We start from the raw sequence: 65192 nt of genomic DNA, 5'->3' as shown, positions 1-65192 counted from the left end.
ATCATTGGACTTTATTAAAAAAGAAAGGCTTCTACTACTTCTCAGCCTAACGACCTTAAAAAAACCCAGAGTATAAAAGTGTCAGCTTGAAGGCCAGTGTGATAGGATGTGCAAAGGCACAGAGACACAAACTGCTAACAAAAGGGGACAAGATGTAATCTCTGTGGTTGACATGAGACGGGATGAACTCTTGGTGGCTGTCCACAGGTCTCACACAAGCTGCTGGCCTGTATGTCGATTTCCAACATCTTCCACTTACAAGTGGTGTAGCCCTTTGGAAATAAGTCACCCTCTCTGTGCGCCTTGATTTCCTAACCTGTAAAATCAAGGCACGAATAGTACCTACCTTACAGAATTGTCGTGAAGGTTAAATGAAACTCCATGTTGTATATTTAGCACAGTACCTGGCACTTAAAGGCCCCATAAATGTTAGCTGGTATCATCCATTGCTGCAAGAAGACTCAGATGCCCCAGAAGGATAGGGCTATTTCCTCAAAGCGCCTCCCACTCCAAGAAGAGCCTCAAATACTGATTCTCTCACCCTGTCATGTCCTACATTTCTTTCAATCCACATACACCCCTCTCTTTACAGTTGTAGCTCAGGCTAGTAACAGCAATATGAATAAAAGGAAACACACATCCTCTCTGTCTCTGTCTCTCTCTCTCTCTTTCTCTTTCATGTATGTATGTATGTGTTATTTTAATATATATAATGTGTATACTATATAGTGTACATATGTATCTGTGTATTTTGTATATAACATATTACATACATAAAATAGTGTATATATGTATGTGTATATATAAATATATACAGTTCTGTGGCACATAATGATGTTTCAGTCAACAATGGACCACGTATATGATGGTGGTCCCATAAGATTATAATACTGTATTCTTACTGTACCTTTTCTGTGTTTAGATATATTTAGATACACAAATACTTTCTGTGTTTAGATATATTTAGATACACAAATATTTAGATACACAATTGTTACCATTGTGTAATAATTGCAGTATCAAGTACAGTAACAAGCTATAGGTTTGTAGCCTAGGAGCAATAGGCCATACCATATACCCTAGATGTACAGTAGGCTATACCATCTAGGTTTGTGTAAGTACACTGTGATGTTCACACAATGACGAAATTGCCTAATGATGCATTTCTTAGAACATATCTCTATCATTAAGAGATATGTGACTATATATATTTGCATGGGTGTGCACTCACACACACATGCACTTTTGTGTTGTTTGGAAAATCCCTTTGCAAAATGGTGCCTGGGTTGGAACAGGGAGAGGTAGTTAAGGGGCATGTTTGTTTCTTTTGAAATTACATAGATACATTCTCGCTGTGAAAATATATGACAAGTTATCCGGCGCGGTGGCTTACGCCTGTAATCCCAGCACTTTGGGAGGCCAAGGCAGGCAGATCATCTGAGGTCAGGAATTTGAGACCAGCCTGGCCAACATGGTGAAACCCCGTCTCTACTAAAAATACAAAAATTAGCTGGGCGTGGTGGCAGGTGCCTGTAATCCCAGCTACTCAGGAGGCTGAGGCAGGAAAATCTCTTGAACCCGGGAGGCGGAGGTTGCAGTGAGCCAAGATCGTGCCACTGCACTGCAGTCTGGGCGACAGAATGAGACCCTGTCTCAAAATAATAATAATAATAATAAAATATTGTATATTATATATATATGACAAGTAAAAAGTATTCAAAGCAAATCGTGACTCTTCAGCCTCCACCAGTCCCATTCCCTCCTCAAAGTTATTCACTCTTTGTTAATAGTCTCTTTTCTATGCATTCTGTGTATTTACATCCACATATATTTGGGTTCAGGGGTTTTTTTCATAAGTGAGCCAAGACTCTAGAAACTGGCTTCTGATTTGTCAATCAACAACATATCTTAGAAGTCTCTTTATATCAGTACATATAAACCTATATCATTCTTTTCACACTGCTGCATAATATTTTATAGTAATATATGTACCAGTCTAGTCATTCAGGAAGAGGTATTTATTAAATGTCGCTACACCTTTGTCCTTAGGCAAGATGCAGCTAAATCATCACAGGCACATGGCTGATCGAGGCACCATGAGAAATTAGGCCTGGCTTATCCTGGCTACCTTCCTAGAGTTCCTCTCCCAGTAGCCTGGTTCCAATGGCAGACTGTTGAAGGGGGGTTTGGGAGGGAAGAGATCCATGCAGCAGAGAATACCAGCGTGGTAGGTAGAAAAATGTCCCTCAACACAGATGTTCGTGTCTTAATCTTAGGAACCTGTGAATATGTGACTTCACATGGCAAAAGATACTGCAGATGTGATTAAGTTAAGGATCCTGAAATGGAGGAGTTATCCTGGATTGTCCAGGTGGACCCAATGTCATCACAAGGGTCCTTTAAAAAGGGAAACAGGGGGCCGGGTGTGGTGGCTCATGTCTGTAATCCCAGCGCTTTGGGAGGCCACGGAGGGCGGATCACGAGGTCAGGAGTTCGAGACCAGCCTGACCAACATGGTGAAACCCCGTCTCTACTAAAAATACAAAAAAATTAGCTGGGCGTGGTGGCACATGCCTCTAATCCCAGCTACTCAGGAGGCTGAGGCAGGAGAATCGCTTGAACCCGGGAGGCGGAGGTTGTGGTGAGCCAAGATGGCGCCACTGCACTCCAGTCTGGGCGACAGAGTGAGACTTTGTCCCCCCCCAAAAAAAAAGGGAAACAGGAAGTTCAGAGAAGAAGACGTGACCATGGAGTGATGTGTCCAGGAGCCTAGGAGTGCAAGCAGCCTCTGAGAGCTGAAAAAGTTAAGGAAATGGACTCTTCCCTAGAGCCTCCCGAAGGAACACAGCTCAGCTGACACCTTGACTTCAGCCCTGTAAGACCCACTTTGGACTTCTGACCTTGATAATTGTAAGATACTACATTCGTGTTAAGTCAGTTTGTGGTAGTTCATTACAGCAGCAAAAGAAAACTAATACAGCTAGACACCTGAGAGTAGGAGAGAGGCAAAGATAAATGTGCATGCAGATCACCTGGAGATCTTGTTAAACTGCAGACTGCTTCACTAGGTCTTGAATAAGGCCTGAGATTCTGCATTTCTTCTTTCTTTCTTTTTTTTTTTTTTTTTTTGAGACATAGTATCACTCTATCACCCAGGCTGGAGTGCAGTGGTGCAATCTTGGCTCACCGCAACCTCCACCTCCCAGGTTCAAGCAATTCTCCTGCGTCAGCCTCCCGGGTAGATGGGATTACAGACACCCATCACCACGCCCAGCTCATTTTCATATTTTTAGTAGAGACGGGGTTTCGCCATGTTGGCCAGGCTGGTCTTGAACTCCTGACCTCAGGTGATCTGCCCGCCTCAGCCTCCCAAAGTGCTGGGATTACAGGCGTAAGCCAGTGTGCCTGGCCGAGCTTCTGCATTTCTAACAAGCTCTCAGGTCATAACAATGCTTCTGATACACACTTTGATTAACAGTGTGTTAATTTGATTAGCAGAGACTAGAAGACACTGGATACCCATGTAACATTTTACACTTTATGAAGCCTTTTCATAACTATCATACCTCATTTTTAAAAATTTATTTTTATTTATTTTTATTATACTTTAAGTTCTGGAATACATGTGCAGAACGTTCACGTTTGTTACATAGGTATACATGTGCCATGGTGATTTGCTGCACCCATCAATCTGTCATCTACATTAGGCATTTCTCCTAATGCTATCCCTTCCCTTGCCCCCCACCCGCCCAACAGGCCCCTGGTGTGTGATGTTCCCCTCCCTGTGCCCATATGTTCTTATCATTGTTCAGCTCCCACTTATGAGTGAGAACATGTGGTGTTTGGTTTTCTGTTCCTATGTTAGTTTGCTGAGAATGATAGTTTCCAACTTCATCCAAGTCCCTGCAAAGGGCATGAACTCATTCTTTTTTATGGCTGCATAGTATTCCATGATGTATATGTGCCACATTTTCTTTATCCAGTCTATCATTGATGGACATTTGGGTTGGTTCCAAGTCTTTGCTATTGTGAATAGTGCTGCAATAAACATATGTGTGCATGTGTTTTTATAGTAGAATGATTTATAATCCCTTGGGTATATACCCAGTAATGGGATTGCTGGCTCAAATGGTATTTCTGGTTCTAGATCCTTGAGGAATCACCACACTGTCTTCCACAATGGCAGAATTAATTTACACTCCCACCAACAGTGTAAAAGCATTCCTATTTCTCCACATCCTCTCCAGCATCTGTTGTTTCCTGACTTTTTAATGATTGCCATTCTAACTGGTGTGAGATGGTATCTCATTGTGGTTTTGATTTGCATTTCTCTAATGACCAGTGATGATGAGCATTTTTTCATATGTTTGTTGGCTGCATAAATGTCTTCTTTTGAGAAGTGTCTGTTCATGTCCTTCACCCACTTTTTGATGGGGTTGTTTTTTTCTTGTAAATTTGTTGAAGTTCCTTGTAGATTCTGGATATTAGCCCTTTGTCAGATGAATAGATTGTAATAATTTTCTCCCATTTTGTAGGTTGCCTGTTCACTCTGATGATAGTTTCTTTTACTGTGCAGAAGCGCTTTAGTTTAATTAGATCCCATTTGTCAATTTTGGCTTTTGTTGCCATTGCTTTTGGTGTTTTAGTCATGAAGTCTTTGCCCATATCATACCTCGTTTTATCATCCTCACAACCTTGTGATATAACTATGACTGTCCCCATGTTACACATGAGGAAACCAAGGATAGTGGTTCTCAACCCTGGCTGAATATTAGAATCACCCAAGGAACTTTTAAAACTCCCATTGCACAGTTACCACCCAGAATAATTATGTTAGAATCTCTTGGTGTGTGGCCCAAACAGCAGTATTTTTTGGAATCGCCAGGTGATTCCAATGCACTGCTAAGGATAAGAACCATTGCACTAGAGCAGTGCTTCTCAAAGTGTGGTCCCTGAGCAAGTAACAGCAGTATCTGGGAACTTCTTAGAAATGCAGATTCTGGCCAGGCACGGTGGCTCACGCCTGTAATCCCAACATTTTGGGAGGCCCAGACAGGTGGGTCACCTGAGGCCAGGAGTTCGAGACCGGCTTGGCCAACACGGTGAAACTCTGTCCCTACTAAAAATACAAAATTAGCTCGGCGTGGTGGCTGCACACCTGTAATCCCAGCTACTCAGGAGGCTGAGGCAGGAGAATTGCTTGAACCTGGGAGGTGGAGGTTGCAGTGAGCTGAGATCACACCATTGCACTCCAGCCTGGGCGACAAGAGCGAAACTCCTTCTCAAAAAAAAAAATAAAAATAAAAATAAAAAAGAAAAGAAAGAAAGAAATGCAGATTCTCAGACTCACCAATGACCTGAAACTCTGGGAGTAGGACCCAAGAACCTGGGTTTTAAGACACCCTCCAGGTGATTCTGATACACTCTCAAGTTTGAACATGGGTTTGAAAAGGGCTAACTTCACTCCGTGGAGTCAAGAGCTGGGGAAACCCAAGCACACCTTAGGTCCAGGTATAAAATTAGGCTAGGTTCTAAGCAACTGGAATCAATCTCCTAATGGACATACCAAAGAATAAGAACTGTTTTCAGGATGGCAACTAGAATACTGAATCCCCACAACACAGTCTTTCTGATCCTTTTTTAGGAGAGACATCTGCCAAAGGCCCTCTCAGACTGTCAAAACATCCTGGAATATATTTGCGTCCAACTCTGCACCTTGCTCTCTATTCCCTCACTTCAAACACTAACCTTTCCCATTTGTGCTCTCACCTGAACTGAGTAAATAAGCTTCTAACCACTCTTCTCCCCACCCCTCTCTTCTTGGTATCCAAGATGAGAGTGGCAGGCGAAAGGGTGGTTCTAATGTACCCAAGCAAATGGATACACATCCTAAAACAGGAGTGACTTATGCAGCTGCCCCTCCGGAGTGCATCTCACCTGCTTCAGCAACACAGTTGCCCTTTGGTCTAACCTCCCCCCTTCAACCGCCCCCACGTTCCTATTCCTGGAAAATGGAAAATTCCATAGCCAAACATCAAGCAGACACTTCCCAGAATGCAGCTCATCTCCTCTTCTCCTCCCGCAGAGATACCTCAGGTCTATAGGATTAAGAAAGGCAAGCCCAGCAGCCACTACTCACTGACCAGACCTGGCCCAACATGCTGCAGAAATAATTATCAATTAGTATACTTGAGAGACAGCAGCGTGAGGTGGAGAATGGGTTCTAAACTGAATGACAGCTGTTAACAGTTTTTGGCCCTGTTTTTCCTGTCCTGAATCCTCAACTGAGATCCTAGGGATGAGAAACGGGGGAACAGCACGCCCTACTTGAGAGAATTAGAATTTGAGGCGCTAGGAAGCAAAAGGTAAGAAACAGCTTAAATGTGTGGTAGCACTCCTGAAAATATGCTGGGGCCCCTCAAAAAGCTCACCTGCCCTCACTTCCCACTTCAACTGATTATGAGCATCTTGCTTGATTAAAAGCAATTCATAATAGTAATTGAGAATTAGTAAGAAAAAGCTTAATTAAGCTGAGATTAATTATTTAAGCTGGTACTCGAGGTTTTGGAAGAAAAGTAGAAATTTAATGTCAAGGTATGGAGGAAGAAAAAAGTATGATTGGAGTCAATTATATCTTTTGACAGGAGACCTGATGAATGTCCCTGTCCCTCCAGAGTCCCTGAAGCACCAGTGAAGGGAGAGGGCCTGGCGAGACAGCATGTACAGGTACTTGGGAGTTGTCTAGTAACTTGCTGGTTGGAGGGGGAGGGACTAGCTCAGGGCCCAGGGGGAGGTCTATACTGAAGTTGCTGCCTTTAGAGAGCTGGAGAGGCAGGAGGCTGAGGACTGAAAAGAGAGGGTGAGTAATTCTTCATGACCTGTAGGATCCCAAAGATGGCGACCTGCCAGCCTGGACTGCCAGTGAAGGCCAGAATCATGCTGTAGCTCTGAACCCACAGCTCCTCTGCCCCTGGCCCATGAGAATTTCAGCTGGAGAGACAGCATGCCCTGGTAAGTGAAGTCCTGCCACTTCGAGACATGGAATCATCTTTCTCATTTGGAGTGATCCTTGCTGTCCTGGCCTCCCTCATCATTGCTACTAACACACTAGTGGCTGTGGCTGTGCTGCTGTTGATCCACAAGAATGATGGTGTCAATCTCTGCTTCACCTTGAATCTGGCTGTGGCTGACACCTTGATTGGTGTGGCCATCTCTGGCCTACTCACAGACCAGCTCTCCAGCCCTTCTCGGCCCACACAGAAGACCCTGTGCAGCCTGCGGATGGCATTTGTCACTTCCTCCGCAGCTGCCTCTGTCCTCACGGTCATGCTGATCACCTTTGACAGGTACCTTGCCATCAAGCAGCCCTTCCGCTACTTGAAGATCATGAGTGGGTTCGTGGCCGGGGCCTGCATTGCCGGGCTGTGGTTAGTGTCTTACCTCATTGGCTTCCTCCCACTCGGAATCCCCATGTTCCAGCAGACTGCCTACAAAGGGCAGTGCAGCTTCTTTGCTGTATTTCACCCTCACTTCGTGCTGACCCTCTCCTGCGTTGGCTTCTTCCCAGCCATGCTCCTCTTTGTCTTCTTCTACTGCGACATGCTCAAGATTGCCTCCATGCACAGCCAGCAGATTCGAAAGATGGAACATGCAGGAGCCATGGCTGGAGGTTATCGATCCCCACGGACTCCCAGCGACTTCAAAGCTCTCCGTACTGTGTCTGTTCTCATTGGGAGCTTCGCTCTATCCTGGACCCCCTTCCTTATCACTGGCATTGTGCAGGTGGCCTGCCAGGAGTGTCACCTCTACCTAGTGCTGGAACGGTACCTGTGGCTGCTCGGCGTGGGCAACTCCCTGCTCAACCCACTCATCTATGCCTATTGGCAGAAGGAGGTGCGACTGCAGCTCTACCACATGGCCCTAGGAGTGAAGAAGGTGCTCACCTCATTCCTCCTCTTTCTCTCGGCCAGGAATTGTGGCCCAGAGAGGCCCAGGGAAAGTTCCTGTCACATCGTCACTATCTCCAGCTCAGAGTTTGATGGCTAAGACGGTAAGGGCAGAGAAGTTTCAAAGTGCCTTTCTCCTCCCCACTCTGGAGCCCCAACTAGATCAGCAGGAGCTAGGGGGATGAGAGCACTTGCTTCAGGCAATTGACCCCGTCCCAGCATCCCCCACCCCCAGACTGACAGGTAACTGAGGCAGAGTCCTGACTTTCTTCTATAATCAGTTTCCCCATTTTCAAGTCGCCACTCCTCCCTGTCCTTCTTTTGAAATGAGCCTGTCTCTGGTGTACAGGTACACTTACTTAAAGCAAGAAATGTACTGCTAAAAAGATGCTTATAGATCAAATTCTATTTTTGAGTATACCAGAGCAGCACTGTCCAACAGAAATATAATGTGAGCCACACGCATAATTTTACATGTTCCAGTAACCGTTTTATAAAGGTAAAAAGAAACAGGCAAAACTAATATTTTATTTATCCCAATGTAACCAATATATTGTTTTCAACATGTCATCAATATAAAAATTATACTGGTTTTTTTTTCATACTAAGTCCTTGAGATCTGGTGTGTATTTTGCCCTTACAAAACATCTCAATTTAAACTAGCCATATTTCAAATGCTCAGTAGCCACATGTGGCTAGTGGCTCCCATACTGAACAACACTAGAGAAATGAGGTTCTGTTATTTTAAAGTGTTTACTATAGTGACTTACTACAGTAATTGCTTTGGCAAGGTGAGGAGTCCCTCCTCCTCCTGCCCTTACTGATATTAATCAGAGATCTTATATGGTGAATGTGCCTAAAAGGTAGAAACCTCAATTCCTCTAAAGCTTGTCTTTTCGCACACCTCATGATGTTTAAAATAGGCTATTTCCCAAAGAAACACTATCTTGTGATTATTTCTGCTGTTACCGGTCCCAATCCACCACCTTTTAACTCTCTGCTGCCCCTTCCCTTAAGATGGCCTCATATGTCACTTGTGGCTACTTGCTGATGACAATGCTGGATCACAAATTCTGAGGCACTGGGAGGGAAGAGAGAGAAAACATGTGGGTACCAAGGCAGGCACAGCCAAGCTCTCCAGACTGGAGCCACTTTGCTCCTCAGGGCTCCTTCCACTTACTCCCAATTTTGCATTTTCCTAAGAAACTGTTGCACAGGAGACCAGCTGAGGAGCAGGTGCCTCATCCTCCTTTCCGTGGGGTACAGAAAATGACAAGGTTGGCAGATGGGAACTATGCTCAGTTTCCCTCTGGGCAACCTGGCAGCAAAAAATCAAGAACAGAATAGCGAAGACACTCAGGAACCACTCTCTGCCTTTCTGAGTTTCCCTGTAACCCTCTCCAAAACCTCCTGGTCTCCACAGTGGATTGCTAGAGAGTTTGGCTCTCAAGACCTTAAACTGTAATATTGCCCCAGAAAGCTGCCAAGTTGACAACAAAAGAGGGCAAGAAGAAACCAAAACAGTATGGATTAACTTGCCTAGGATTTTGTACTGAATTAGGTACCAAATTAGGTACCAACCTTAGGTTGGTTAATCCCTCAATATCCCTAAATTAATGACCTGAGGATGCATTTGAATCCAACGTGTAATGGCTAATTCCAAGAGGCCCTTGAAATTTTTCATTCTAATCACAAATTATAATGTTTAGACCTGGATGGAATCCAGCCACCCTCCTTTCAAAGGATGTCACCACACCACTATGCTTTGCACTCGGATTTTCTTAATTCCCCTTAGTCTTAGATTAACTCCCAGCTTTCTTTCCTCAGTCATTCAGAGGATAATGATCATCCCTTTCGGTTTCCCTACTCTTGAAAATTTCCTTCTCCCTACCTTCACCCTATATCTTCTTCAGCCCAAATGGTCTGTTTCTCATTGATCTATTCTACTACATACACATCAACCCACTTTTGGTAAATTTTTTGCAGTCGCTTTGCTTACCAGTCTGGCCCAGAGGAGAAACATGCTTGCTTTCACCATAGCAAGCATCGTGTTCCTACAACTGAAGAACTTTTTGACTCTCAAGTGGATGATGGAACCCAATATGCCTTGAAATGCTGAGCATCCAGCAAGTACCAGGCCAGCAATAAGGCACATTCTTGGATTGTATTGTGAGTTACTGGGAACTAGGTAAAATACGAATAACTGGATGTTGGACAAAATTGAAAGCAGGCTCAAACCAATGCCCTCCTTACTGGTGGTTCAAAGCTTAAATCCTGGCCTTGCTACAAAGGACTGATCTTGCCAAGATAATATAAGCAAAGTGGAATGAAAATTAAAGTTAATTCTGAAGCCAAGGTCCTTTTAGAAAAAAAAAAAGTAAATTAGCCTGATTTAATCATTCCACATTTTAAAAATATATCAACATCACATTGTACCCCACGTAATATATACAATTATTTGTCAATTAAAAATAAAAAATATATATTTTTTTAAGTACAGAAAAGCAGGAGGGGAGGGGAGGCCAGGTGATCAGTGTGTTATTAGGTTCAATCTAAGAAACTCTGCTACCCCTGGGAGTCAGTATGTGCAATGGAAAAATCACAGGTCTTGAAATCCAACAGACCAGTGTTCAAATGATAATTCAATCATTTAAATTCTCAAACTAGATCTCTCATTCATCAAACTGGGGTAATAATGCCTACTTTACATGGTTATATTGAAGATTAACTCAGATAATGTATATGTAAATATCTAGTAAACTACAGCACATTGTTAGTGCTCAAAAATGTCAGTTCTCTTCCTCTTCTTTAAACACCCTGGACTAAACAGTCAGTTGACCCATTTAAGGGAGTCCCTCATATTCAGATATTATGACATATAGGACAAGGACAATTGGACTCAGAACTGTAAATTCCTCAACCTCTGAATAAGATTTTTAAAAATGAGTGATGAGAGGTGATTCAGGTTGAAAAAGACAAACAATAAATCTAATACCTTAGCAGTATCAAGACAGAGCAGATACAAACAAGGCACTGGCACTAGTATGGTAATTGGATTTAAGAGTAATCACAATTAAAAACACTGTGTTTGGCCGGGCATGGTGGCTCACGCCTGTAATCCCAGCATGTTGGGAGGCTGAGGCAGGTGGATCACGAGATCAGGGGTTCAAAACCAGCCTGACCAATATGGTGAAAACCTGTCTCTACTAAAAATACAAAAATTAGCTGGGCACGATGGCAGGCGCCTATAATCCCAGCTACTCAAGAGGCTAAGGCAGGAAAATCGCTTGAACCTGGGCGGCAGAGGTTGCAGTGAGCCAAGGTCGCGCCACTGCACTCCAGCCTGGGCAACAGAGTGAGACTCCGTCTCAAAAAAAGAACAAACAAACAAACAAAAAAAAAAAAACAGCAACAACACTGTGTTTAATAAGCCACCAAGAGCAGAGATACAGGATGCTACACAAAAGTCTAATGGCTTTCTTTGATGCAAGCTCCTTCACAGATAAGGGAATGTACCGGAAACGTTTAGATTTCATTCATACATCTGATGTTGTTTCCTGATAGGCTTACCAAGAAACCAGATTCAGTTCAGCAAGGTGATCAAAACATCCCAGATATTAATACCTTGTAGGATGCAATGTAGGCCAATCAGTCCCATTTATTATTTCCATGAACAGCTTACTGTGAATTTGTGGTGTTTTTGTTTTAAGAGACAGGGTCTTGCTCATCACCCAGGCTGGAGTGCAGTGGTGCGATCATAGCTCACTGTAGCTTCAACTTCCCAGACTCAAGCAATCCTCCCACCTCAGCTTCCTGAGTAACTGGGACCACAGGCACATGCCACCATGCCCAGCTAATTTATTTATATTTTGTAGAGACAGGGTCTCCCTATGTTGTTCATGATAGTCTTGAGTGATGCTCCCACCTCAGCCTTTCAATGTGCTGTGATTACAGGAGGAAGCCACTGCACCAGGCTGAATTTGTAATTAAAATTGTAACATGACTAAGTTTTATATTAATTCCTTAGGTAGGAAAGGTTATACATATCAACACCTCAATTTCAGAGGACTATTCTCAAAGAACATAAGGACACTATAGGCCTCTGTACAGAGGTGTTTTAAGTGGTTTCACAAGTGTTAGAGGCAGGTTACCCTGACCAACACACTCCTGCTTGTCCATATGTCCAGTGTCAGCCAGAGATAGCCTTGGGATATCTTCTCCCTAGAAGGAGAAGTGTTAACTGGTTCAAATGGGAATTGAACTCATGACCTTGATTTCATTCCCACCATGCTCAGTCACTGGCCAAACTGAATAGAGACCAGTGAAAACAGCAGGCACAAGATACTTAAGGACACACATAGAATCAGCAAAAACAAGAACAGCAATGGACCCAATGACAGACCACAACTCCTCGGCTACTGTCAGCCACTCAATTCTGTGGCTCCTTCAGTATTTTCCACGTCATCCTTCAAACTGCTGACAGGTCTGGAATTTTCTCCTTTTAATTAAAAAATCTTCACTTGTTATTTCTGCAATCTTATAAATTCAATGATGGTGCCTACAAATGCCAATCGTCATTCATTCATTCGTCTGTCCACTTACCTATCTCACAAACATTGAGAGCTATGTGCTAAAATTGCCCCAGCTTTGCTGGGATATCTTCTAGAGGTATAGATTGATATATAAATGATGTTTACTATTTCTTTTACGATTATAAAAACAACTTTTGTTCATTAAAAAAATTTTGCAAACATAGGAAATCACAAAGTACCCATAATTATACTACCCAGAGATGACCACTGTTATTCTCCTTCATCTGTTTTTTTCACTTAACATTATATTGTGTATATTTTCCTATGTCGTCTTTTTCAAAAACACAACTTGTAATGGTTGCATGCTTTTTCAACAAATGGTATAATACTTTAACTATTTCCCTATAGCTGTGCTAAAACTTAGGTTATTTCTAATTTCTGTTATAATAGCATGATAAATATCCCTGTGTATAAATCATTGGCATGTCTCTGTCCCATTCCTTAGGATAAATTCACCAAGCAGTATTACTAGATCAAGGAGCATTAAATATTTATAAGTATTTGTTTTTAGATGGAGTCTCACTTTGTTGCCCAGGCTGCAGTGCAGTGGCACGATCTCGGCTCACTGCAACCTCCACCTCTCGGGTTCAAGCAATTCTCCTGCCTCAGCCTCCTGTGTAGCTGTGACTACAGGCACACACCACCACACCCAGCTAATTTTTTGTATTTTTTAGTAGAGATGGTGTTTCACCATATTGGCCAGACTGGTCTTGAACTCCTGACCTCGTGATCCGCCCACCTCGGCCTCCCAAAGTGCTGGGATTACAGGCATGAGCCACTGCACTGGGCCAAGAATTTTGATTCACATTTGTACTAGCATTTCTTGAAGTGTAATATTTCCCTGAGACACCTGCTAAGAGAAGTCATAAGTGAGCCATAAATGAACAGACCACACTGATAGGAACATCCCAAAGAGATAAAAGCACACAGCTTCCTGAAAGAATAAATCATACTGAGGAAGTTAACCAGTTGCTTTTTTTTTTTTTTTTTTTTTTTTTTTGCAAAAGGAAACTTTTTGATATGGCCTACTGCCAGGGTTCATCTGCCTTCTGCAAATTCAGAAATCTGAACTAACAGAACATAGTAGTTTAAGAATGCCTCTCACAGAGTACAACTCCATCAATACAGTGCAGTGTGATACCCAGATATCAATTTCAGTGTTTTGGCTCTTAAAATTTTCGGACATAGTTGCTCCATAAAATGCTGAGTAGACATGAGAATAAGAAAACATCTTCACGCAGAGCTAGGAAACCGTTCTTGAATCTGCTGAATGAAGCCTTGAAGCCATAGTCTTGCAGTTTGCTGAAAGGGCAAGATATGCTTCACCTAATGGATCAACCATGGCAGGGTAAAGTGCATGAGAGCTTAACATGCTACTACTCAGCCATATGTTCCCTGCATTTACAAGCTGTTGGGACCATAATCAGCCACTGGGCTCAAAGAGCCCTCTCATGAGAAGTCCTAGAAACGACTGATGCAGCTGCTAAGAGCCTATGAGTCTGTTTTAATGCACAAAGCAGTTCCTGTTTCTTTCAAAACGCCTTGTACACAATGGGGCAGACGGGATTCAGTTGCTACCAAGCACTGGGGAAACTAAAACCCCGTAGGGCCAAGAGCCTGAGGGGCTCTCTTCATCTGCTTAGGTTTGTTTTTATTTGGTGTATGTTGCCCAACAATCCCACGATTGAATCACAGTTCCCATTTACCATGATACATCCATATCAGTTCCAGTTCTGTCTCAATTGTGTTGACATTAAGGCACTAAAAAGCTGATAAGCTTGCTGAGATAACACACTCACAGGCCCAGTAAAATGCCATGCTGTATAACAAAACTGTTCAATGTGCTTTCACCCACCAACCCCTCCTTAGTATTTTTGCAGATGTGTCCATTGAGCCATTCAACAAATATGAAAGCATTTCCTATAGAAAAGCAAATGGGTATCATATCATCTCAGAAGTAGTTTAAAAAAAAAGGTGAGAAAACTAAACTAAGAAATTGTAGCTGAATGGCTCTGAGATTATTTCAAATGTGAAAAACAGACTCATAATCCAAACATTTCTTATTCAAAATTCCAACCACCACTTTAATATTGCTAGGTCCCTTAGTAATCTTATACAATGAAAGTGTTAAATGGTTTTTCTTATTTACAAAATAAATGGAAGAGACAAGGATGCATGAAGTGTTTATGGTAAGTAAAGCACAGCCCAAAATACAACTGAATTCTGATGCTGAGACACTGAATGGAGAGAAGAAATATCCTTTAATAGTGAAACCTCAGAAATAAAAATTATTGGCCAGGTGTGGTGGCTCACGCCTGTAATCCCAGCACTTTTGGAGGGTGAGGTGGGTGGATCACCTGAGGTCAGGAGTTTGAGACCAGCCTGGCCAACATAGTGAAACCCCATCTCTACTAAAAATACAAAAATTAGCCAAGTGTGGTGGCACATGCCTGTAATCCCAGCTACTTGAGAGGCTGAGTGAGACAGGAGAATCACTTGAACCCGGGAGGTGGAGGGTGCAGTGAGCCAAGATTGCACCACTGCACTCCAGCCTGGGCGACAGAAGGAGACTCCATCTCAAAAAAAAAAATATATATATATATGTATATATATGTATATATATATGTATATATGTATATATATGTATATATATGTATATATGTATATATGTATATATGTATATATGTATATATGTATATATATGTATATATATGTATATATATGTATATATATGTATATATGTGTATATATGTATATATATGTATATATGTATATATATGTATATATATGTATATATGTATATATATGTATATATGTATATATGTATATATATGTATATATGTATATATATGTATATATGTATATATGTATATATGTATATATATGTATATACGTATATATATGTATATATGTATATATATGTATATATATGTATATATGTATATATATGTATATATGTATATATGTATATATGTATATATATGTGTATATATGTATATATGTATATATGTATATATGTATATATATGTGTATATATGTGTGTATATCTGTATATATGTATATATGTATGTATATATGTATATATATGTATATATATGTATATGTATATATATGTATATATATGTATATATATGTATATATATGTATATATGTATATACATATGTATATATGTATATATGTATATATGTATATATATGTATATATGTATATATGTATATATGTATATATATGTATATATGTATATATATGTATATATATGTATATATGTATATATGTATATATATGTATATATGTATATATATGCATATATATGTATATATATAGAGAGAGAGAGAGAGAAAGAGAGAGAGAGAAATGGCCATTTTGAGAAGACATGAAGATATTTATTTTTTAATACCCAGCAATTTTATTAACCTACATGCAATATCCTGACTAGATTAGGCTAATAAAAATATTACCCCTTAAGTGACATGCTTTGGTGAATAGAGATTTAATTTATAATCAGGTTCATAGTAATCCTTCCTCCTATAAATTTGTTTATAAGTGTAACAAAGTTCTTCTTTCCATTGGAGGAGAAAGGGTGGAAAGCCTAGCCCCATGTCCAAATTACTAAATTTCAAACTAGTGGCATCTGTATCAATAATTCCACATTCTTCAACAAATGGTCTTACATACAACAGGAACAAGTTCATGTTGTTCTGGTGTGCCATCTCCGACTGCAAGACCCTCTTTTTGAACACTGTTGTGCTACCCCTAGTGAACTGTCCTCAGACTGGAGGAAGAAGGGGGTGGAGCAGTGATGAAGGAGGTCACAGAGAAGAAAGGCCAACAAACGGAAGAGGGAGAAGCGGGAGAAAGTGGAGAAAGGGGAAATGATGTATTTGCAGTCACAGGTCTCCAGGAAAATAATCTTAATCCAGTGTTACTGTTAAGTGATAAAGAGTGACCAACCACAAAAACTATTGACCTTCTTTCTCCCACGGCGCTATAAAGATAGGGGAATTAATGAAATCAATATTTACTGCTCACCTGCCATAAACTTTAAGTGACTCTGGACAAGGTTAAGTCAGTACACCTCAAGCATAGTGATTGTAATTACGGGATCGTGAGTCAGACTGCCTGGGCTAGAATCCTGACTCTGCCATGTTTAAGAGGCAGAAGTATTTCACCTTTCTGTGCCTCAGTTTCTCATCTGAAAAAGGAGAATTGTACCTACTCTCATAGGGCTGGTTGTAAGGATGTAGACAGAGTATAAACACAAAATACTTAAACAGTACCTGGCACATAATAAAACCCATACTCTGTATTACCTATTATTAATAGCTAATAATTATTAAGCTAATTATTAATTAGCTATTATTATCTGGGTTGTTTCATTCTCCAGCCTCTCAAAAAAAGGGGAAAAAAGTGGAAAGTTTTTGCATCTTACAACCTACAGATTTTGGTTATCATTTTATCCCTTCAAATATGACTTCCTAGGGGAAAGGATGTGGGTTGTGGAAGAGAGTAAGCAGAGTTAAGGATTACTTCAAGGCCTGAGCCACTAAAAGGGTTTTTAGGGGCAAATCCAGAATTTTGTTTTGTGAAGTGTCTTTCAGACTTTATTTCTTAGAGACAGGGTCTTGTTATGTTGTCCAGGCTGGCTTTAAGCTCCTGGGCTCAAGTGATCCTCCTGCCTCTGCCTCCTGAGTAGCTGGGGCTACAGATGTCTGCCACTGAGCCCAACTTGTGCCTATTAGACTTTAAGAGTGATGTAGAATAAGCAGTGGGACATAGAAATATGGAGTTCAGGGGAGAAGTATGGGCTGAGGATGTATATTTGGAAGTCACCAGCAGATATATGGTACTAAAACCATGGAAAACACTGCCCTGCTACTTGGTCATACCTTTAGTAATCCTTAGCTTACAGCCATTTTCCTAATAATTCAAAATTTATTTTATTTTATTTTTGAGACGGGGTTTTGCTCTGTCGTCCAGGCTGGAGTGCAGTGGCACCATTGTGGCTCACTGCAACCTCTGCCTCCCAGGTTCAAGCAATTCTCCTGCCTCAGCCTCCCTAGTAGCTGGGATTACAGGCCACCACGCCCAGTTAATCAAATTTTAATTTAATTCAATTTAAATTCCACAGTATTCGTTGAACCTTTCCTATGTTTTAGGCATTTAATCAGATCCTTTGGATACAGACCAGTTCATTTACTCATTTAACAAATGTGTACTAAGTGCACATAACTGTATAAAGCACTGAGAACCCAGTAGTAAACAAAACTGACATAATCCCTATTTTCATGGAGCCCCAAATGATGGGAGATACAGAAATTAGTGAAATAATCACACACATATAGTACATACATATAAATTCTGATATGTGGTATATGAAATTATAATGAGGAAAGTTATTTACACTGGGGGAGAGGAAATCACTGGAAGGTTTTTCTGAAGGAATAATATTTAGGTTGAGGTGAACTAAAGCCATTTTGCAATATATATAAATCCTTCAAGAAACTATTTTCAGGCGGGGCGCAGTGGCTCACACCTGTAGTCCCAGGACTTTGGAGGCTGAGGCGGACAGATCACCTGAGGTCAGGAGATCGAGACCAGCCTGGTCAGCATAGTGAAACCCCATCTCTACTGAAAATACAAAAAAATTAGCCAGGCGTGGTGGCAGGTGCCTGTAATCCCAGCTACTCAGGAGGCTGAAGCAGGAGAATCGCTTGAACCCAGGAGGCAGAGGTTGCAGTGAGCCGAGATCACACCACTGTACTCCAGCCTGGGCAACAAAAAAAGAAACTATTTTCAGCTGTACTATTGTGAACAAAAAATATGTTCCCTTTTGCTAATTTGGGGATGAGTAGGGTATCTGATGGATATAGTAAATGTTTTAAAAAATAATAATATAAACAATGAGATACCACTACATACCTATCAGAAGGGCCAAAACCCAAACCGATGACTGACAGCACCAAAAGCTGGAGAAGATGTGGAGCAACAATAGCTCTCATTCATTGCTGTTGGGAATGCAAAATGGTGTAGCCACTTCACAAGACAGTTTGGCAGTTTCTTACAAAACTAAACATTCCCTTACCGTACCATCTAGCAATTGTGCTCCTTGGTATTATATTTACCTAAATGAGTTGAAAATGTCTACACAAAAACCTACACACAAATATTTATAGCAGTTTGATTCATAATTGTCAAAACTTCGAAGCAACCAGATGTCCTTCAGTGGGTGAATGAATAAACTGGTACATCCAGACAATAGAGTATTATTCAGTGCTAAAAAGAAATGAACTATCAAGCCACGAAAAGACATGGAGGAACCTTAAATGCATATAAGTAAGTTAAAAAAAAAAAGCCAATCTGAAAAGTATGATTCCAACTATATGACATTCTGGAAAAGGCAAAACCATGGAGACAGTAAAAAGCCTCAGTAGTTGCCAGAGGTTAGGCGAGAGGAAGGAATGAATAAGAGGAACATAGAGGATTTTTAGGGCAGTGAGACCATTCTATATGATTCTATAATGATAGATACATATTACACATTTGTCAAAATGTATAATGCCTTATCCTCATGGTGACATAGACTCTTCCTCTGTCTCACCTCGAGTGTCATTTGTGCTATGAAGCCTTTGGCAAATCCTCTAGGTAAGGCTGTTCCTCCTCTGTGCTCCCACACAGCATTTTGTTCATCTCTCACATAGTACTTAGGTCCTACTGTAATTATTTACTTACAAATCTGTTCTTCCACTATAATGTGAGCTTGAAAACAGACACTATGTCTTAGTCATTTTATAGTCCTAGACATAATAGATACATAATAAATGTTGAACAAATTAATGAATGGATAAAGATGAAGAACTATTAATTCCACAAATATTTGAGTGCCTACAATGAGCCGGGCTCTGTTCCAGTACAAAAAAAGTAGCCAGAACTTTGTACCTGTAAGATGATTAGAACCCTGGGAACAGGCTTCTATTTTAAGCCTTTTTTTAGCTTTTTACCTGTAGAAACTTCCAAATGAGCCACTTGCTTGTTTATTCATGTTTAAGAAAGAACCACCTGCCCAACGTTTAGCAGTGGCATTATGACAATGAATGGCAGTGGGAAAGCACAATGCACTCATTCTCGTCTCATAAAAGTGCACTTTAAGAGTCCAGTCTCAATTTCATAGTTATCTTCCTTTATTATTCTCTGGAGAATGTAACTTCAAGAGTTGGCAAAGGAGAAAATAGTAAATGAAGACAAAGCCAAAGTGATTCTGCCAATAAATACTTTAATGAGAACCGAGGTCTGTAACACATATAGCAATAACCACCCTGGCCTATGCCTTCTGCTCTAGCCCAAGTCTGGGGCTAACCAATTACATTTAACCACATTTGGAAAGCAGGCCGTTTTCAATGTCACCCATCAGTATCCATCTTCATAGAAGATACCAATCTGGGGCCAGAGTCTCAATGTTAACACTTTCTCTCGGGGAAAAGTTAACATGGTAACACAAACATAGAAATAACTTTGAACCACCCCACTGTTCTTCCATCAGGAGGCCCTTAGGAGACCAACGGCTTGGTAAACACTTACAACACTGTCAAAATACATTAGAACACGGGAAAAGGGCAAAGGAGTAGAAAGGCTGGCAGGGCTGGGCTCACATATAATTCAGTTCTTAGATTTGAAGCCTCTTTAGCTGCTCGTATGTAATAAAAAACTGAGGAGTAAGTCAAGGAAGATCACCAGGTTGATATCGAAAGCCAAAGCTAGTTCTGAAATTAGCATCGCATTCTCTTAAATTAAGGTAGTCTATGCTATTCTAAGCTGCATCTGCTTTAAAATCTTTTCTAAAACACCACCTGACAGCCGGGCGCGGTGGCTCACGCCTGTAATCCCAGCACTTTGAGAGGCCGAGGTGGGTGGATCACGAGGTCAGGAGATCGAGACCATCCTGGCTGACACGGTGAAACCCTGTCTCTACTAAAAATACAAAAAATTAGCCGGGTGTGGTGGCGGGTGCCTGTAGTCCCAGCTACTCCGGAGGCTGAGGCAGGAGAATGGCGTGAACTCAGGAGGTGGAGTTTGCAGTGAGCCGAGATCGCGCCACTGCACTCCAGCCTGGGCGAGAGAGCAAGACTCCATCTCAAAAAAAAAATAAAAATAAATAAATAAATAAATAAATAAATAAAACACCACCTGTCAAATCAAGCATGCGTTGAGTGCCTACCATGTGCCCATTCAGATCACTGGCACCGAACAACATAAACAGAGTAAAACTCTAATATATTTATAGTCTTCAGGGGGAAACAGGACAAACGCACACACGCACACACACACAGTAACCAAGAACATCAGTGACGACATATAATTAGATGATCAGAGTGATTCCAAGAGGGAATGAGATACCCTCTCTCTGTCTACAGACCCCACAAGGGCAGGGAATTACTTTCCAACCCTGCGGTGCTTACCATTATACACACAACACCACACACAGTATCCAATACATGGCTCTGCACTTAGGAGGCACTCAAACACAACTGGAAGAGACAGATTCACCCATGAAGAAAGAAGCCTGCTTGGCTGTGGATTCCTTCACCCCATGAATGTCTTCTGTCCTGTTTTTATTTCCCAGCTATTTTGGTCCTATAGTTAGGGGTAGGAAATCTGAACCACCTCAGCATGGACTTCCCTGTAGGCTTCGTCCATCAGGGTTTCTAAAAACTTCATAGCCCCTTCCAGATTAGCTGTGTTTGTTGTCATTTTGTTTTAAAGAGTAAAGTTTGACATATCTTTTCTATCCCTTTTAGTTTGTATTAGCCTCCAACTGAAAGCTGTTTCTCTACTTAATTTGATTCTCAAGGGTCACCAATGGGATGCTTGAGTTTCTCACTAGCCTAAAAGGCTTTAATAATCAAATTTTCCTTCCCATAGCCTAGAATTATCTGGGAGCTTGAAGCACTTGCTTTCATTCTCTCAAAGGATACAATGATGTTCCAGGGTCCAAGCCGAAGCCAGTTTGGCCAAAATCCTTTATAGAGTGCAAAAAAGCCCTCATGTTTCCACATCTGCAGGAAAGATATAACCAAAAACAGAGTGAATTCACCTTTCTCTACATTTGACATCACCTTCCACTCCCACCCCAGGGCAACTTACGGCTCCATGAATAGTCTTTTCTCTAACGGTCCATTTTAAATTCATCTGTAGTCTAAATCCATCCACCCACTTAATCAATAAATATTTACCTACCATACATATGCAAAGCACCATTCTTGATGTTGAGAATATACTAATAAACAAGACAGAAAAAGTGTCTATGGTAGCCAGCCTCCAAGATGGCCCCCAATGAACCCTACCTCCAGTTATTTGTACCCTTGCGTAGCCTCCACCCCATAGTATTTGGTCTGTGTCACCAACAGAATATGGTAGTAGTGAACATATGTCACTTCCATAGCTAGGTTATAAAATATATTTTATATATAATAAAGCATCTGCCTTATTCTCTCTTGGATTCATTCACTCTAGAGGAAACCATCTGCTATATCATGAAGAGAGGACTACATGGTGAGGAACTGAGGGCTCTAGCCAACAACTGCATGAGTGATCACTGAAGCAGCTATCCCAGCCTGTCAAGGCTTTAGATGGCAGCAACCCTAGTTGCCATATGAACTACAACCTCAGGAGACAGCCTAAGCCAGAATCAACTCAGCTAAGCTGCTTTGCAATCCCTGGCCCACAGAAACTGCAAAATAACAAATGGTTTAAGGCAATGAGTTTTGGAGTAATTTGTTACACAGCAATAGGTAACCTATACAGCAGTTTCTACCCTCATGGAGTGTATATTCTAGTGGGGCTGACAAATACACAAATTGATATATATTATATCCAAAAATAAGTGCCACAAAGAGAACTAAAGCAGGGTAAGAAAATAGAAAGTTGGGCAAGTCATTATTCTTCTCTGAGTCTGTTTCATCATTATAAATTCTATATAATGCCGTAGCCTACCTCATGTGAATGCTTTGAGGATTACATGGAGAAAAATGTGAAGTGTTTTGGTTTCCTACTTTATACAACAGGGGTCTTATATACATGGTTATGAGAATTAAATGATAAATTATGCATAAACGTTGTAAACTGGTGGCACATGCTGAATTTAGCCAGCAGAAATGGTTCATATATAATGGACAAATATCTATTATGTAACTACAGTGTGTTAGGCATTGTGTTAGACATTGAAAAATGTTATTTTGCCTTTCCAATAGTGAAGTGAAACCCACCACAATTCTAAAAAAAGGATATATTTGGATAAGACAATAATATGAGAAGCCAGAGTTGTAAATATTCTTTATCCCATCCTGTACATTAAGTATACTAGAGATAATTATCCTTACTAACTACTTTTGGGAACAAACAGTAAAATAATAAGCACAATATTTATGAAGATATAGTGGTAATATGTTTCCCCCAATGGATCTTCAGCAAATAGTAAAGGTCTGAGACCAAAACTGATGTTGGAAAATTGTGAAAATCACCCCAAATAAAGCCCAGATGTGAATAACCTAGAACCTAGACTGTTAAATGACAAGAGACCTCTGAAAGACCATCCAATCTCATAATCTCTTACCTGGACTACCACAATGGACTTTTAATTGGTCTAAAATCTCTACCTAGAAGCTAGAACAATCTTTTAAAATTATAAATGAGAGCATAACATTTCCTGCTTAAAGCTCTCAAATGGCTTCCTGGTGGATTTCATTCTAATTACAAAGTCTCTGCAAAGACCTATAGGATCCCACATGATTTAGCTGCTGCCTTTCTCTCCAGTTTCATTTCCTACTAGTTTCTCCCTTCATTCACCACACACTCAGCCACACTAGCTTTCTTTCTAACCCTTGAACATGTCCAGCTTATTTCCAACTCAGGCCTTCAGTAACCTGTTCCCTCTTTATGAAATGGTTTTCTCCCAGCTCTCATGGCCAGCTCATCATCATTCAGATCTCAGCTCAAATGTCACCTCCTCAGAGGCTTTTCTTGACCATCCTTGCTGAAGTAGTTCCCCACTACTGAGTCACTATTGCAATATGCTGTTATTTTCTGCATAGCATCTATTTCTATCTAAAATTATACTGTGCATTGTGTGTTTATTGTCTCCCTCAACTAGAATGAAATCTCCAAGAGATTAGAAACTAGCTTTGTTTGTTCACCATTGTGTCACCACCACCTAACACAGTGTCTGGTGCAAGAAATTTTCCCGTAAGTATTTGTTGAAGAGGTGAACACAAAAACAGTAAGGGTCTCTAACACTCTTGTGAGCCATCTGGATCTTTTTTTTTTTAATTAAGAAACATGGTCTTGCTCTGTCGCCTAGACTGGAGTGCAGTGGCAAGACTACATAGCTCACTGCAGCCTCAAACTCTGGCTCAAGCGATCCTCCCGAGTAGCTAAGACTACAGGATGCAAGCCACAGCACCCGGCTTGAATCTTTATAAATTTCCAAAAACAGTGACCAATTTCTTCACAACGTGAGAACTGGGAGGCACCTTTTGTCATAAGGCAGTTGTGTGAAAACAAAGAACTTCTATAGATAAGCATAGACAAAATAATAAAGTCTGATGCTATTACATAAATGGCAAAATAGAACAAAGTCATTTTAAAGAATGACTGCTATTAAAATTTTTTAGTAGCAAGTGAGTAAATGAGTGAGCAAATGTAAGTACTTAAAGGTTACTACCAACATAAAAACATGTTTCTGCAGATTCAGAACAGCATAGTGGCTGTAAGTACAAACTTTGGAATCAGACAGATTGTGGATTAAGTCTCAGACCTGCCTCTTATTAGCTGTGTAATCTTGTGTAAGTTATTACTTAGCTACTCTGAACCTAAGTTTCCTCCTTTATAAAATGGGAAAGATAATATCTACTCCACAAGGTCGCTGTGAGAGTTAAAGGATATACTCTATGTACAGTGCCTGTGATAGAATAAGCATTCAATAAACATTAGCTATTACTATATTATTGTATAGTAAATCTTACAGTAAATCTTTTAGCCAATCTTCTTGAAACAGTGCTTTACATTTGTCTATTTATCATTACTTCCTGTGTTTATCTCCTTCTGTTAGAATCTAAGTGTCATAAACACAGGGACATTTTGGTTTACCAGTACATCCTCAACAACCTAGAACAGTGCTTAGCACATAAGACAAACATTTCTTTCTTTTGTGTGTGTGTGGGGGGGGGGGGCCTCTTCAAGAGTCAGCTTGATATTTTCTTTTTTATTACTTGAATGAATAATCAAACATATTCCTCAATGCACAGCAATTGGCTTTTGCAAACACCAATTCACCAAACCTTCTAAAAAATATTAAATCCAACAGACTCTTTGCACTCCTTATCATATTAGATCGCTATTGCATGTGACATTAAGTAACCACTCATTCCTTCTTGAAACTCATTAACTTCTTTGGCTCCCATGACACTACTCTCTAAGTTTCCTCGTCTTTGGTGTCTTTCCTAGGTTCCTCATCTGCCAAGACCTTAAAAATTGGTATTCCGGTCAGGGCACGGTGGCTCACGCCTGTAATCCCAATACTTTGGGAGGCCGAGGCGGGTGGATCACGAGGTTAGGAGTTCGAGACCAGCCTGACCAACATGGTGTAACCCTGTCTCTACTAAAAACAAAAATAAGCCAGGTGTAGTGGCGGGCACCTGTAATCCCAGCTACTCAGGAGGCTGAGGCAGAAGAATTGCTTGAACCCGGGAGGCAGAGGTTGCAGTGAGCAGAGATCGCGCCATTGCACTCCAGCCTGGGCATAAATAAATAAATAAAAATTGGTATTCTGCAGTGTTCTTTCCTTGGCCCAGTGCTCTTCCCTCTACACCAGTAATTGTCAAATGCAGAAATACCAACGGGGGCTTTTGCCAAACTATACTTTCCAGGGTCTGAGAATTGCTGCCCCAGTCAATCATTATTACGGGAAAGAATTTTATAGTACTCCAGTATGCTGGGAAGGCAAAAAGGTTGTGAACTCCTCTACCTACTCTCCTTGGTCAACTCTCTCCACAGTTATGTACCACCTGTGTGCTAATGACTCCATGGGCTTTTATCTATATCCATGAACCCTCTCGAGTCAGGGCTAGAATATCCAAATGTATCCACTGGATTTTCCTCATGCACATCAAACTGAGTATCCAAAACTAGGATGTCTCCCCCAAGACGTGCTCCTCTTGTGATGCCTCTGTCAATGAATGTCACCACCTGGTCACCAACTCCAAAAACCCAGAACTTATCTTTGACACCTCTTTTCTCCCACACCTCTCCACATCCAGTCAATCAAATCCTGCTGACTCTATCAACTAATTCTTTCTTGACTCTGTCCCACCTTCTATATCTCCATTATCATGCTCAAGTTCAGGCCTTCATCCCCTCTTTCTCAGATTACAAGAGCCTTCTAATCAGCTTCCCTATCTGTAGGTCAGTGGTTCTCCAAGTGTGGTCTCCAGACTAGCAACATCAGTATTGCCTGGGAATTTATTAAAAATGCAAATTTCCAGGTCCCACTCTATACTTACTAAATCAGAATCTGGAGATGGCTCCAAGTGAACTGCAGTTTAACAAGCCCTCCAGGTGATTCTGATGCATGTTAAACTTTGAAGAACCATGGCTCCAGGCTTATCCCCTTAGTAGTCTTCAACCTTAGGTGAACATTGCAGTCACCTGATATAGTTTAAAATATTGACACCTGGACCTTACTCCCCAGGTTCTGAGTTAATTGGTCTAAGGTAGAGGAGGGAGCTGCGAAAGTTCTCCCAAGTGATTCCAATGTGTACCCAAGATGAGGAACCACTGTGGTAGATCCAGTCTCCACAAAGCCAAAGTCATCTATTTAAAATGCAAAGCTAATCTGATTAAAAACTTTCAACAGCTCCCTGACAAGTTAAAAAAAAGTCCAAGCACCTCAATATAGCATTCAGTATCCTTTATAATCTAACCCTTGGCCACCAATATGAGGAAAGCACCATAGTGGAGAGGTAAATGTCAGTTTGAGGTCAAATGATCTGAGTTTAAATTCCAGTTCTCCCACTTAGTAGCTGTGAAACCTTAGGCAGCTTACTTAATCTTTCAGTGCTTCAGTGTCTACCTCGTGGAGTAATGGTGAGGATTCAATGAACGAATACACATAAGTCTCATAAGGACAGTTCCTGACACACAAAAAAGCACTCAGTGGATGTGAGTTATTGTTATTCAAGATGCCACCATCTACAGGGAGCCTACCTCAATGCTTCCAAATTGAGAACTCTTGAGTTTATCACTTATCAGGCTGTACTGATGATCTGTTTGTATACCTATAGTACTTTTGTAATAACTGTAATTTCTCTCTAACTACTAAAATGGTGTCTAATATGTAATAGTTGTTAAACAAAACTGATAACAGGAGAGAAACCATATGGCAACATCATATTTTAGCCTCAATTTGTTTTCAGTAGCAATAATATCACCAGTAATGATGTAATACTTTTAGAATATTCAGTTCCCACAAACACAACAGCAGGAACTTTCAAAGCCAAAGTGAACAACAGCATAACCGTGAACTGAAATAAAATACAGGCTTTTTTCCTTAAGTATTGAGTTTTCTATTGCAGGGTCTCTGTGTTGTATGAAGTAGGCAAATGGGGGATATATTGTCTTTTCTATCAATAATTCTACATGATACTATTAATAAAAGCATCCTGTATTTTAAAGCATTCAAATGGGAATCATTATATTAAGTACCACTGCAAATTAGCAGATTGCTAAGGAGACAGCTTTTCTACCTGGGAATAACTGAGAAGCTACTAAAAAATATGATTCTTTCATCTTCAAAATGGTATGTAGCAACTAATAATAAGAACTGAAGGAAGGTCTAAGACATCAAAGAAAGCCAAATTGTAACCCAAATCCACAATGTACTTACCTTTAAAATACCATCAACAGTGCCCTTATAGAGATCCACATGTCCCACGATTGCCCTCTGGTTCATCATGCGAGTTCGAACCACATCAACCGGGTTGGAGGCCAGAGCCCCAGCCAAACCACATGTAAAGCTGGAACTAAGAGGAAAAGTTTAAGTAGATCGACCCCACTTTCACTCCCTGCCCACTTAAACAGAAATTAGGCCAAACGTAAACTGTACAATATAACTCAGACCCATCAGATAAAACCTGGCACTTGGCCTTTCGTTACAATCTAAAGAGACAGGAAATTTTTCTGAAGAGACATCATTCAAAGGCTGTCCCTTCAGTTTTCAATCTGAAACTCAGCCTTTTTTTTAAAGGAGAGTTTCTAAACCTAACAAGATTCCTAAATAGAAAGTATCATGCACCATGTATTAGTTACATAAATTTTTCAAACCACAGCATCACATGCCAAATGCATTTGAGTAACAAAATTATCATAAAGGTTGCAAGACAAAGAAAATGTAAAATGAGATCAGTAACAGTCTTTAGCCAAAAAACTGTGCTTTAGTTTCACAGACCTTATTTACCCCTTTTTTTCTGATTCCCACTGAGAAAAGTTTGCTTTCTCAAACAAAATTAACCAAAGCAAGTAATACATGTGCTTATTAGATATAGAAGCTGTGTATGGATAAATGTAAATCAAATAGACCTCTGATAGGCTGCTGTATTAGACAATGTTCCCAAGTACCCAAGCCCCCAGAGCACCTGGCATTTCTGTGAAGTATAAAGTGTTCATAAGGCTTGAAGTTCTGATAATAGGAGAGACAAGGGTATTTAGGCCATACGTACCAGTTATCAAATTCCACCTGAGGATTTCAGTAAAAGAGGCTTTTTGTGCTCAAAATGCTGGAAATAAAATGAGCACATCCCATCCTACTTACACGAAGTGAGTTAAAATTGTATCGCCCATCATTCCTGACAATATTAAATGCTTCTTAGTAATATCATAGACTGGTAGCTCTACTCCCACAACGATGGCAGCACGCTGAGCAGTTGGAACCACACCCTACGAAACACAAGTGACATTAGGCACCAAGGAAATACAAAGGGAGTGATGTCTTAGAGTGAACAAAATAGGTCAGGAGTTGAAAAGTAACAGAAAAATACAAGTCTGAAGTACAGACGTCACTCTTTCAAATCAATGACTAATAATGGAACATATACAAATTTCCAATTCACTTGCTATACTAAAAATAAAATAATTGATATGACACCCAAAGCACAAAAGACAAAAGAAAAAAAAAAGATCAACTGGACTTCATCACAATTAAAAACTTTTATGACTCAAAAGACACCACTCAGAAAGTGAAGAGTCAACATACACAAAGGAAAAAAACATTTGCCACTCATATATCTGATAAGGGACTAGTGTCAAGAATATATAAATAACTCTTACAACAAAAAAGGCAAACAATCCAATTTTAAAATGGCCAAAAGACCTGAAGATATTTCCTTCAAAAAAGATACACAAATGGCCAATAAGCACACGAAAAGATGCTAAACATCATTAGTCACTAGAGAAATGCAAATCAAAACCACAAGGACATACCACTTCATACCTACTAGGATGGCTATAATGATTTTTCTTTTAAGTAAAAGAAGGCCAGGCACAGGGGCTCATGCCTGTAATCCCAGCACTTTGAGAGGGTGAGGCAGGAGGATCACTTGAGGAGGAGTTCTAGACAAACCTGGGCAATACAGTAAGACTCTATCTCTTAAAAAAAATTTTTAAATTAGCCAGGCATGGTGGCATGTGCCTGTAGTCCCAGCTACTTGAGATGCTGAGGTGGGAGGATCACCCGAGCCTGGGAGGCTGAGGCTGCAGTGAGCCATGATTGCACCACTGCATTCCAGCTTGGGCAACACAGCAAGATCCTGCCTCAAAAAAAAATTAAAAAAAATAAGAAAGAAAAAGTAAAAGAGCAAGTGTTGGTGAGGATGTGAAGAAATAGGAACCCTTATATGCTGTCAGTGGGAATGTAAAATGGGGCAGCCACTGTGGAAAACAATTTGGCACTTCCTCAAAAAGTTAAACACAGATTACCATATGAGCGAGCAATTCTACACCTAGGTATATACCCAAGAGAACTGAAAATAGATGTTCATACAAAAATGTGTACAGAAATGTTCATAGCAGTATTCATAATAGCCAAAATGTGCAAAGAACCCAAATGCTCATTAATTGATGAAGGGACAAATACAATGTGGTATACCCACACAATGGAATTAATATTCACCCATAAAAAGGAATAAAGTACTGATACATGCTGCAACATGGATAAACCTTAAAATCAGTATGCTAAATGGAAGAAGCCAGTCACGAAAGTCTACATATTGCGTGATTCCATTTACATGAAATACCTAGAACAGGCAAATCTATAGAGACAGAAAGTAGAGTAGTGGTTGTCCACAGCTAGGAGGGCTGGGGGAAATGAGAAGTGATGGATAAAGGGTAAGGGTTTCTTTTTGGTAATGAAAATGTTCTAAACTTAGACAGTGGTAATGGCTGCACTAATCTGTGAATATACTAGAAACAATTAAATCGTATACTTTAAAGATGGTGAATTTTATGTGAATTATCTCAATAAAGAATTTGGGAATTATCATTATAATATGTCAATTTTCCCAATAAAGCTATTATAAATAAAATCATGAAGCAAAAATCAGTGGGGAGAAGAGAGCTTTCAGGTTTAATTCACAGAATTTTCAGATGTGCAGAAAGGACAAACACTAAGGTGACAGCAAAGGTATGAAGAAGCAAGAGGAAAAGCCAAGGGAAAGTGGTCCTTCGCTTACAAGTCCTGCTGTGGTAACATTACCAGGGTTTCACTCACTAGCATGATGCTCCTATCACAGCTCACATTACAACACAGGGTTGCTAGAGCATTAAAAGTCACATTTTTGAAGAATATTAATGACACAAGAAAACGCTTATGATAGCATGATAGCATGTTAAATAAAGCAAGGCATAAAATTATATATAGTATTATTCTATCTTCAGGGGAAAAGGTATACACACCAGGCCAAATTCTTAGGATTAGAACGAAATACATCAAAATACTTTTTTCCTCTGGTATTAGGATAAGAGATGTTAATTTTCATTTTTATGCCTATTTCTTTTTACATTTTCACAATGAATGTTTTACTTTTATAACTGTGTTTAGGTGTCAGTTAAAATTGAAAATAACATACCATGAGGACATCTGCTTTCTGGGATAACTACTATATTAAAAAGTTTTCAGTCATCTCTAAGTTCCCAAACTCAATTTATAAAGTGGGGCTGCTCTGCCTATGGAGTAGCCATTCTTTATTCCTTTACTTAATAAACTTGCTTTCACTTAAAAAAAAAATAATAATAATCCCAGCTACACAGGAGGCTGAGGCAGGAGAATCGCTTGAACCCAGGAGGCGGAGGTTGCAGTGAGCCGAGATCGCGCCACTGCACTCCAGCCTGGCAACATAGCAAGAATCCGTCTCAATAAATAAATAAATAAATAAATAAATAAATAAATAAATAAATAAATAAAATGAAGTGGAAGTGACACAGCTATGCCAAGATGTTTGATTGTGCTGATATGGCTGGCTAGGCGAAGGGTGCCTTCCTTGCTGGCTCTTTGACCTGCTTCTCATAAAGAGGGTACCCTTCACAGAAGACTGCTTTGGTGAACAGTAAGGCCCCAAACTGGAGCCCACAGGCCAAAATCAGGCTATAGGCATGTTTCGAGTGGCCCACAGTGTTTCCAAAAGACTGAATTGGCTGTTAATATGTAAAAATCAGGATATTTCACACAGAAATGCAGATTTCCAGCTTCTCTTGAAAGGCCAGAAAATTTGACCACACTGGGCTCACCATCAACGCATGGCAGCAATGGGCTGGAGCTAAGGAGTAGCTGTCCTCTCTCAACGGGGACTGTGCTCTCCGTGCTCTCCAGGACCACAGTCCCCACCATGCTACTCTCTCTCCAACTCTGTGGTAAGTGCTAGTTATACTTTGTTATTGTGCTCGTGCTATTTTTTCTTACAATGAAGTTAGGAAGAAAGTGAAATGTTTTCAGTATTCATGTTACAATCAGAGCAGGAAGATAAACAAAGATGAGCACGTTTGAAGAAAAATGCAAACATATTTTCTTGTTGAAATGAAAAAATAAGTCCTGTATTTTTAACATGCAAATAAAACATGTCTGTCTCAGAAGAATACATTCAACAATGTACTTTGCTTCTTTATGTTAGGTGCCTAGATCATGTAAGTAGCCTGGATCATAAAAACAGTTATGTTCAGTTTCTCAAAAAATAAACATAGATTTACCACATAATCCAGCAATTCCACTTTTGGCTATATAACCAAAAGAATTGAAAGCAGGGTCTAAAAAAGATATTTGCACACCCATTTACCCAGCAGCATTATTCACAATAGGCAAAAGGCAGAAGCCATTCAACTGTCCATCAATGGTTGAATGGATAAACAAAATGTGGTATATACATACAATGGAATATTATTCAGCCTTAAAAAGGAAGAAATTCTGACACATGCTACCACATGGATAAACCTTGAGAACATCATGCTAAGTAAAATCAGCCAGTCACAAAAAGATAAATATTGTGTGATTCCACTTACATGAAGTACCTATAATAGTCAAATTGATAGAGACAGAAAATAGAATGGGGGTTGCTAGGGGAAGGAGAAATGGGGAGTTGCTTCATGGGTATAGAGTTTCAGTTTGATAAGACCTAAAGAGTTCTGGAGATCAGTTGTACAACAATGTGAATGTACTTAATTAACACTACTGAACCATCAAAAATGGTTAAGATGGTAAATTTTATGTTATGTCTACTTTTTACTACAATAAAAAATAAAGTAGCTATGCTCCTGTGAAAAAATCTCCAATTCTATTTATTCCTCTGTTTTTGTTCCTTGTCATCAGTTTGTGAGAAAGTTCTAGTTAGTTCTATTTTCTGGCTCTAAATTAGACATATCAAGCAAGTGTACCCTGCTGTTACCAAAAAGCAAACCTCAAGGACCATTAATGGATGCAAAGACCATTAGTTAGATGAAAGGTGATTAGATATTAGGATATATGCATATTACTAGAATATTATCACCCCACAGATTACTTGCTAATTGCAAAGGAGGGGGAAAAATCTTATGTTTTACAATGGCGAGATCTGGTGGACGTCATCTTACCAAATAATCAAACTTGGCACCACTAATCATGGGACAAACTAATATTATGTGCCTCCTGCTGTGATGCAGTATGAAATACACAGCATCACCTATGAAGCACCCTTACCAAAAATGTTTAACATGAATCTAATCAAGCCAATGGACCCTATTTACAGTTTATGGGAAATAAACTGTAAATATAAAGATATTTTCTCTATAAAGATAGAGAAACAAACACAATGAGGAAACACTTTATAAGAAAACTAGCCTGGCCAGGCATGGTGGCTCACATCTGTAAGGCCAAGGCCAGAGGATCACTTGAAGCCAGAAGATCAAGACCAGCCTAGGCAACAAAGCGAGACCCTGTCAAAAAAAAAAAAAAAGAGGAAGGAAGAAAATAAATTATAAATTAGCCTGGTCTCATTAACAGGAAATTCTAATATGGGCTAGATATTAGGTATTAGGGACTTGTTCATTTTCTTAGATATGATAATGGTATTATTATTATGTAGAAGACTATCCTTATTCTTAGGAGATGCACAATGAAGAATTTAATTGAGTGCCATGATGTCTGCAACCTACTTTCATTTAGCTTAGCTAAAAAGAGTGTATGTCTGTATACACGTAAACAGATAAAGCAAATACGATCAAACTTTAACAGCCATCAAATCCAGCTCATAGGTATGTATTTCATAGTTCTATTCTTTCAATTTTTCTTTATGCTTGAAATTTTTGTTATGAAAAATTATAAAGAAAAATACCAAAGCTCTCATTTTTATTTAAAAGTCTATTAATAGATTTCCCATTCCACTCTCTCTGTATATTCTACTAATAATATTATTAATATTACAATAATTAGGGATTAAAAAGTTAGAGCAACAATGACGAAAAGCAAAGTATAGATAGAAGACTGAAAGATAATATGACAAAAAGTTTAACAGAAATTATCTCTAGGCAGTGGGACTACTGGATTTTTTTTCTTTTTACTTTTCTATATTTTCTCAATATTTTATAGTACATGTTATACTTTTTAGGTTAAAAAATTGTTTAAGGTAACAGCTTTTTTTTCTTATTCTTTTTTTTTTTTTTTTTTTTTTTTTTTTTGAGACAGAGTCTCACCCTGTCACCCAGGCTGGAGTGCAGTGGCATGATCTTGGCTCACTGCAACCTCCACCTCCAGGGTTCAAACAATTCTCCTGCCTCAGCCTCCTGAGTAGCTGGGACTACAGCCATGCACCACCATGCCTGGCTAATTTTTGTATTTCTAGTTGAGATGGGGTTTCACCACGTTGGCCAGGCTGGTCTTGAACTCCTGACCTCAAGTGATCCACCCGCGTTGGCCTCCCAAAGTGCTGGGATTACAGGCATGAGCCACAGCACACGGCCGGTAACAGCTTTTGAACATAAGCACTACAAAGACATACATCATCGTGTTAGTACAGAACTTGCAAAAAAATACACTGAACAACTACATTCACTGTGAATATGATCAAAACAGCCATCTCAAATAATGTAATAACTTTCCCCACCTATATAATCCCCAAACATTATGCAGAAATAAAAGGCCAATGATAAGTTTTGGGCCTTTCAAGGGAGATGAGGAGTTTCTTACCTTAGTTTTTGGATTATAATTCACGATTTTATGTCTTTATATAAAAAAAAATTCTCTGCAAATTGTAGGAACTGAGAGTGTAGGATAATAGCAGGAAAAGAGTACTTACCCTCCACAGACCCCTGGTGCCTTCTTGTTGGTATATATCGATAAAGCTTCCAATCATGCTCCCTTGGAACAAGCTTCCTTGAGCCTGCATTCGAATCTAAAATGAAAAGAGGTGAACATCTTATTTTGTCAGAGAGAACCAAAATGCTAAATTCATTTTAAGTTCATTTAAATTCATTTTAAATTCATCTAAAATTTTAAAAGAAGTATTCAGGAATCCCAGAAAAATATCTGCTATTATGATAAAGTTAATTAGTTAAACTGTATAGAAAAAGAATTTGTGTCAAAGTGTATTTTATAAAAATGGTTTTCATCGGCCTCACATTCCTCACACTAAGTCTATTATTTCTGGAGCTAGAAGAAAATTTGGAGAAAAGAAAGATCAAGTACTCAGCAGGACTAAAAAATGACTCATTTAGTGAAAAATTAGAAACAACTTAATATCCAAAAACAACTACACAGATTGGTTACAGAAATTATACATTCATTTAATAGAATACTATGGAGCCATAAAATTTTGTTGTACAATGGTATTTGCTGACACTGAAAGATATCAAAAATTAATTGCTAACCAGAAAAAAATATTGCAAAGTACTATATCATTTTTATAAAAAACATGTAAACTTAAAAATATCCATAAGCACAGCAAAGAGACGGGGTGAACATGTAAAACTAAATACTTACAGTGGTTTATGTCTGAGTGGTGAGGCTACAAGTAAGCATTTTTCTCTTTTGTGTTTTTTCTGCCTTCCATATTTTTCTACATTAAACATGCATTGCTTACGTAATTATAAAAATGAAAAATGTGTTTTAAAATATAATTTTATGTTTATGAGACCTTAAGTTGAGTTCTATTTATAAAAAGCATAACATTATATTCTGCCAAGTGGCCTTTGAGAGCTGCAAGAAAGAAAGATAGCATTAAATGGCCATGTAAAAGGTTTGGTACAATTTCCCACAGACTCTGCACACATACAATCCTAGTAGTCAGTCACTAAATACTAGCGGCCCAAATGTAGGCCTGATTTTTATGAAGCACCATGCTACCATTCTAGGTTTCAACAAATGTCTTTAGTAAGTCATGTAATGGCAACATGCTTTTATGCAGAAAGTTAACTGTTACTACTAAGAGTTTTCAAATATTATAATTATAAAAACCTAAACCCATTAAATCAAGATACAACCTATCACAAAGACAAATGAAAACTACTAATACACTGTGGTAAGTAGAACACTTCTTTAAGGAGGTGATTCCTGACAACAGAGGGGCTAGCGTGAGGCAAGTGAAGTACTTTTCTTAGGCATGAAATGTAAGGGAGTGCAAGAAAAACTCAGTAATCAAGATAAATGATGTCTCAATATGATATTTTTTAACCAAAATTAATCCACAAAAAGCCATGATGAATCAAATATCAAATTTAACTAAAGCTAGGACTCAACAGGGCCAGGATTAGGGTAAGGTGAATGAGATGAGTTATGTGAAATTTTGGTATTTGGTTCATCATGAATTTTTTGCATTAATTTTGATTGTTTAAAAATACTACATACAAATGTTGTTTATATTGATTACTGAGTTTTGTGGTACCTTCTTACATTCTGCATCAAAGGGGACTGCCTTACTTGTTTTGCCCTAGTCCTGGCCCTGTTTATGAGCCTGGTCTTGAAGGACAAATTCACCAGGAAAATGAGAAAGACGTTTCAGGAAGAAAGTGTTACGTGCACAAAGGCAAAGAAGCAGTACATAGTAGATCAGATATGGATTTCGATAGATCTCTCCAGCTTCATCTGGAGATGGGTTGAGGGAGTGGGGTACACACTAGAGTGAAGGGACAAGTTAGGAGGCTACTGAGATGAGGTCCTACAACAGGAATGGTGGGGAAAGGACAAAGTTGAGAAATACAGATGAGGCAAAATCTGTAGAAACTTGATACCTAATCCAATACTAGAAGGAAGCAAAGATATAGAAGAATCAAAGATGATCTAGGTTTCTAGTTTAGATGACCCAGTAGGTCTGGGTAGTGTGGTAGATTATTGTCTCCCAAAATCTACTCTCCTTTCTTGAAGCTAGATGTAGCCATGGAACCAAGTCCTTCAGAATGGAACGTGAACAGAAATAATGGTTGAAACTTCCCAGTGTCTTGCTTAGAAGGAAATTGCCTATATTTCAGAACAGCCAAACAGCCCTACTAAATGAGAAAAAGTTGTCCTTGGCCAGGCGCGGTGGCTCACGCCTGTAATCCCAGCACTTTGGGAGGCCGAGGTGGGCGGATCACCTGAGGTCAGTAGTTTGAAACCAGCCTGGCCAACATGGTGAAACCCCGTCTCTACTAAAAATACAAAAATTAGCCAGGCGTGGTGGTGTGCACCTGTGTAATCCCAGCTACTCGAGAGGCTGAGGCAGGAGAATTGCTTGAACCCAGGAAGTGGAGGTTGCAGTGAGCCGAGATCACGCCATTGCACTCCAGCCTGGGCAACAGAGCAAGACTCCATCTCAAAAAAAAAAAAAAAAAGATTGCCCTTGCAGAAGAATTCTAGCTAAGAAACATGGATGGAATGATGGAATTAGAAAATCACCACTTTGCGACCTTAAATGAAACAATCGATTCAGGTAATGGCCACCAATGGATGAAACCATTAGATGAAGGATTGACAGGAAACTACAAAGGAGAAATCGGGCTGTCATGCCTGAACCCACTGATCAACCTTAACATCCCTATATTGGGACAACCAAACACTGTGTGCCTCCTCACATGACTTGGTATGACCTTTACAGAAACCTTCCCTTTTACAGAGAGAGAAGATTTAGAGAAATAAGTTAAATGATATCACAAGGAAGCAAAAAGACAAATCCAAAACTTGGGAATTCTAAAGGAGAGCTGATCCCATTTATTTGACAAGTTAATGGCAAAAAGCAAATAAATAAATAAATAAATAAATAAATAAATAAATAAAAGGTATATGGACAGGAGTGGGGTACTCTAGAATATAAAGGACTTAAGAAACATAACTATTAAATATAATGCATAGGCTTTGGAACCCAAGTTAAACAAATCAACTGTAAAATATAAGACAGTCTGGAAATGTGAACATAGATTATTAGATGTTACTAATGAATAAATGTTAATTTTGTTAAATGTAACAATAGCACCATGGTTATATAGAAAAATATTCCTTTTATGAGATGCACATCGAAGTATATGGGGGAAAATGACAATGTCTGGAATGTGCCTTAAAATAATTCAGAAAAAGGGAATAAAAAAGCACGTGTAGCAAAATCTTAGCTACCTCCGTGATGTGTACAAAGACGTTCACTGTACTATGTTATTTTCTACTCACTCATATGTTTGAAATTGTTTCTCCAAAACTACATATTTAAAGATTTAAACTGTTAAAGATAAAAATGGAGGCAACAATTGAGATAAACCCCAAGACCAGCCACCCATCATCAGGTAACCGAAACTTAAGTCATCCTATTTCCTCGGAACTGCTATCTCTAATCATAAACACAAAACACAAACTTTACATCTTTGTCAGAATGCTTCAGTGAAATGAAACCAATAACTATAGACAATCACCTTAAACAGCTGCTTGCCTTTAAAAGAACGATAATTTATAACAGCCAATCACAAAAAAGGTCAAAGTGTTTCTGCCCTTCTGCTTTATAAACTGTACTGTAAGATAAGTTTGTTATCATTTGGTTTGAAGTATCCTGGATCGAGACCCGTACTTTCTCTTATTGCATACAATAAACTTTAAAATTTTTCCTAACTGACTTTATTTTTGACAAATCAAAAGGAAACTGCTTTCCCTTGACTCTCTTCCCATGGGCTGGAATGTAGGTTTGATAGTGGTCCAACTTCAACTATACAGACTAAAATAATACCATAGGACAGGGGTCAACAAACGTTTTCTGTAAGGGTCCAGACAGTAAATATATTAGGCTTTGCAGGGCTTATGACCTCTGTTGTGACTACTCAACTCTGTCACTGAAGCACAAAAGCAATTATAGACAATAAATTAAAAAATGGGGTGGCTGTGTTCCAATAAAACTTTATTCACAACAGGGGGTGGGCCAGATTTGACCCACAGACAGTAGTTTGCCAATCCCTGCCCTAGGAGATGGCAGTGCAACAAAAATGAAGAAACCTGGATCCTGGATGACTACATGAAGTAGTTCTGCCTTACCAGCATTAACTGCAGTCCTCTAGATGGTTACATGAGAGAGATAAATACTTGTATATGGAGACCTTTTATTTTTGAGTTTCTTTGTGACAGTAGCTTAGCCCATAACCTAACTGATATAGTGAGAGCTAAAGTATTAAGAATGAAAAAGGTGGTCGGGCACAGTGGCTCACGCCTGTAATCCCAGCACTTTGGGAGGCCAAGGCGGGTGGATCACGAGGTCAGGAAATCGACACCATCCTGGCTAACACGGTGAAACCCCGTCTCTACTAAAAGTACAAAAAATTAGCCAGGTGTGGTGGCGGGCGCCTGTAGTCCCAGCTACTCAGGAGGCTGAGGCAGGAGAATGGCATGAACCCGGGAGGCGGAGCTTGCAGTGAGCCGAGATCGCGCCACTGCACTCCAGCCTGGGAGACAGAGCGAGACTCCGTCTCAAAAAAATAATAATAATAGTAAGAAAAAAAAAAAAAGAATGAAAAAGGCCACCAAGGAGAGACTGAAGAGGAGAAAAGGGCTAAAGATGGAACCTTGGGTGGGAGAAGAAAAAGATTTAAAGTATATGCATAAAAAGGAAGCCCATGAATGAAACTAAGGAATAGGAAAACTAGAAGCAGAATCTAAATAGTGTAGTAACAAAACCAAAAAAGAACTTCTAGTAGAAGGAATTAGTCAAAATAGGTTAAGTAAGATGAGAACTAAAATGTCCACTGGATTGGATAATGAGGACATTACTGCTGACCCTGTGGAGAGTGATTTCAATCAAGTAGCAGGAGTGATTACAGCAGGTTATGAAGGAAATGGAATGTAAAGATTACTCTTGTAAAATCTGGATGAGAAGGTAAGAAAAGAGATACCATGGTGTTTTGAGGTCAGAAGGTCAAGAAAATATTTTAGGATAGAGAGATTTGACCATATTTATCATTTGAGAGAAGATAACCGGTAAAGAGGAAGACACTGAAGATAAGAGAAAGAGGACAAATGATAAAGGTCTCTGATGAAACAGAAGTGAATAAAAGTAGAGTAACCAGGTTTTTTTTAAACTTGAGCATGTATCAAAATCACTTGAAGGGCTTGTCAAACCAGACTGCTGGGCCCCATCCTACCCGTTCTGATTCAGTAGGTGTTGGATGGGGCCTGATAATTTGCATTTCTAACAAGTTCCCAGGTAATACTGGTCTGGTCTGGAAAACCACTACAGTAAGACAAGATAAGGATGGGTATAGATGGAAGTAAGTTTACACCTGTAAGGTAGAAAGGACACGAAATTGAGAGGTATAAGGCCAGGCCATAGGAGATGGGGTTGTCTGCTTAGAGTAAGAGGTACAAGGAGCTCTTCAATTAAATTCTCTTCATAAATACCTGTTCTAAGTCAACAAAAATAAGCATGGGGAAAGGACTCCCTATTCAATAAATGGTACTGGGACAGCTGACTAGCTATATGCAGAAGAATAAAACTGGGCCCCTACCTTTCACCATATACAAAAATTAACTCAAGACAGATTAAAGATTTAAATGTAAGACCTCAAATTATAAGAATCCTAAAAGAAAACCTAGGAAACGCCATTCTGGGCATTGGCCTTGGGAAATAATTTATGACTAAGTCATCAAAAGCAATTGCAACAAAACAAAAAATTGACAAGCGGGACCTGATTAAACTAAAAATCTTCTTCACAACAAAAGAAACTACCAACAGAGTAAAGAAACAACCTATAGAATGGGAGAAAATATTCACAAACTATGCATCTGATGAAAATCTGGTATCCAGCATCTATAAGGAATTTAATTCAACAAGCAAAAACCAAATAACTCCATTAAAAAGTAGGCAAAAGACATGAACGGACACTTCTCAAAAGAAGACATACAAGCAGCCAACAAACATAAAAAGATGCACAATATCACTAATCATCAGAGAAATGTAAATCAAAACCACAACAAGATACCATCTCACACCAGTCAGAATGGTTATTATTAAAAAGTAAAAACAACAGATGCTGGCGAGGCTGCAGAGAAAAGGGAATGCTTAGACACCATTGGTGGGAATGTAAATTAGTTCAGCCACTTTGGAAAGCAGTTTGGAGACTTCTCAAGGAACTTAAAACAGAGAGCTACCATTCAACCCAGCAATCCCATTACTGAGTATATATCCAAAAGAAAATAAATAATTCTACCAAAAAGACACATACACTCCTATGTTCATCACAGTACTATTCACAATAGCAAAGACATGGAATCAACCTAGGTGCCCACCACCGTTGGATTGGGTAAAGAAAATGTGGTACATATACACCATGGAATACTATGCAGTCATAAAAAAGAACAAAATCATGTCCTTTGCAGTAACATGGATTGAGCCAGAGGCCATTATCCTAAATGAATTAATGCAGGAACAGAAAACCAAATATAGCATGTTCTCACTTATAAGTGGGAGCTAAATATTGCGTACTCATGGACAAAGATGGCAACAATAGACACCAGGGAATAATAGAGGCAGGAGAGAAGGAGGGGGACAAGGGTTGAAAAACTGTTGGGTACTGTGCTCACTATCTGGGTGATGGGATCATTCATATCCCAAACCTGAGCATCATACAATATACCCATGTAATAAACCTGCACATGTACTCCCTGAATCTAAAATAAATGGTGAAAAAAAAACTTGTTCTGTAAACCTAAAATGATATAAAAATTCTGTAAATTACTATCATTTTAGTCCAGAAAGACTGTCTCATATTTTTATCCATCAACCACCAGTGGTTTATTTCATGTGTGTTGTTTTTCATGTCTTTCTCTCTGTTCTCAAACCCCTCTCTGAATTGCAATAAATAGATCTCTCCTTTGCTAACCTAGCCACTTGTGGTTTCACTAGTGGTCAAATATAAAAAAGCATGTGTCCCCTTACTTTTTTCTCGCAATCCCCTTAAAATAAGTTAAAACTTTGGGTTCCCCTCACTTATTTTAATCCTATATTTAGTGCTTTTAACTAATCATAAGTTTAAATACGTTAGTAAGTAGAAAATATTTACCATTTTATGAAATAAGATGAAAATTTATATTAAAAGAAATGTTTCAGTCTGTGACTTGAAAAAACCTTAAAGAAATCCAACTATACTCTTAACAAGTCAGCACCACCAACCTATACTATTCTGGTTCTGAATTCAGAATATTCCAATACAGGCCAAAATATACCATTTTTAAAGCCAAATCTCACCCTGAATAGAAATATTAATAAGACAGGGAAAGACAGAGGCATTACAGACTTAAGATACCCAAATTGGTTACTAAAATAGGCTTCTCCAAAAACCGTATTTCAGTTTACCCCTCTGTTTGGCATCCCAGGTTATACCACAGGTCAACATACCATACCAAGATTTAGAATAGGTGGGGACGTACATTTCTTTTGTAAAATTGAGTAAGGGCTATTATGAACAGATTCATTCTCGTACCAGTTTTAGGATGGAGTACAAATGGATGTAAGAGATCTGGAAATTGATTCCTATAAAACTGCATAGCCCTTGGAAAGAACCTATAGGGTCTTGCATACCCCAGTGTGAGGACCAGTGGATTAACACATATCATAATAAATTGACTGCCATTTATTGAGCATCTACTACACCAAGTACAATGATAGGCAGTTTATATATATATTATCGCTAATCCTTTACAACTCTATGTTATAAACACTGTATTATATTCATTTTTCAAATGATGAAATTGAGGCTTAATGCAGTTAACTGATTTGCCCAAGGTTCTACAGCTGGCAAGTGACAGAGTGGGAATCTGAACCCAAATCTGACTCAAAGTTATGCTCCTTTCAAATCACACTGTATCTCTCTTACCTTTAGAACATCGGTGGGATTGGCTATAGTGGAAGATATCACTCCTGACACTACCCCACAGATCATATTAATTAAAAGAGTTTCATCTGTGAAAAGGAAAAGAAAAAGAAAGGTCTGCTTGTATTAGGCACCAGTTTGAGAACATACTACTGACCTACTGGAGGAAGGGAAACTTGGTTAGAGAGATGACTTTAGAAATGAACCAAAAAGCTTAGGAAAATAAAGAAACTCAAATATTTCTAGATCTCAATTCAGTGCTAAAATATATTAAAACTTGTAAAATATAAATCATTTCTAAAAACATCATTATTTCTAAAGGACACTGGAACACATCCTTTTCTTCTACATAACTAACAGTATCCCACACACGAATTCAGAAGGTGGTAGTTCCCCTTCGACCTTTTCAAACATCTAAAGAACATACTTTTTAAGTCTTTTTCTGGGTAATCATCAACTCTAAAGATTCAGGAACTGAATGTTAAAAGAGAAAATCTTATGTCTAATACAAAAAACTTATTTGAATATTAATTTTGATAGGCCTGAGATCTCTCCTAGCCTCTGTTAATTTACAAAAGATTTCTGTAGTCAAATATGAAAAAGCAATCATTTAGAACTAAATCTCCTCAGTGAGAAAAAAGAACAAAGAAACCACAGAGCACATTGTTCTATAGTGAAATTCAATCTTTACCGCTCCTTCACACCATGAAGACCCCACAAATAGAAACTAAATAAACCCAAGTGAAGAATCTATGAAAGAAAAATATTTCAGAAAGAGGTGGAAGAGAACCCTTCACAATCCCCAAAAAAAGGCTTCAGAAAAAGTTGACTTTAGGACAATAAAGTGATTCAAAGGACATTACTAACCGAAAGGCTTTCCAGCTGTCCCCAAACATCCAACAGCCCCAGGCCTGTGGTAAAATAACCATTTAGTGTAGTATCATGATGGAAAATGCTACAGCAGCAAACAGACATATGATAATGCTGAATATGCATAAGGTAGCCATAGGTACATCAGAATTTAGAAAACAGCCTAAAATTATTCTGCCTAATAAAAGCTTATCAAAATTGCCAGCTAGAAAATGCCTTACAGTTGAAGTCCTCTTATTGATGAAGATAGCATTAATTTTCTGGACAAGATTGTTCCATGTTTCTTTTGGGATGATCACATGCCTTTTTTGTTGATAGGAAAAGGGACAAATTTGAAGAACAGGTCTCTCTAATTCATATATCACCTCTGCAAAGATTTATTCCAAGTTAGAACAAGCTCACTTTGTCTTTGCAGTGACTCTCCTCCATTCTCAGGCACCTCATGACCAACATTTCTCACTAAGCATGATTTCAACAATCCCTTTGAGTATCACCTCAAAAGAGGGTAAGTATACTGACCTTCTAAACGTTCTACGAATAAGCGCTTCAAGCTTTGGTAAATCCCAATTTTAATGGTGCCATATGATGCTTGTCTTAGCAACGCAGGAGCAATTCTGAAAAAAAAAAAAAAGTAAAAAGTTATTCTCAACATTTTCAGATTTTACATATCTAGATAGCCTACTTATTTGGACTACCCATCTCATTCCACCCAACAACAGCAGAATATGATTTTTTTCAAGCACTCATGAAACACTCAGCAAGAAACTGAACATTCTGGGTCATAAAACCAACCTCAACAAATTTAAAAGAACTGAAATCATATATAATATGTTATGTGACAATAATGGAATCAAACCAGAAATCAATAAGAAAAATCCTCAAACATTTAGAAATTAAACAATATATATCTAAATAATCTATTGGTCAGACCAAGTGTCTGTCAAAGGAATTTTTTTTTAATTCACAGGTCTAAATGACAACAAAATTCAACCTATTAAAATGTATGAGATGCAGCCAAAGCAGTGCTGAGGGAAATTTACAGCATGAAATGCTTGCATTTAAAAAAAAAAAAAGGGGGGGGGTAGAGTCTCAAATCAATAATCTATGCTCCTACCTCAAGAAACTAGAAAAAGAAAAGCAAAATAACCCAAAGCAAGCAAAAGAAAATAATAAAAAGCACAAATCAATGAAATTGAAAATAGGAAAATAGAGAAAAATCAATGAAACAAAAAGTTAGCTCTTTAAAAAAAAATCAACAAAATTGATAAACCTCTAGCTAGACTCACAAAGATAAAAAGACAGAAGATGCAAATAAGAAATGAAACAGGGACTAGCACTACAATTCCTGCAGCCATTAAAAGGACAATAAGAGTATGGTATAAACAACTTTATACTCATAAATTCAACACCTTAGAAGAAATGGACAAATTCCTTGAAAACCAGAAGCTACCAAAACTCAACTAGATAAAACAAATAATCTGAATAAAACTCATACCCATTGCAATGGACTGAATGTTTGTATCGTCCCCAAATCAAGATCTTAAAATCCTAACCCGCAATATGATGGTAATAGGAGGTGATTAGGTCATGAGGGTAAAGCCCTCATGAACAGGATTAGTGCCCTTATAAAAGGGATCCCAGAGAGCTCCCTCACTCTGTCTGCCATGTGAGGATACAATAAGAAGTCTTGGCAGTCTGCAACCCAGAAAAGAGACTTCAGCAGAACCTGACCAAACTGGCACCGATCTCAGATTTCCTGCCTCCAGAACTGTGAGAAATAAATTCCGATTGTTTATAAGTCACCCAGTCTATGGTATTTTGTTATAGCACCCCAAACTATGATAACCTTAAAGAATTTGCATTCTGAATTTAAATGTTCCCCAAAAAGAAATAGTCAGCCCCAGATAATTTCACTGGGGAATTCTGCAAAACATTTTAAAAATTAACACTAAGCTTACACAGTTCCTTCCAGAAAACAGAAGAGGGAATGCTTCCCAACTAATTTTGGCTAGTATTACCCTGATACCACAACCAGACAAAAACAGTACAAAAAAGGAAAACCACAGACTAATGTCTCTCATGAACTTAGATGCAAAACTCCTTAAGAAAATATTGGTAAATTGAATCCAGCAATGTATAAAAAGAATTATACATCATTGCTCACCTAATAAAGATTTTTTTTAAAAAATCAACCTCTACTTCCTAACAGTTGCAGATACGTCTTTAATCACATCAACAAGGAGGTACTAGAGCCAAAATTCCACCCTATTTAAGTTCTCCTTTAAACTGGAGACATTCTCATTCATACCTCCTTTGGGATTCTTCCAAATTGCAGAACTACACTGTAGGAGGTATAAATAGAAAGACAGCAGCAGCTCAAATGGTTAGGATTTTTAAATGATGACTAAATATGCATATTTCTGACTTTATTGCTTGCTATCAGAAAATATCTTGTGATGATCCATGCTGATGAAAGAACAAGGTGAAACAGATGATCCACAAATCAGGATGGTGGATCATCTTCAGGATGCTTCAGGATACACTACTTGATTTTTCCCCCAAGAAAATTACCTTTTAAATTAAGTCTAACATAGTTTAACGATGTAACATAGTTTAACAATAAAATTGATGTCTATTCTCTGAGTAATAAACTGGTAGCCTAGATGCAGGAGTGGCCTAGGAAACTGGCAACAGATAAACTACAAACTAGACAGTAAACCACAAAATTATGGCTAATCAAAAGGTGATGATAAAGATGGGTCTCCCTCTCTCTCATTATGCACTTTCTGTTTAAACTGCAAGAATAATATTTTTTCAAAGAGGAAAATTTTAAAGGAAGTCAGAATTTGCCAACTCAGGAGGGATATCACAAAAATATATATAATTAATTGGTGCTGTTATTAACAGTGGCTATTAGTGACTCTCGGGAAATCCACAGAAAGTCTATGCTGCAATGACATATCCATTTTAAAATGTTATTATCACTTATAACCAAATGAACACAAAATCCAAAGCTCAAGACTTACAAGCAGGAGAAATATAAACTGGCATATCAGTACTGAATTACAAGTTGAAATGGTGAATATGAAACGGACACAAACTATCAGACAGCTGAAAACTATGGCTTCTTTAAAAAGCATTTCTGTTAATGATATAAGGAAAGAACCAGTCTCACCCTGAATAGAGAGCCAATACACCTTCCTCTTTACAGATGCGAAACAGCGCATGGAACATCCCTCTATATTTTATCTCTTTGAAACGGGCATCAATGCTTTGGCCTTGAACCTGAAGTCGTGTTTTGGTAAGGTCCACAGGGAAAGTCCCTATAAAGGAACACACTTATTTATAAGTATGTCCAAAGAATCACAGTTAAGTTGTTGCTAAATATAAGCCAAGGACAATATTTGAATCCTAAGACAAAGTCCTTTTCATAACACATAGAAGAGCTCTAGTAGAATACCACTGTCAGAGGACATGAGTTGCATGTGGTAAGTGAAATGCATTATGCTATACATAGGCAGCACCAATTGACCCACAATATACTTCAAACTGTAATATAATAAAATGCTTTCAGATTGCCCTATTATAAATGCAAAATAATTAAATGTTGTTTTTTATTTCATCTGTAACATATAATCTGGCATTTATCAGTCTCCCTCCTGCCCCTTCCCACCCCAAGTGTCCCCACCTCTGTGTCTCATAAAATCTCCCTAAATTTTCACAAAGATAGGAAAGCATGGGATTGCTGCTCCAGATGCTCTTATATAGTGTTACAAAGTTTTGTGGGGTTTTTCTTTTATCTGTTTACAAGAAACAAATAGTCCCCTAATATTATGAAAGATAATGGCAAAGTCTTATTTGGTTCTACTCATCGTGGTCCCTTAGGTAATTCAAGACTAATACCAGCAGAGTGCTTGGGGGGGAAATTTCTTTAACCAAACCTCTTACATCAACAAACAGAAGTGGTCATCACATTGACAAAATATATTTCAGGGTGTAAAACTAACAAGGTGATTAGGTAGCTCTGGTCACTGATGACCCGAATATCACAACACCACAGGATATGCCAAGAACGTCAGTAGTCACTCATGAATAGTTTAGAAAAGAGAACATCTGGAAGATGAAAAAACGACAATCTAAAAATATTTCAAAATCAAAATCATGTAGAAGAGAATCTTGTTTGATCTTGTTAGTACATTTTCTTCTAAAATGGGAAAGAGGTTTGAAAAAAAGGACTTTCAGTACAAATAAACTTATAAATAATTTAGCATAAAAGACTATTAATACAGAAATATAGCAAAAACCCTTATGACATATCAACTCCCTCTATATATTCATGTATTTTACTTAAGCCTAGCAAACTAACAAATCACTAAACTACCAAAAAAGCTTTCCTTAGTTTGACTTTTCTTAACTCATCTGCCATATCATCAGTAGTACTTTCCCTGAAATATTACTTCATGGCTTTGAGACAATTTTCAAAATAAGGCGAGCTTCTTATTTTTTACCTAGCTTTCACCAAAAATAACCATCATCATAAGCTACCATCTATACCGTATAATGCAGATTTGTCATTTCTCACATTCTTACCAAACTCAGCCACGATAGAGGCAAGGCCACCATATACAAAGGGTTTCCAATTCAGACCAGACATCTCATGACTTACAGTGGTACTTTTCTGGTGCTAAAAATAAACACAAATCAGAACAAGGCACAAGAGTGAGGAGCATTTGTTAGCATCTGATCATATAATTTAGATAAACAAAATTGGCAAATAAAATAGATGTAGAGGAAAAACCCCACCAAGTGGAATGACGCAAAATGGGGGATCCTGTTTTATGTGCTGGATGATCATGAGTTTGTTCTTTACTGACATTTTGTAGGGGTAGGCGTGTGATTCACTCAGAGATCAACCTGTGCCCTTCATTCTCTCCAGTTTCTTTAATGTTATATTCGTCCCCACCCAGAGAAGAGGCTTCAGTCCATCCAGCACACCCAACTTTGACATTCAACTAGATAATTACAAATGAAGGAACCCGGAATTCAAATTATATAGGCTGAGGCATCTCATAAAAGCAGTTCATGGTATTCAGTTAGCTTGATTCAGGTGCAAAGCACAGGCTCACACTACTACTCTCTCATATTCTTAGCCCTCCTATCTCTCTACTATAGGGTTTCTAGCTATATATAACTTTGTCCCCCCAACTAGGCCCAGGCTGAGCTAAGAACTTTTTCACCTTCCTTCTAGCGCCCAAAGGAATGATAGCAATATGATGTCTATCTTCCCTCTGACATTTAACGTACATCCATCTAGTGGATCTCCTTTTCCTTCCTCTTGGCCTTTTAAAACACACACATATAAATACTGTTCTTCTTTTATGTTGTAGTTCTTTAACAACGTATTCTGCTCCCAGCCTCCCTTTTCTCCTTCCCTATCCCACCCCCGTTAGACCTGTCATCATCAATCTTTTCAGCTTTACTCTTTTTCTGCCACTTTCAGCTTGTTCTCTCTTGGATTTTATTTTTTCCACAGCTCTGGCCTCTAGGTTTTGCAAATTTTAGCATGTATTAGAATCATCTAGAAGGTCTATTAAAACATAGATTGTTGGGCCTCTCCCCCAGAGTTTCTGATTGGTGGTATGGCCCTGAGAATTTGCAAGATCCCAAATAACGCTGATACTTCCACACTTAAGAACTGCTCTAGGCATTGCCTACTAAATCCTGGTCCATCTGAAAGTAGTATCTGTTCTTAGCATGGACTCCCAGATTTCTTTCTAATATTCCTTTTTCAGAGCTTCACAGTATGTATACTTCTGAATTTCAAAAGCAACTTCCAAGTGGTTTATGGTGAGGAATGCAGACTCCTGAAGTCAGACTGTTAAAATTTAAATGCTAACTCCAGATTCATTTCCTGACTCCACCACTTACTAGTTCTGTGACCTTGGGCAAGTTATTTAATCTCTCTATGCCTCCACTTTCTGAACTGTAAAATGGAACTAATAATAAAAACTATATCATAGGGTTGTTGTGAAAATTAAATAATATATGAAAAACACCTTTAAAAGTGCCTGGCATGTAGCTCAATAATTGTTAGTTAACTATCATTATTACATTTTTAAAAATTTAAGTACCCAAATTTACATCTTAACAGATATTACTTGCTGCCCACCCCTCCCTCCCATTGCCCAATCTGGGGTTAGCAGCTATGAGTCACAGTATCCCTTTAAAGGTTTTGCTTTGTTTCCACATAAGGAATTCTCTGTAACTAAGCAAAATACAATTTTCCAGAGAAGATAGCAAACACGCTGATTAAATGTTTTAGTTACAGGCCACAAAAATCATTATGGAGGCTTCCTTTCAAGCATAGCACATATAGAGTCTGGGATAGATAGCCCTTTTGAGGGAAAGTTGTTGAAAAGAATTCTAATGAGCAAAGTAGGAATAGCCACTTCAAGTATCAACTGCAGCTGGAAATAGGAGTCTTGAAGACTAAATACTACCTTATCACCATTTCTAGCTATGCCCACATTTTCCAATTAGAATTGATAGTAAAATATGACACATATGGTGAGAGTAGAGATGGAAAAGCAAGACCATGGCATATCCCCTCTTTGAGTTTGTGAGGAAAAAATTAACTCTCCATTCACAAATTTATCGATTGCCCCAAATAGTCTTAAAGGTTTCAGACAGCTACTTTTACTTAAAGTTGTCTCTCCAAAACTTTCTCCTTACAACTTTTTTCAACTCTTTGTATTACAGAGAAAGCCTCTATCGGAACTTTACAAGCTGCTACCAGCCCTTGAATAAGGAAAATGTGCTCAGGGAGCAATGATGAATCAGTGAAAGGCAAGGAACAGGGAGGACATGGCAGGAAGATGAAAGACCAGTCGCTGAATCTTAGGCCAGTTAGCCCAGTGGTTCCCTAATGAAGTTCCCACAATTCTGGGGCGAAATGAAAAAAATAAGGACACTTAGTTCTTTTTTTTTTCAGCTAAATGTATTTAATTTAGGGACTGTCTATTATTAACAGATCAGATTCTTCTTACGCCTGGAGCACAGGCTAACTAGCCTGTATTTGTGTACCCTTCCCACATTTTCATTTACATTTTACTGGCCCATGAAATCCAAAAATCTGGAGACCACAGGCAAAACCCACCATTGCCACAATCACGACTTCCCTACCCCCATCTGATAGTAAAATCTCTTTCACTCCAATGTTAGGAAAAAATCTTATGAAGAAATCCTGGATCATCTTTGATTAGATCTGTTTTTAGACACTCCCTCCTCATATTGAGCCAAAAGTCTGTCTTCCTCTAATTTGTACCCAGTCTTTGGAGGTAATATTCAACAAATGCATTCTTTTTTCCCTAGGCAAGCCCTTCAAATATTTAAAGACAGCTATGATGTTCTCTTACATCTCATGTTTCTCGAGCTAAATATCCATGATCTTTCTCTTCATTTGACACATTATACTTCAATTACTAGAGCTTAAAATTGCACTCACTTTTTTGGGAGCCACATCACACTATCAAATCATTAAACTGTCAGCTGAAACCTCCAAGTCTTTTACATAAAGTTGTCTACATGCATGCGTGTTGTGTCACACCTATTCTACAGGTGTGCAATATTTTTTGAACCTTCTTTTATCCCTTCTATATCTTAATCTCAGGCATAAAAATAATGACTAGGATGAGGGTCAACTTCAAGATGTCCAATGTTATTTCCTCTCTTAACTAAGTAAGATCCCCAAGCGAAGATACTATATCTCACAGTACTTTTTATAACCCCCATTATAGCTTGCATAGAATTGAATACATATCCATTCAATACTTAGTTGGTTTTGCAGTGTGACATTCTTTACCTATGTATGCAGCCTGTATATAAAAGATTGCAGAGGAAACAAGGAAGGTAACTTGCTGGACCTGGCCAATGCTACACACCCTGTGTATGACACTATCTTGATCCCCAGATATTCTCTGCCTGCGAACCCTGTTCCCTTGCTTTTGTTCCAACGAATTACTTATGTAAAATACCCCAAGCCCTCTAAAAATTATTTTAACTTGTAGGGGCTAACCCCAGATATGTGTAAAAGTAGTCATATCTAAGGTAAAATAAAAATATAGTACCCTAAATATTTTTACTGTATAAAGAAACCAATGAAAATTGTCTTCAAAATGCCAACATTTATTCTGAAGATCTGACTTCGGAGAATTTGATAGACTAATGAGTGAAAGTAAGAATGTCCTACAATACAAGTTACATTGCCCTATACTACTCCCAAGATCTGGTCAGGAAACTCTGGGTGCCTCTCCTGCTTTCTCCTTTAAGAAAGAGTAGAAATTAGAGATTCTCAGATTCAGAAGGTAACAATGGAGAGCCAAGCAGATATTTATTGAAGGCATGCTAAATGCCCAAACCTGCAATGCACTTTGGGTATAATCATATTTGAAAAACACAGATATTCGTTCTAGCACCAAGACAATATTTACCACTCAACCTGTCTTTTCTGAATAACCAATGAGATGGGACAGAGAAAAAAGTACGAAATACAGTACTTGCCTTTCAAGAGCTTATAATCTGGTGGAAGAAATCAAAGTAGTGCGTTAGAGAAAAATTAAGTACTAAACTGTGTAGTACAAACTTTAAGAGCAAGAGGAGCATAGAAAAGACTACAACCAGCATGGGATTGACTAATTTGAAAATTGCCGAGGTGAGAGAACCTAAATTGAACCTTGAGAGACGGTAGGTACAACCTGGTTAGGTGCAGGTAAGGGAGAGGGGCAGGGAAGAGACAGAATGAACAGAAACACAAATGTGGGAACAAGCACAGCATGTAGAAGCAGGCATCAGTATGGTTTGTGCTAAGAAGAAAGGAACCTAACTGGAACAGAGAATTCCCTTGTTGACTGAAACAGTATCAGACAAGAAGTGTGATAAGGAGCATGTTATGTTGAAAGGCTTGAAACCAAGGGGTGGGGGTAGGGGGTGTAGGAGGGGGCTGCATGTTTTGTGTGTGTGTGTTTAACAACGAAGTGACTTGAGGAAATCCACCACATTTTAGCCTATTAGGGCTGCATCAAACACAGTGGATTACATTACAAACGGGAGAGGCAGGGAGACTAGCTTAGGATGGTGCAAAGTACAGCAGACAAAGATGCTTGTTGGCACTGAGGTTAGAGATAGACTTCCCCAATGAAGACACAAAGAACTCGATGATGTAGGGAATGAAGACGAGGGAAGAGTTCATGATAACGCTAGGCATCTCTAGGCTGGGGGGAAAAACAACAACAAGGAATCACTGACAGGAAACCATAAATGTCCCTGCTGTTATCCTGTCTGAGAAACTAATTCATGTTGATAACAGCTGTCATGCCAATCAAGTAACTGAACTGCATTTTAATAGATGCCTTCAATGCCTTGACCTCAGGAGTGACAGGGGGTAGAAACCGAAGGGGAGCATCTTTCAACAGTATCCCTTACACTAATACAATGGAGGTGTTTGCTTACTCCGCTTACAATCACGGCCGCCGTTGCAAACTTCACCCTTAGAAAAATTAGGATTATTCCGGGAAAGATACCCATTCACCCTCTGGGTAGCAGGATCTTGCCAGTTCCTCAGCTGTCAGAGCGAGCTCGTGGAGAGAAGGGAGGCGCCTGAAGAAGGCGGCCTCCCAGGGGGGTCGAGGAAGCAGGGTTCAATCGAAGAAGTAAAACCACCGATGCCAGAAGAGTGAAAGACAGGGAAGGGACTCAGCTGAGGGGAGAGAGAGACCAGAGGACCGTTAAGCCCCTCCCAGGCCGGGAACCAGGCCAGCCCGGCCCCGCGCGGCCTGGCGCGGCCCAGCCCCGCTCCCCAGCCTGGAAATCCAGGAGCTCCCCCTCACCTGCTCGGGCTCATCGGACGACTGGGAAGCTGAGGCTCCCACAGTCGGAAACGCCACTGCAGCGCCAACCCGGAAGCATTGAAACCAACGGAAGTAACCAAAGCGTTGCTTCGGCAACCGCGGCGCAGCCATTTCAACTCCGCCCCTTCCAAAACTAAAAACAAAGGCGCGAAATAAGAGGCGGAAGCGGCAGAGTTCTAAAGGCGAGGGTCAGAACCACTGCAGGCGCAGAAGCCTAGAGGGGCAACCGGACTTGCGGGAGGTGGAGGCAGGGCAGCTAAGGCGTGAGAATTTGGTAGCTTCCCCAGTTAACGTGCTCGCCAGAGGGGAAAGAGGTGTCGCCTCGTCACCGCGAAACCCACCCACCTGGCGCGTGGAAGGACTAGAAAAGGAAGGGGCCTCGCCCCGGTATCAGGGCTTGAGGAGTGGGTCAAGGGGAGTGGTGGGCGTAGTGCCCTGCGCGCTCGGTACGAAAAAGGCGGCAACGTGGAGGGGGTGGGGCAAAGGCTTCAAAACAAAAGTAGGAAAGTGAGACATAGGGGTGAGCCGAATTTAGTGAGGTGCCTGGGCTCAATAAGAAAATAAAGTTCAAGGCCAGGCGCGGTGGCTCACGCCTGTAATCTCAACACTTTGAGGGTCCGGGCGCATCACTTGATGCCAGGAGTTTTGAGACCAGCCTGGCCAACATGGTGAAATCCCGTCTCTAGTAAAAATGCAAAAAAATTAGCTGGGTGTGGTGGCACGCACCTGTGGTCCCAGCTACTCGGGAGGCTGAGGCAGGAGAATCACTTGAACCCCGGAGGTGGAGGTTGCAGTGAGCTGAGATCACGCCACTGCACTCTAGCCTGTGTGACAGAGCAAGACTCCATCCAAGAAAGGAGAGAAAGAGAAAGAAAGGAGGGAGGGAGGGAGAGAGAGAAAGAAAAGAGAAAGGGAGAGAAAGGAAGGGGGGGGAGGGAAAGAAGGGAGGGAGGGACGGAGAATGATCCAGACAGCACCTACTGGACGTCAGACATTAACCAGTGAAAAATTACGGTCAGACCCCTTACTCGAAGCTCTTGCTTTAATCAGAAACTTCACTTAAGAAAGAGCAAGTTGGATACCAAAAAGGGGACCACAAAAAGCTAAACAGATGAGGCAGAAAAACACCAACGGGAAATCCCAGTTAATCCAAACCTCATAATCCACCAGAAGATGCCAAGAGTCCGACCCCCAGCTTCCGACTCTGGCCCCTCTGTCTGCTGGAAGGGGAAACCGCAAAGCCCCTGGGTGATTCCATTAGCCAATGTGCTATGACGTCCGATTTTTGAGCTATGACGTCCGATTTTTGAGCTATGACGTCCGATTTTTGAGCCTCTTAACAACGTTCCCTAATCACGCGAGAGTACGCAATAATAGGGTTTATTGCTTATGTGTTATAAGGAAAAGTCAGTGCAAGGTAGTTGGCCCTAAATGGTTATTTGTTGAATGAATAAATATTTGGAACTATGTTCTTCCAAAAGGATATTTCTCATTTTAGTTCACCTTGTTTTATTTTGTTGGGTTTTGTTTGGTTTTTTTTTGGACAGAGTCTCACTCTGTGGTCCAGGCTGGAGTGCAGTGGTGCAGTCTCGGCTCACTGCAACCTCCACCTCCCAGGTTCAAGCGATTCTCCTGCCTCAGCCTCCTGAGTAGCTGGGATTACAGGTGCCTGCTACCACACCCAGCTAATTTTTGTATTTTTAGTAGAGACGGGGTTTCGCCATGTTGGCCATGCTGATCGCCAACTCCTGGCCTCAGGTGATCCACCCGCCTTGGCCCCTCAAAGTGCTGGGATTAAAGGCGTGAGCCACCTCGTCTGGCCTGTGTTTTTGTTTGTTTTGTTTTCCACTTAAAAATGTCTCCAGGCAGCACACATGACGATAATATTAGCTGACATTGTGCAGTACCTGCCATGTACCAAGGGTGGTGCCAAGAGCTTTTTGTGTTCCTAACTACCCTATAAGACAGGTACTATTATTTTCCCCCTTTGACGGTTGAGAACACAGGCCATAAAAGGTTAGGAGAGTAATTTAGAAAATGGCAGAACTGGGATTGCTCTTAACCACTATGCTATGTTGCTCTCATCTATACTATAGTTGGGAAGCCGAGGCAGGAACATTGTTTGAGCCCAGGAGGTCGAGACCAGCCTGGGCAATATAAGGAAACACCCGCCTCTACCAAAAATTTAAAAATTAGCCACGACTGTAGTCGCAGTTACTCCGGAGGCTGAAGTGGGAGAATCACTTGAGACCGGGAGGTCAAGGCTGCAGTGAGCTGTGATCACGCCACTGTGCTCCAGCCTCAAATTTTTTTTTGGCTGGGCACAGTGGTTCACGCCTGTAATCCCAGCACTTTGGGAGGCCGAGACGGGTGGATCACCTGAGGTCATGAGTTCGAGATCAGCCTGGCCAACATGGTGAAACCCCGTCTCTACTAAATATACAAAAATTAACCAGGTGTGGTGGCGCACGCCTGTGATGCCAGCTACTCGGAAAGCTGAGGCAGGAGAATCGCTTGAACCTGGGAGGCGGAGGTTGCATTGAGCCGAGATTGCGCCACTGCACTCCAGCCTGGGCGACAAGAGTGAGACTCCATCCCCCCCACCCCCCAGAAAAAAGAAGTCACCATTAAGAAGAGTGAAAACGCAAGCCCCACAATGGTAGATTTTTAATCCATGTATCCTACAAAATTTCATATCCAGTATATGTAAAGAACTCCTAAAACAGTAATAAAATGATAGGCTACTCAAATTTTTAATGGGAAAAATGCTTGCGGGGCACTTCATAAGAGAGTATATCCAATAACCAATAAGCATATTAAAAAGTGTTCAACATTATTATTCATCAGGAAAATTAAAATTAAAATCACAATACACACCCACCAGCGTGGCCAAAGTTAAAAGGACTGAGGATTGGCAAGGATGTAAAGTATCTCAAATTCTCACATACTGCTAGTAGGAGTGTGTGTTAATTTTCTATGCTGCATTAAAAATTTGCCACAAATTCAGCAGCTTAGAACAACACACATGTACTGTCTCACAGTTTCTGTAGATCAAGAGTCCAGGCATGACTTCACTGGGTCCTGTGCTCTGGGATCTCACAAGGCTGCAATCAAGGTGTTGGCCAGACTTGTATTTTTATCTTAAGACTTGACTGAGTGAAAATCCACTTCCATGCTCACCCAGATTGTTGCAGAATTTATTTCCTTGCACCTGTAGCACTGAGGGCTTCAGTTTCTTTCTGGCTGTTGTCCAGAGGCCACTCTCAGCTGCTGAGGCTGCCCCCGTTTTCCTGCAACGTGACCCTTTCCACAGACAGCTCACAATATGGCCACTGCTTCTTCCGGGCCAGTAGGAGAATGAGAGCCTAAGATGTGATTTTATCAGTGCAGTGTACATTGGGACTATTAATTTCTTTGGTGAAGACTATATATAGTTTTCAACATTACAATAGCTTTACTATTTTTTCTGATTATAAAAAATGCATAATTATTATAAATCACTAAACTATACACAAAAGTGGAAGGAAGGTAGCAATTACCTGAAATCCAAACATCCACTGCTACTCTTGATAGTCAAAAGCCTCCTTCTAGTCCTCACCATGCATACACACATGCTTATCCTATAATTCTTGAGATAGGTGTGTTCATGTCATGTGCTTCTGGAGGGTGGCCTTATGTCCTTGTGTGCTGGAGTCAGTGGGCTGGCTATCCCTAACTTATGGTCCTCCTACATCGGGAAGCAGATTTTCTGCTTTTGTTTTCATAATAAGTAATACTCCCCCGCCCGGCCTCAATTTTAAAGTGATGCATCTTCATGGAGGGGAAAGGAAAACACAAAAGAAAAATTTTAAACACACACAAATAAAGATAAAAACACAAAAGAGGTTGGGCGCAGTGGCTCACACCTTTAATCCTAGCACTTCGGGAAGCCGAGGCAGGCCTGAGGTCAGGAGTTCGAGACCAGCCTGGCCAACATGGCGAAACCCCGTCTCTACTAAAAATACAAAAAATAGCCGGGCATGGTGGCACACGCCTGTGATCCCAGCTACTCAGGAGGCTGAGGCAGGAAAACCGCTTGAACTCGGGAGGCAGCAGTTGCAGTGAGCCAAGATCGAACCACTGCACTCCAGTCTGGGCAACAGAGTGAGACTCCTTCTCAAAAAAACAAACAATACACACACACACACACACACACACGAAAGTAAGTAAAATGTAAGCGTCATCCCCACTACCCAGATACCAGCATTAACATTTTTCCATCTTTTATATGTTTATGTAAATATTGCATAAACCCAGTCTTACCTATGCCTCCTTGCAGACCTCACTCACTCCTCCTTGCTGCTCCTGGAGAGCCACCTTCCCTCTCCATTTATCTTTCCTATCAGCTTCATATTCTTCCCAGGTTACCACAAAAAGAAAATCTTCTAACCCTGTGTCACCCTCTAGATTCTGCTTTATCTCCTTCCATTAATAGCCCTTTAAACATTGTTTTTTTTTTTTTTTTTTTGAGACAGGGTCTATCTCTGTCACCCAGGCTGGAGAGCAATGGCACTATCATGGCTCACTGCAGCATCAACCTCCTGGGTCCGAGTAAGTCTCTACCTCAGCCTCCTGAGTGGCTGAGACCATAGCCATGCACCACCATACTCGACTAGGCTTTTATTTTTTATTTTGTAGAAACGGTGTCTCCCTATGTTGCCCAGGCTGGTCTCAAACTTCTGGGCTCAAGCGATCCCAATATTAATATTCTTTGGCTCATGCCTGTAATCCCAGAACTTTGGGAGGCCAAGGCGGGCAGATCACTTGAGTTAGTTGTTCAAGACTAGCCTGGCCAACATTGTGAAAATCCATCTCTACTAAAAATTTTTTAAAAAGCTAGCCAGGTGTGGTGGTGGGTGCCTGTAATCCCAGCTACTTGGGAGGCTGAGGCAGGAGAATGGCTTGAACCCGGGAGGCAGAGGTTGCAGTGAGCCAAGATCATGCCACTGAACTCCAGCCCAGGCGACAGAGCAAGACTCCCCCTCAAAAATAATATATATATACATATATATATGTATATATATTCTGAATATTGTGTTTAGCCCAATACATCCAAAAATATCACTTCAGCATGTAATCAATATAAAAATTACTAAGTAAATATTTTAGTCTATTCCATACTACATTTTTGTGTATTTTACATTCACAGCACATCTCAATTTGGACTAGCCACATTTCAAATGCTCAATAACCACATGTGGTGAGTGGCTCCCGCAGTAGGCCGCAGAGATCTATCTCATTGCTCCATCTGATGAATTATCACATAGCTTCTCCAGCATCCCCCTAAGGAATCATCTAGCCTCCTGCTACTCAAGTGCACTCAACTGGCAACATCAATATCACCTGGACCTTGCTAAAAATGTAGACTCTCAGGCCTCAGCCAGACTCTATTTAAATAAGAATCTCCATTTTAACACTATGTCCAGATGATTTCTTTGCATATGAAACTTTAAGAAGTCTGTTCTGCCCCCTGTTAAACGCTTCCAGTAGCAGGGAGCTCACTATTCCACCCCCAAAGAAGGTCATTCTATAGTTAAATGGTTCTACATTATTAGAAAAACATTTATCTTTCCTTTACTGAGTATTCCCTATGATCCTGGCACTGTGCTAAGCACTTCATGCAAATTATCTCATGTAAGCCCAGCAGTCTATGAGATAGAGGGTAATTTTGGCTCCTTTTGTTACCGTTGTTGTTTTTTTTTTTTAATTTTTCATTTTTTTGAGACAGAGTATCACTCCATCACCCAGGCTGGAGCCCAGTGGTGCGATCTCAGCTCACTGTAACTTCCGCCTCCCAGGTTCAAGCGATTCTCCTGCCTCAGCCTCCTGAGTAGCTGGGATTACAAGTGTGTGCCACCATGTCAGGCTAATTTTTGTATTTTTAGTAGAGACAGGGTTTCACAATGTTGGCCAGGCTGGTCTCGAACTCCTGACCTCAGGTGATCCATCTGCCTTGGTCTCCTAAAGTGCTGGGATTACAGGCATGAGCCACCACACCTTGCCCGTTGTTGTTTCACTATAGAAAAATGTACATTACAGCCAGGAGCAGTGGCTCATACCTGTAATCCCAGCACTTTGGGAGGCCAAGGCAAGTGGATCACTTAAGGTCAGGAGTTCAAGACCAGCCTGACCAACATGGTGAAACCCCATCTTTACTAAAAATACAAAATTAGCCAGGCATGGTGGTGCATGTCTGTAGTTGCAGCTACACAGAAGGCTGAGGCAGGAGAATCACTTGAACCTGGGAGGCGGAGGTTGCAGTGATCCGAGATCGTGCCACTGCACTCCAATCTGGGCAACAGAGTGAGACCCTGTCTCAAAAAAAAAAAAAAAAAAAAAAAGGACATTACATAAAATTTACCATTTTAACCATTTTTAAGCATACAATTCTATGGCATTAAGTACATTCCCAATGTTGTGCAACCATCACCACTATCTATTTCCAGAAATGTTTCATTTTCCCAAACAGAAGCCTATTAATCACTTCCCCTCTCCCCTCTCCCAGCCCCTGGTCACTACTATTCTACTTTCTCTATGAATTTGCCTATTCTTGGTACCTCATTTAAGTGAAATCATACAACATTTGTCCGTTCGTGTCTGGCCTATTTCGATTAACATAATGTTTTCAAGGTTCATCTACGTTGTGCCCTGTATCAGAATCTCCTTATTAAGGCTGAGTCATATTCCATTATATGTACAGAGCACGTTTTGTTTATCTACTCTTCTATAGATAATATTTGGGTTGTTTCCACATTTTGGCTACTATACATGTTATGAACACTGGTGTACAAGAATCTGTTTGAGTCCTTGCTTTCGATTTTTAGGGGTATATACCTAGGAGAGCAATTGCTGGATCATATGGTAATTCTATGTTCAACTTTTTAAAGAACTGCCAAACTGTTTTCCAGAGTGGCAGCATTGTTTCATCACAGCCTTTTAAAAATACAGCAGTTATTGTGGCTACTTTTCTGATCAGAAAAAATGTTTAAACATTCTGTTTTATGAAAACTGAAATATAGACAACTTTTTTCCTTTATTGGAAATATTTATTTACCAAAAAAACAGAATAAAAAGAATGGTCCTAAGAAACTAATGGTCTATTAATTTTTAGTGGCAATCCATATTTCTAGTGATGCTTTTAGAAAACAATGTAACAAAACATTTAAAAGTCATGCTAATATTACTAATATTTACACCTTGCATCTCAATTGGGTAAGTATCCAATTTGATGCATATCCTAGTAAATTTTTAGGTACCAAACAAAAATTGAACTGATATTCATAACATAATGGTTTATTTATCTATTTTTCCTGGCTATCATGTGCCTTATATTTTCATAATGAAAAAGGGTACCAATTGTTTAAATGTCTTTAAAAACTACCCATCTACCTATATAGCAAGTTTTAACATGATTCTTCGAGTCATCCCTTACCCAAGAAATTCATCTGATTCTCTACCCTGTAATGTATACTTCATATAAACGTCTATAATCCTTTATTCATCACCTTCTATAACGTTATCGGTAGCCTCACTGGCCTCACTTTGGTGTTTTCTTCTTTAAATCTGCTACTCTAAAACAAAGTTCAGCCATTTTTTTCTTTTAAATGGCAAGACATTAAATATTTTAGGCTGTACCTGTCATTCGATCAGTCACAACTACTCAAAGTTGCCACTGTAGCACCAATGCAACCACAGATCACATGTAATAAGTGAACATGGTTGTGTTCCAATAAAATTTCAGGCCAGATATGTTACCAACCGCTGCTCTAAAGAAATTCTAAACTAGTATTGTTTAGGTAGAACTAGCAGTTGAGACTAGAATAAAATAGGATATAATTAAATATCAGAAAATTAAATGGTCCTACTTGCAGACCATAATGTATGATTTAAATATTATACTTAGAAATTTACAAGAATGTGTGAACTGAACTGATAAGCTAAAGAATTTCTAGGTTAAAAAAAATCAAATGTACCCACCTATTCAATGAAAAATTGTCTTACTCTTGGGGAAGAGCTTGGGACAATGATCAGATTCCACCATCTGCTTGCAACCAAGCCCATGCAATTACTAGAAAATGTTGGATACTGGCCAGGTGCAGTGGATCACGCCTGTAATCCCAGCACTTTGGGAGGCCAAGGCAGGCAGATCACCTGAGGTCAGGAGTTCAATACCAGCCTCGGCAACATGACAAAACCCCATATCTACTAAAAGTACAAAAATTAGCTAGGCATGGTGGCATGCACCTGTAATCCCAGCTACTTGGGAGGCTGAGGCAGGAGAATCACTTGAACCCAGGAGGCGGAGGCTGAGGTGAGTCGAGATCAAGCCACTGTACTCCAGCCTGGGTGACTGAGTGAGACCCTGTCTCAAAACAAAAAAAACAAAAAACAAACAAACAAACAAAAAAACTGAAAATGTTGGGTATAAATGATTCAACAAAGGAGAATTTCTCAGAAATTTTCTGTTTGTCTCCTTGGATTTAAACTCAAAATGGTGGCATAAATTGGCCTAATTAATTCAAGTTGAGGGGTAATATTGCAAAAAGACATAAAGAAAAGCTAGAAGAGAATTTATCAATAAACCCCCTTCCTCTCTGCTCTTATTTTATAAAAAGTAAATAGTAAACCCTCAGAAATGAGAGCATTCTAATCTTAAAGTCGAAAAAAAGAAAAATCCCAAAGGAAAAAAAAAAGTAATAAATCAAAATCAACCTTGTAATAGCCTTTTCCTAAAAAATGAAAGCAGCAAACATAAAAAGACAGACTAAATGAATCTACATCACATTGAAAAATTACAGATTGTATCTTTATTACATTGACTGGTTTTTCCTTGGAATCAGATTCCTTGCTGTTCCAATACGGCTTTAACCACTTCTTGATGTCTCAGTTAAGAATGCTTGTCTCAGTTCAGCCTGGAAATTCACCACAGGTGCTTGCTGCTGCTGAGAAGCCTCGGGTATAACTGACATTCTTGGTTCTCAGGAGGTGGTCCTTTTGCGTTTAACTTGGGACTTCCACCTCTGGCACGTGCTGGTCTGTAGTCCATCTCAGGTGTTAGTGATCCCTTGCTCTCTCCAGCGCGCCACTGACAGCTCCTCGGGCATCAGAGACCTCTAGCGGCCAGCCGCTCTGCTCTGCCAACAAAGATTTAAACACACACAACACACACACACACACACACACAAAATCCCATTGCCCAGTGAAACACACGTTAATGCAATCTTTCTGGGATTTCTTTTTATGACAATTGTTTCTTCAAATAAAAGTTTTGTTTGTTCCCATGGAATTCTAAACATGCTTTTAAAGGAGTAATATTTTAGAAATGTACTTACTTTGAAATACACAATTTTCCAAATAATATGCAGCTGTCAGAAATTATGCTTATGGGAGCTATGTAATAATAATTAATAAAACCTACCATCTATAGACTGCCTACTATATTCCAGAGACTTTACGTACAACAACTCTAATCCTTACAACAACCCTATGTAGCCTTTAGCATTTGACAGAACAGGTTTCGCTAGCTGTGTGGTCTTGCATAAGTACCCAATCACCCTGTCTTCAAGTTTCCTCACCTGTGAAAACAAGGATCTACCAGACCTATCTCTGGACTTACTGAGCATTCAAATGAGCTGATTCACATAAGGCACCTGGAACAGAGCCTGACACATCATAAGCACTCAATACCTGTCTATTATCACCAAAAAGGGGCGTGCCTTAAAATTTAAACATGACAGAATAAAATCAAACCATGACAAGTACCAGAAGAAGATGTAGGTGAACAGTATTATTATAACCCTGGGGTGAGCAAGACCTTTCTAAGCACACTACAAAAGGTAGAGACAGTAAAAGCAAAGGATTAATAAAACTGACCACTCAATGAAAAATCACTTCTGAACAGCAGAAAACACCACCAAGTTAGACGAAAAGCAATAAATTGGAGGAAAAAAAAAAAAGGCAGGGCACGGTGGCTCACGCCTGTAATCCTAGCACTTTGGGAGGCTGAGGCAGGCAGATCAACTGAGGTCAGGAGTTCGAGACCAGTCTGGCCAACATGGCAAAACCCCGTCTCTACTAAAAATACAAAAATTAGCTGTGCATGGTGGCACACACCTGTAATCCCAGCTACTCGGGAGGAAGGGAAGGAGAATCACTTGAACCCGGGAGGCGGAGGTTCCGGTGAGCTGAGATCACACCACTGCACTCCAGCCTGGGCGACAGAGCAAGACTCTGTCTCAAAAAAAAAAAAAAAAAAGACTACATATTTGATGGACAAAAGGCTATTGTCTTTAATATACAGTGAGCTTTACAAGTTAAAAGAAACTTGTAAATTTTTTAAAAAAGAAACTTGTAAAGCTCACAGTACATTAAAGGGGAGGGGAGGGCAGTGAGAGATGAGATCAGGGAGGTACCAGGGGTGGGGAGATCAGATGGGGCTCTGTGTATCATGCTAAGGACTTTGGATTCTAAGTGTACAAACACTCAAAGGTATTTTCCTTTAAAAATAGGCAAAGAACATAAACAGCAGAGCAGGACCGTTTGATGTGGCCATTTTATCCACAGGGACATTTTGATAAGCCCTGCTTACACAGCTATCCCTAACCTCCAGTCCAGTAGACTTTTCACTTTCTACTTTATTCCTTTCTGCATCATTTAAATTTTCTTCTATAAATGTGTGACTTGTCATCAGGGAAAAAGAAAGAAAGAAAAAACTTATTAGACAAGGTTAGCCTCTAAGAGGAAACCAAATCATCTTTATAAAATAAATTTTATGGTATTAAATATAACATTTGAAACTTAAGTCCTGAGAGAAAAGTTAAGAATGTAGTTGAGCATTTCCTCTATAGCCTAGAGCTGAAAATAAAATATCTTACTGTGTTCCAAATACCCTCCTTCTTCCCCTCCACCTACTGTCTATCTATATCTAATTCATTCATTCATTAGGCTCTTACTGAGCCCCAATTTTATGCCAGGCATGGTGCTAGGCTTCAGGACCTCCCAGCGAACCAGAAAGAGTCCCTGCCCCCATGGTGCAGACAGTCTCATTGGGAGTTGGAGGAGGAGCAGGTAAAAAATAATTAAATATTCAGGTTAACGATATATTGTCAGGTGTGAGGAAAGGGCGCAGAGAATGGCAGGGGCAGCTGTTTTAGCTACAGTGGCCAGGAGACCTCCAATGGAGTGATCTTTGAGCAGAGGCATGCAGGAGATGAGGGGACAGTAATGAGGATTTCTAAGAACACTCCAGGCAAAGACCTGAAGCAGGCGGGGGCCTGGTGTGTGTTCGCCAGCATGGCTGGAGCAGAGCCATGAAGGGGGAGGGCAGTGGGAGATGAAGGCAGGGAGTTCCCCGGGGGTGGGGAGATCAGATGGGGCTCTGTGTATCATGCTAAGGACTTTGGATTCTGTTCCAAGAGCTGGAAAGGTTGACGTGATCGGGGGAAAGCAAGCCCACACAAAGCAGAGGTGTCCAGTCTTTACATTTTTAAATGAAAAAAAAAGAGTAACTTCCATTAAAACAAGTGACTCTTGGTTTTGTGTAATAGTAGACCAAATGGTGCCCAATCCCTAACCATCCCTTACTCCCACATCTAACCTGTACCTCAGAGTGGCAGTGGTTAGCAATAGAGAATTCTTCTGTTTGGTTGTTGTGAAGAAGGAGTTAACACAGTATGTTTGGTGGCTTACTCCTTGCATGTCTCCAAGCCACCCCTTGGGAATGTAGCCTTCAGCATGTTCTTTAGGTCACTGATGGATTGACTGTTTTGTTCTGTACACCTGGAGTAACGCACCATGCCATGGCATCTTGTTAGGGTTGCTTTGCCCAAACATCAAGATTGATGTATGTGAACCTGGTTTCGTTGTTGGGGTCCTGACCACAATCAGTGGCACAGTCTCGGCTCACTGCAACCTCTGCCTCCTGGGCTCAAGTGATTCTCCTGCCTCAGCCTCCCGAGCATCTAGGATTACA

General features: G+C 39.8%; 2 protein-coding genes across 6 annotated transcripts; one reads left to right on the top strand and one right to left on the bottom strand.

Moving 5' to 3' along the window:
* Positions 1–6811: 6811 nt before the first annotated feature.
* GPR119 (G protein-coupled receptor 119) lies at positions 6812–13041 on the top strand. Its single transcript, XM_003818942.5, has 2 exons — positions 6812–8050; positions 9933–13041. Exon 1 carries the CDS (start codon positions 7039–7041, stop codon positions 8044–8046), a length of 1008 nt encoding a protein of 335 aa, XP_003818990.1. The 5' UTR covers positions 6812–7038; the 3' UTR covers positions 8047–8050; positions 9933–13041.
* Positions 13042–19792: 6751 nt separating this feature from the next.
* On the bottom strand, positions 19793–53285 carry SLC25A14 (solute carrier family 25 member 14). 5 transcript variants are annotated; one of them, XM_008972362.4, is made up of 11 exons: positions 53162–53285; positions 52758–53031; positions 47868–47961; positions 46453–46600; positions 43797–43891; positions 42411–42496; positions 34397–34492; positions 28396–28520; positions 27472–27607; positions 21509–21589; positions 19793–20241 (listed from the first exon to the last, which is right to left on the bottom strand). In XM_008972362.4, the coding sequence occupies exons 2-11, from the start codon at positions 52857–52859 to the stop codon at positions 20200–20202; spliced, it is 1005 nt and encodes a 334-aa protein (XP_008970610.1). In that variant the 5' UTR covers positions 52860–53031; positions 53162–53285; the 3' UTR covers positions 19793–20199. The 5 variants fall into 5 exon arrangements, with proteins under 5 accessions (XP_008970610.1, XP_003818989.1, XP_008970611.1 ...); XM_003818941.5 differs by having other exon boundaries at positions 52785–53031; XM_008972363.4 differs by having other exon boundaries at positions 52794–53031.
* Positions 53286–65192: the final 11907 nt, after the last annotated feature.

This window comes from Pan paniscus, chromosome X (assembly GCF_029289425.2).
Source record: "Pan paniscus chromosome X, NHGRI_mPanPan1-v2.0_pri, whole genome shotgun sequence".
Lineage (NCBI taxonomy): Eukaryota > Metazoa > Chordata > Mammalia > Primates > Hominidae > Pan > Pan paniscus.
The sequence above is the reverse complement of the archived record's forward strand: the minus strand, read 5'-3'. Positions and strand labels throughout refer to the sequence as shown.

Excerpts from the sequence above, each read along its gene's own strand:
- GPR119 (XM_003818942.5), top strand. The coding sequence starts at position 7,039 with ATGGAATCATCTTTCTCATTTGGAGTGATCCTTGCTGTCCTGGCCTCC.
- SLC25A14 (XM_008972362.4), bottom strand. The coding sequence starts at position 52,859 with ATGGGTATCTTTCCCGGAATAATCCTAATTTTTCTAAGGGTGAAGTTT. Across the intron at positions 43,892-46,452 it reads GTATTGGCTCTCTATTCAGG|AATTGCTCCTGCGTTGCTAA; the intron begins GTGAGACTGGTT and ends TTTTTTTTTCAG. Across the intron at positions 21,590-27,471 it reads CTGTTGATGGTATTTTAAAG|ATGTGGAAACATGAGGGCTT; the intron begins GTAAGTACATTG and ends TCTTTCCTGCAG.